The 63,168-nt window shown below is 39.1% G+C and overlaps 10 protein-coding genes and 1 pseudogene across 12 annotated transcripts; 2 read left to right on the forward strand and 9 right to left on the reverse strand.

Annotated features, from left to right (window-relative positions):
* Window positions 1-6,327: 6,327 nt before the first annotated feature.
* Window positions 6,328-8,139, reverse strand: LOC130712002 (uncharacterized protein C12B10.15c). Its single transcript, XM_057561819.1, has 4 exons — window positions 7,973-8,139; window positions 7,800-7,892; window positions 7,539-7,705; window positions 6,328-6,544 (listed from the first exon to the last, which is right to left on the reverse strand). Exons 1-4 carry the CDS (start codon window positions 8,109-8,111, stop codon window positions 6,491-6,493), a joined length of 453 nt encoding a protein of 150 aa, XP_057417802.1. The 5' UTR covers window positions 8,112-8,139; the 3' UTR covers window positions 6,328-6,490.
* Window positions 8,140-9,540: 1,401 nt separating this feature from the next.
* On the reverse strand, window positions 9,541-10,749 carry LOC130713178 (uncharacterized). Its single transcript, XM_057562969.1, has 4 exons — window positions 10,018-10,749; window positions 9,837-9,938; window positions 9,691-9,756; window positions 9,541-9,600 (listed from the first exon to the last, which is right to left on the reverse strand). The coding sequence occupies exons 1-4, from the start codon at window positions 10,378-10,380 to the stop codon at window positions 9,541-9,543; spliced, it is 591 nt and encodes a 196-aa protein (XP_057418952.1). The 5' UTR covers window positions 10,381-10,749.
* A 210-nt stretch (window positions 10,750-10,959) lies between these two features.
* LOC130713179 (uncharacterized) lies at window positions 10,960-12,308 on the reverse strand. Its single transcript, XM_057562970.1, has 3 exons — window positions 11,883-12,308; window positions 11,260-11,823; window positions 10,960-11,148 (listed from the first exon to the last, which is right to left on the reverse strand). Exons 1-3 carry the CDS (start codon window positions 12,306-12,308, stop codon window positions 10,960-10,962), a joined length of 1,179 nt encoding a protein of 392 aa, XP_057418953.1.
* Window positions 12,309-13,253: 945 nt separating this feature from the next.
* On the reverse strand, window positions 13,254-14,012 carry LOC130713180 (uncharacterized). The gene is made up of 2 exons (XM_057562971.1): window positions 13,872-14,012; window positions 13,254-13,784 (listed from the first exon to the last, which is right to left on the reverse strand). Exons 1-2 carry the CDS (start codon window positions 14,010-14,012, stop codon window positions 13,254-13,256), a joined length of 672 nt encoding a protein of 223 aa, XP_057418954.1.
* Window positions 14,013-14,812: 800 nt separating this feature from the next.
* LOC130713808 (protein MAIN-LIKE 1-like) lies at window positions 14,813-17,994 on the reverse strand. Of its 2 annotated transcripts, XM_057563616.1 has the most exons (4): window positions 17,760-17,994; window positions 16,184-17,192; window positions 15,344-16,101; window positions 14,814-15,250 (listed from the first exon to the last, which is right to left on the reverse strand). In XM_057563616.1, the coding sequence occupies exons 2-4, from the start codon at window positions 17,187-17,189 to the stop codon at window positions 14,945-14,947; spliced, it is 2,070 nt and encodes a 689-aa protein (XP_057419599.1). In that variant the 5' UTR covers window positions 17,190-17,192; window positions 17,760-17,994; the 3' UTR covers window positions 14,814-14,944. The 2 variants fall into 2 exon arrangements, with proteins under 2 accessions (XP_057419598.1, XP_057419599.1); XM_057563615.1 differs by lacking the exon at window positions 17,760-17,994 and having other exon boundaries at window positions 14,813-15,250; window positions 16,184-17,442.
* Window positions 17,995-18,381: 387 nt separating this feature from the next.
* Window positions 18,382-21,127, reverse strand: LOC130713809 (nuclear pore complex protein NUP43). Its single transcript, XM_057563618.1, has 5 exons — window positions 20,403-21,127; window positions 20,257-20,326; window positions 19,322-19,559; window positions 19,059-19,132; window positions 18,382-18,860 (listed from the first exon to the last, which is right to left on the reverse strand). The coding sequence occupies exons 1-5, from the start codon at window positions 21,029-21,031 to the stop codon at window positions 18,810-18,812; spliced, it is 1,062 nt and encodes a 353-aa protein (XP_057419601.1). The 5' UTR covers window positions 21,032-21,127; the 3' UTR covers window positions 18,382-18,809.
* A 735-nt stretch (window positions 21,128-21,862) lies between these two features.
* On the forward strand, window positions 21,863-22,407 carry LOC130714282 (uncharacterized). Of its 2 annotated transcripts, none has more exons than XM_057564187.1 (2): window positions 21,863-22,113; window positions 22,202-22,407. In XM_057564187.1, the coding sequence occupies exons 1-2, from the start codon at window positions 21,905-21,907 to the stop codon at window positions 22,326-22,328; spliced, it is 336 nt and encodes a 111-aa protein (XP_057420170.1). In that variant the 5' UTR covers window positions 21,863-21,904; the 3' UTR covers window positions 22,329-22,407. The 2 variants fall into 2 exon arrangements, with proteins under 2 accessions (XP_057420170.1, XP_057420169.1); XM_057564186.1 differs by having other exon boundaries at window positions 21,868-22,113; window positions 22,196-22,407.
* A 2,472-nt stretch (window positions 22,408-24,879) lies between these two features.
* LOC130716216 (gamma-glutamyl peptidase 5-like) lies at window positions 24,880-26,760 on the reverse strand. Its single transcript, XM_057566418.1, has 3 exons — window positions 26,171-26,760; window positions 25,384-25,713; window positions 24,880-25,311 (listed from the first exon to the last, which is right to left on the reverse strand). Exons 1-3 carry the CDS (start codon window positions 26,489-26,491, stop codon window positions 25,204-25,206), a joined length of 759 nt encoding a protein of 252 aa, XP_057422401.1. The 5' UTR covers window positions 26,492-26,760; the 3' UTR covers window positions 24,880-25,203.
* Window positions 26,761-32,502: 5,742 nt separating this feature from the next.
* LOC130713181 (uncharacterized) lies at window positions 32,503-34,936 on the reverse strand. The gene is made up of 6 exons (XM_057562972.1): window positions 34,309-34,936; window positions 33,529-34,216; window positions 33,263-33,429; window positions 32,978-33,182; window positions 32,736-32,893; window positions 32,503-32,630 (listed from the first exon to the last, which is right to left on the reverse strand). Exons 1-6 carry the CDS (start codon window positions 34,934-34,936, stop codon window positions 32,503-32,505), a joined length of 1,974 nt encoding a protein of 657 aa, XP_057418955.1.
* A 129-nt stretch (window positions 34,937-35,065) lies between these two features.
* LOC130714689 (uncharacterized) lies at window positions 35,066-38,901 on the reverse strand (annotated as a pseudogene).
* Window positions 38,902-48,701: 9,800 nt separating this feature from the next.
* Window positions 48,702-53,788, forward strand: LOC130716305 (uncharacterized protein At4g00950-like). The gene is made up of 2 exons (XM_057566510.1): window positions 48,702-52,440; window positions 53,325-53,788. Exons 1-2 carry the CDS (start codon window positions 51,892-51,894, stop codon window positions 53,397-53,399), a joined length of 624 nt encoding a protein of 207 aa, XP_057422493.1. The 5' UTR covers window positions 48,702-51,891; the 3' UTR covers window positions 53,400-53,788.
* Window positions 53,789-63,168: the final 9,380 nt, after the last annotated feature.

Genomic DNA, 63,168 nt, shown 5'->3' on the forward strand with positions numbered 1-63,168 from the left:
CCTTTCCCAACTTTCATTGCAGGGAATCAAAAGCCTCAGGATAAGTTAAGTAACTCCTTCCTGAAGGTAATAAAGGCAATCATGAAGGAATTTGATCCTCCACTACCTGCTGAAAGATGTTCTAAGACAGCCCTTGGAAAATGGCAATGCCCCTTTAAGAAGAATGGTAGCGATGCACATTGCCGCTACCATCAACTCAGATACAAATTTCAGAGAGTTTTTTTTTTTGAATTTCTTGTTTACATAAATTGCTCTGAGATCCATTCTAACAGTGCTTGTAATTCTTGTTGTAGAGAAGAAAAAAGACCAAGGTAAATCAAGGGGGAAGGCTAAGGTAAATCAGCTGAATTGAAATGAAATTAGCTAGAAGATTCTAGTAGAAGTCTTTGTAGCGGGCTGGCCTTAGGATTGTGCGTTTGGGCCTAGGTCCAGTGGTATCATCAACCTTTTGGGCCTATCACACGTCTTCTCCAGAATCACCTTCTTCATCTTCTCCAAAATCACCTTCTTCATCTTCTCCAGACTTGCCCGCTGCCATCCTTGCTTGAGTTTCCTCAATGATTTCACTTAGCGCGGAGCTTAATAGGTTTTCAAATCTCCATCTAAGGCCTGAATTTGTTCTCTGATCTTCTGGATTTTGTCATCCAACTCACATCTCTTCTCATAGGCCTCAACAAACGACTTGGCATTATGAATTTTTTCGATGATTCCCTCCTGATTTACCTTAGCCTTCCCCCTTGATTTATGGAGAAAACAAAGAGATAGAAATTTGTGCAATTATAGAATGAAATTGTAAGAAATTATTGCTTCCATTCAATGATTCAAAATTCTTTAATAATGGTGAGAATGGTAGCACCAATTTTTCGTCCATAATGGCTGTTTATTTAGAATTTGAATTATGGAAAAAAAAGTTATGGATCTTTTAGTATTATTTAAAAAAAAGATTTAATTAATTGATTTATTTCATAATTTTTTAATAATAGTGATAATAAGTATACAAAATTTTCCTCCAAAATAAAAAATAAGCAGCAATTATTGAGAAAACAAAGGCATAGTTATTGTCATTAACAAAAGTAACAAATTATGATTGATTCAAAATTCGAATTCGTGATTGCTTTGTCTTATTTTTCCTTTAAAAAATGTTTGTATCTGTTCAAATGCGCAGCATTTGATTTAGGGTAAAAACATAGGGATAGTTAGTTGTAATGGACGGTTAAAAAAAACATAGGGACAAAATTAGCATACAAATTAAACAGTCATTATGAAAAGTTTTAAAAAATTAAACAATCATTATGGCGGCTTAAAAAAGTTAAACAACAATTATGGGCGGTTTAAAAAAAATTAAACAGCATTTATGGGCTGTTTAAAAAAAAAACTAAACAACCAGTTTGAGCGGTTTTACGGAATATTAAATAGCTAGAGAATGATGGGCTACAAACTCAAAATGATGGAGAGAATGACACATGATTAAATGACTCAGATTGAAGGAGGTGTTGACACGTAGGAAAAAATGAGTGGAGGAAGGAGAGTTAGCTTAGGAATGTCACGTCATCTAATTGAGGATCTTAGTGATCCTCTTTTCTAAAGTATATAGATGCCATTTTTTCTTACATGGAATTTTCAAATAAATCAAACTAAAAAAAGATAAAATATTGTTTTCACAAAATAGTCAAACAATGAAATATATCAAAACCCATGACATATAATTTATTTATTTATACTAAAATCCAATCCAAATTATTCATAATTGCTTATTCCACGGGTAGCATTGTAAAGTACCGTCCACATGCTTGAAACATGGTCCTTCTTGCCTAATAAGCCAAACACACTGAGAACACCTTCTAATATCTCTTGTTTCTATGTATATATCAAACCATTCAGTGACATTTTGCCATTGAAATGTGCCATAAAATTGTGTTCCGCCAAAAAAAGCGTTTCTAAAACGCCATTCAAATGTTTCACCAGGATGTAGAACGCGCCTTCCAAGATCATCATCCGCAGACTTGATGTGAATGGTTAGGTCCAAATTCTCACTTAAAAAATTTATAACTATCACACGTTGTTTCCCAAAAAGATCATCGTTACGGGCGGATGACAACAAGAACATGCAAAGTAAAAGAAAAATTCTTGTAAATGGATCCATTTCACTTTGGTGGACAATTTGTGAGTTGTTGAATTGAGAATTTTTGTTATATATAGACCACTATCTCAATCATTGACTTGAGATTTACATTAATGACAATACTTAATAGTTATTAATGATCATTATATTATTTTCAACTATAAAAGTTGTCATATAAATCTATAGTAAAATATTAAATTTCTAAAACGTTTAAAATGTTAACTATTATCAACTTGTATAAAATTCCAATTTATGTGCGTATTATTATACAACTCCTAAAATATTCTTGGGAATCATTCTTCACCATTTTTGGAAAGGAAGAAAAACTCATCTAGAACAATCTAATTTATTTTTGGAATTTGTAATATCTTGCGAAACACTGATATCTGTTGTGCGCTTCAGTTCCTCCACGGACACGACAACGTCCGCCGTGCCGGTCACTTCTCTCGCTGTCACCGCCGCCGTATCAGCCCCCTGTTGTCGCTCCATCGTCGCATCCGTCCACGACCATGCTCTTTCTGCTTCGCCGCTGGTGCCTGAATGATGCTGAGAATGTGGTAGTAGAGGATTACATACCAAGATTTCCAGCAGCGTTTGTGAAATGAGAGAGAGAGGGAGTAGAGAGGGAGGCTCTAATTGGGTGCCTTCATAGTGGTGGCTCGGATCACGGCGGTGGCCGGCACAAGGTCATTTCCAGCAGTCGGATCGGCGGTGGCAGCGAACAGAGTTTGCTCCCAATAACTACTATCCAAACGCACGAGAGAGGAACCCAATTTCAAGGATTACCCAACGGTCATCATGGCCACCACAGCGGCATAATGAGCCTGAAAGAACACAGTGTGTGTGGCAGACACGACGAGGGTATGATCGACAGGATCAACACAAACAGGGGGTATCCCAGCGGTTCCGGGAAACACAAGCAATCAACGCCAGCCGGCATCTCGTGATGATGAGAACGTGAAGACACAGGGGCTGTCTTTCTCAGTCTATGTAGATGGTTTGAGCGACATGATTACCTTGTTAAAATTGAAAACAATTTTCGGGAAGGCAGGGAGAGTGAGAGATGTCTTCATCCAATTCAAGAGAAAATTTCAGCGACGTTTTCGGTATGGATTTGTTCGGTGATGAAGAGGCTTGGCGGGAAATTCGACCTCTGAATGACCTTCGAATGGATGGCAACTATCTCGTGGTAAAAAGGGTAAAACTTAAACAAGCCACCACAAACTCAGTGTCTAGGAAAATATGGCGACCTAAGATACAGCAGAATCAAGCAATTCCGGTCACAAAAAAGGAGTCACCCAAGGAAGCGTCTATTACTTGTGAGGATACACGACAACCAGATGTTGGACAATTGCGATTTTCGGCCTCTGATATGGATAATCTTTGGTACCAATGTTGTGCTCGAGCTCGCACTCTTGAGGCGAAACCAGTTGATGTTATCCAGGACGAACTTGCTCGAATTGGTATGTACAATTTTCGCTTAATACCATTGGGTGGAGATGAGGTTTTGTTAGAGTTTGAGAGCAAGGATGAGATGGAAGATACTCTAGCAGAGTGTAGTTTTTTTTCTGGAACAGAAGTTAACAGACTTGCATCCGTGTACTCCGCTTACCTTTGGGGTTGCACAATTGGTGTGGATTCATCCATGGAAAGTTCCGCTAGGCTTATGGTTGGACTCTTTATTTACAGCTGTTGGAAATAGACTTGGCAGATTTGTGGAATTGGATGTCGCAACCAAACAATGCCATCGGGCTGATTTTACTCGCATCCTTGTCTGCATGCATTATCCGCTTCTGCACTGTTTTTCAATGTCAGTAGATATGGACGGCACGACATGTGTGATTCTGGTAGAGAAAGATGATTATGCTTATGATTATGGAAAGATGGAAACCATGCCGTCAACACCAGTAAAGCTATACGACTCGGAGGCTGCTACTGATTTTGGCGATGATTCGGAAAATAAGAACGACATATTCATTGAGGAGGTACATGTTCCAGTTCATTGTTTGGATAAAGAGTTTGACTCTGTTGTTGATGTTGAATCAGGAGAAGAAGATGAAGTTTTCAGGAATGATAAATTAGAAGGGCTCCAAAGCATGGTGGATGTGGAGGAATATCATCCAGAAACGGAACCAACAAACACGTCAGGTCTCCGTTTGGGTGATCGTGTTACCCAGCTTCAGGTTTCGCTCGCTTCGTCGCCGGCGGCGGCAGCCCATGATCAACCGGTCTTGCACTAGAAGGGGGAGCAAAAAAAAAATTCAAATTCTATTGCATTGAATGGAGCTTTCAACGCAGGAGAGGAAGTCTTGGAGCAGTTACAGGTTCTGAAAGAAGGTTCTAAAAGAAACTGGCTATACGGTGGAGGAAATTGAGGAATGGAAGAGAAATACAAAAGCTGAAGCAAATATGCTATTCAAAAATCAAATCTTTCCTTTTGATTTTAAATCTCATAATTTTATTTCAAATAACCTCTATTTTGTTACAGGTTATTCATTCAATTCAAATGATATATCTCAAAAATATAGCTGGCCTCTTTACTCAACTTACTGGGACCGACTTCAAGTTCAACAATTGCAAAGGCCTTGTTTGCCTCAAGGATTTCACAATAAAATTGATTTATTGAGGTTTGCAACTTATTTGACTGCATCCTTTGCTTCTGCGTTTAACGTGAATGAATATGCAACACCGGAGCACGCCAACGGTTCCAACCATCATCAATACCAGTATCCATACCTGCCGTGAGCAGCGAGCCATAATCCAACTCCTCTTGACAAATCCATCGCATCACATACTCCAAGCTCCAGTCATTATCACCCAACACCACATTGTTCCGCCACCGCCACAGGCCCCAAAGCGCTGCCAAAAAGAGAGAAGAGTAGTAAAAGTAATTTTGTTATAATATAAAAATAATGATAATTATTAGAAAAACTCCATTGAAATCAACAAATTATAGAGTTTGTATATACTTTTTTTATATATCGGAAAAGTTTGTATATACTTCAAATATTACTATATTTCCAAATTTGTATATAAAAATTAATAATCTAAAAAATTACTTTTAACATAGAGTAGAAATATAGAAATATTTAACATGGTTAAGTTTCTCAATTATCAATTCCAACCGCATTTTCCCTGATTGATTGTGTTTTTTATTTCCAACCGATTAATAACTTAAGTGGTAAGAGGTAGATGACATATGGGTTGAGTAGGGAGGTCCAAGAATAATCCCCGAATGGTGCGATTTATGTTTCCGATGTACAAAAAATATTTCAACCACATTAATTATGTTTATTATACAATGTGTATCCTTCACATAAAATAATTTTATTAAGAAAAATAATTAGAGCCCGTGCATCGCACGGATACAATCCTAGTACAAGACTAGAACCCAATGCTTTAAGAAAATTCAGGCATGTAATACATCGGAGAACACAGTCAGGGAAAGATGAAATACTGCAACCAAGGGGACCAACACAACAAGGACAAAAATGTCTGACGAATCTCTAATCTTATAAATTATAACAGAGAATAGTTGAAATTAGGGCTGCAGAGACATGGTTCACATGCTTTTTTCTATGAGTGGGATTTCAAGAGGCACATAAATGCCAGTAGAGGCAAAAATAGCAAAAACCTCACGGCGTATAATATTGAGTAAAGAAATCATTGTTGCAATGGTATGGACCAGAAAAAAATCTATTAATCATACTAGACAAATATCATTATTAGGATCACGTTCACAATGGAAACCCCTTTCAACCAGCTCCACTATGTTATTGTTGAAAGCATCACTTCTGAGCCAAACCTTCTCTACATGCTAAGGAATAGTAAAATAAATTAGAATTTAGAAGAACTGAGGCTCCAGCCTTTCTCACACAGTAAGCGCCTATCCACTCACTCCTAGTTCAAACATAAGTTAAGATGGCAGTATAAGAGTATAACCCAGTTAGCATGTGCCTTTCCTACTTAATAAAGTTTAGAGTCAATCAAAAGAAGATAGCAAAAAATAATAAGACTGGCTCCTGACACATGAATGTTCTTCAAGGAAATGATCATCATCCAGATCATTTTTGAGGTCTTAAAGCTTATCTTTGCTTCTTTGTTTCCAGTTTTCACAAATCTGAGTCTGATGGGTGTGTGTAATGCAGGTTGCCTTATTCTACGGAGAGAAACTCGGACATGATCAGCTATTGGAGATAGCATGGTTTCCCTAAATGATGACAAAATGTTCATATAGAGAAAAATGTATAAATTGGGAAGTACATTGGGTCTATTGAAGACAGTGTAACAAAAGCATAGACATATTACAGCAATATATTAGCTAAAAACATGAGTTACAGGTTTTCATATGCAGAGTAGTCCTGCCCTCTAGAGTGCAATAGATGCCGAAGCTAATTCTTCAGGTGTCACCGGATTATGCAGCTGCAGTCACAACCAAATATATAAGGTAACCTGGAAAAACTTCAGCAAAACACATAAAAAATCTTGGACTGTGTGAATCAATTGAACTGTCAAATGGTACTATTTGATGGAATATACAGGTCATAAAAACAATCAATGATGCATACAAATCAGAATCAATGAAGCACAAGTCTCTTTTGTTCCCATCAACATTTTTTTCCACTTTAAAACTTTGGACGGATTCACTGAAATCAGAGCCAAAGTATCATGAAGGACCAGATTCTTTGCTTCCAATGATGTAAACTCTACCCAACAAGAACTGCTATGCCTACAGATCAAGCAGGTTAATACACAGGTATGTTTTAACCCTCCCTCCTAACATAGAAAGAATTGAAATGGGAGATGATGAAGTTTTACAATTGGAAATAAAGAGGCCAAGATATGTGTCTATAGACAATGCCTTGAAGCAATCAATTGAGCACACTCCAAGTCCAATGTCTCCGCAAGGACACCCAAGACGCACACTCCCATCAACATTTACACAAAGCGTAAGTAACAACTCACAAGATTTAGGGCCACCCTACAAATTTATTTCTAGATTGATTGTGCATGGCAACAAAATTTTGAGTAATAAATAAATTCTAGCAGTAAGTCTTACAACACTCGGTGCTATAGGGCACGTTTGACTCATAGTTAAAAAACCACAATCGGTGCATTGTAATTCGAGAATGCGCGTTACAATACCTGGTAACGCGCGAAACGTGAAAGAAACTTTGGACCTCTATTCGGGTTCAGTTATGTTCAACTTAAAACCAAACATGCACATATTCATCTTCGAGTAGTAGTCAGTATAATAATAGTATACATGTGTTGACATTTTCGTACACACTGAATGTACAATGAACTTTGTACATTTCTATGTAGCAATTAGACTTTAACCTAATCAGAATGTCTAATAAATAACTCAAATTCACATATTAATATTAATTATATTCCGAAATCGCAAACAACTTACAGCATTAGCAACGGTGAGCCAATGAAAAGCACGGGAGAAATCATCATTCTGGGAAGGAAGGTAGTCATGGTTCCAGTATGTGATGTTATCAAACTTTGCATAGGTCTCCCAAGAGTGCGAGCTTTCTTCTTCCGCGTGCGGCGAAGTTTTCTTTCCCAAGACAAAACCTATCACATTCAGGAATAAAATTTTCAGAAACATGTCATTCATATGTTGCAGCATGAAATCAATTGAGGAATTGAAAGTTGAGCATCTTGTTACCTGAGTAGCCATGAGGAAGTTGGAGAGTGGTTCCTTGTAGTAACCTGCCTCTGAAGTGTGCTTCTTGCAATGGTAAACCCTCGTCCCCAACGCCTGTGAAGAAAGAAGAAAGTGAGGTTTAGGAAGAAGAAGAAGAAATGGAGTCGGGTCGGGTCAGGGTAATGGGTGCGAACCGGTGGGTTTGGGTTTGAAATAGTGAGAAACAGGAGCGGAACCGTCGTGCTTGACACAACAGGGAAGTTGATGAACGCGGTCGGTGAGATCCTCGGTTCCATCTCGCTTCAGCTCTATTCTCGCCTTTCCCTTTTCCATCTCTCCCGCCAGGTTTCTTCTGCTGTGCGTTTCCAAATGCCAAATAAATACCCAATCTCTTCTTCTTCTTCTATTTTTTTTTTTTTATAATTTAGAGGGCCTAAGCCCAATACCCAATCTCTTCTTCTTTTTTCAGCTCCCCTACCCTCACATTAAAAAAAATGTTTATTTTTAATTAATGTGTTTTGATATAATAAAATAGAGTTTTCGAATAAAAAAAGAAAATAATTTTAAATATTCTTGGTTTGAGACAGGTGTCTTTCTTCACAAGCAATCATGTTCGAGTCGGGAACATTCACATCATGGCTGAACTAACTCTCCCAGTGGAGATTTTTTCCATATACAAGACTCAAACCTGAGACCTTGTTTAAGCGGAATCAAACATGTACCACTTGAGCCAACTACCCGTTAATAAATAATTTTTAAATATGATAAAATTCTTACATTATTAATTTTTTATTATTTTTTATCATAAAATATTTCAACTCAGGCTTTTTTTTTTCTATTAAATCTCAACTTATACTGTTCTACATTTTTCTTGTAAAATTCTCCTTTGAACTTTGTACATTTCAACTACTTTACTTTTATATATTAATCTACACAATCTACACAATAACTTCAACTTTTTTATTAAAGATTTACACATGTCATTCTTCATTTTTATTTTTTGGTTAAAATTTTAGAATTAATAATATTTTACTTATACAATAGCATATATTGTCTTCCGATGTATCGAAAAATATTATAGCATACATCTTTTAATGGCAATGTTATACTATGCTCGTATGGAACATCGGAGATTTTTTCAAGCGCAAGTGGGTGGTGTCAGTTGAGCATATCATTCAAGAAGGAAACTAATGCGCGAACTATCTAGCAAAAGCAAGTGCTCTCCAGGGCCAAGACTTAATGGTGATTCAAGATCCTCCTGCATAGATGGAACCACATCTGGTAGCTGATGCTTTAGGGGTTTCTTCTGTGAGGCGCTAGGCCTTTTTCTTTTTACTTTTCTTTTACTGCACGTACCCAAAAAAAGTATCACATAAATTCTACATGAGCTAATTATAGGGAATTAGATTTCCCACCCCCTGGTTTAGAATTGCCACCCTAGCCTTTTTAAAAAAATGTCGGGAATACCCTCCGGGACTTAAACCTCCATACCAGTCCAGAGGTTGATGTTCTGGACTAGTCCGAGAGTTAAAAGTTCAGATTCTTTAGTTACAGTTAAAATAACATGACTATAGTCCAATTGCAGCAAATATAACATGACTTTAAAATTGAAAAGTTACATAATCCAATTTAAACAAAATTACAATACATAATCCAAGTTAAGCATTGGAAAAGTAAAGCAAAATAACAATACATAATCTAAGTTCAGCATTTCAAAAGTTACACAAATAGTCCTTAATATAGAATTAGTAAAGAACTAATATTAATCTTCTGTTATGTTTGTGAAGCTTCCAGGTGGAGGTGCACTGTCCTTTGGAAATACCTGTATAATGAAAACAGATTCAAATGCTTTGTTGTAGATGTGGAAAAGATTCAAATGCTTTATTTTAGATGTGGAAGAAGATTATCATACCTTGACTACATTGGACAAGGTAATATTCAGATAACAATTAGACTTTCTAGGAGAGAACACAGCGACCTGAAAGTAAAGTGAAGAAACGATGTGATGTCCAAGTTGTCCAAAGAAGCTTAAAATGTTAAAGTTGCCTATAGATTAACCTTTTGGAGAAGCAGAACAGATCCAACAGTTATGTCTTTCGCAAATACGCTTTCAGTGAAGACCTTGTGATGGATACTAGCGCCAACAGTGCCCGTAGGGTCCTGAATCTCAATCTCAGATGTCATGAGAGAAACATGAATATAACATTTCACTGAAATATAAGGAGGAATAAGGAAATACCTTGAGTGTAACTGTTGCATCTCCAAACCCATTGGGATTGCAGGATTTGATAACACCGATGACGTGATCTACTCTTTCATGATGGTGAGTGATTGCGCCCAGAGGAGTGGCAGATCCGTTTAATTGCAGAGCTGAAAGCCGAGCATTGGATTGGAAATCGGGATCGGTGTCGTGGCCGTCTTGGAGGACTTGCCTAACGAATTGTTGGGTTGAAATGTTTGGTTTGTCGTCGGTGGATCTGCGGTGAATCATGGCGGCCTGGACGGCGCCAGTTGGGCCGGGAATGAGAGGACGAGAGCTGGAGGCAAGGTTGTCTTGGCGTTTGCAAGGGCGGATGAATGTTGATGGTGGATCTTGTTCCATTTCTTTTGGTTATTTCCTGCAACAAGGGAAGAAGGGAAGTAATGTAATGGTGTAGGATGCCTTTGGTTCATAGGGGACTAATATAGGAAGTAAAGGGATTTATGGTGTAGGATGAATGAGTAATGGGGTTGGTGGTGAAGATTAATGGTGGTCAGTGTTGGTTGTGTAGGCAGTGATGGTGGTTGAGATTGTAATTGATGGTGGTCAGAGTTGGTTGTGTAGGCATTCTGCTGCTTGGTAAGGATGATCCAGGACTATAAGTTTCGGATCAATCCAGGACTTTAAGTTTCGGATCAATCCAGGACTATAAGTTCCGGACTGATTCATAATTAAATTTACCACCCCCCCTTTTTAAGACGTCCGAGAGTTGAAAACCCGGATTAATATGAAACTTCAAGATTCGTACCTCTCAAACCAGATACTGTCACAGACAGAAACGTGAAAATGCAGTGACAATAATATGGGACAAACAGACCTCGTAACAATACTGGAGCATTGTCTTAATACATGTAGGAAAATATTCTTGCTAATAATATGGTTACACACATGGTTACAACATTACAAACATGAATCATATTATCAATCTTCTGTTATGTCTGTTAAATCAAAGTTGGTAATAACACGAGGACCAATCCAAACAGTGTGTTCAGCCATAAATCTATCCAAACGCTCTTTATACGGTTTACACCATTCGGACTCGGGTTCTTCAACATTGTATTCCCATTGGGGAGCAATTGGCGGCATAGGATGTCCAGACACCAACTTCAGCTACATTTAAGAGTATAATAGTAAAATTAGATATATTTCAATATAAATTGTTTAACGTGACAAGAGAGTGTATTAATAAAAAAGAAGATATGTATTTAATTGAGGATATACCTGTACAAAGTGATTGGTCACATGACCAATAGCTATGACAGGATGTTCTAACGGTGGGGCGCCTCCTCTCATCGGAAGGTAAGTGTAACTAGATTTTAACGAGATGGAGATGAAAACCACCCGAAACCGGTTAGCAATAAGGTACCCCATCTTCGGTAGATGCATCCATTTGGATTTAGTGGCTCTACCATCAGGAGGGAGAGTGAGACGATTGTGCATGGCTTGTACCACATCATAACCCCACATGCGTGTATAGTGTTTCTCATAGAGTGTGAGTTCTACAATCAGCTCTTCCCTAACCCGAGGCCAACCGTCCTGACCGTTCTGAAGGTCCAGCAATGCAGCGACGGCTCTGTATCCACAATTACCATCCTCGACAACATCTATCACTTCATGTATATATGGCCATAAAAAAGATGGCAACTCCGGTAAGTAGATTTTGGAGCCGGTGGCTGTCATAGCCTTCTTGTTCTTTGACTTAGGAGCTTGCGATGTTGGAGTTGTTTTAGGAGTTTTGGTGAGCCTAGGTTTCCTCTTGCTAGCTTTCGCTTCTTGTTCTTTGGTCTGATTGTCAACAAGTTCCCAATGTGAAAGGTCACGCTGGGTGGATCCTATTGATTGACCTCTGGGAGGTTTGGTTTCCTCTCCTTGGACGATTGATTGTGCTTTATCTTCACTTCAGGAGGACACAATGAACTGATTTGAGGACAATAAAGCTCTTTAAGCTTCCTTCTCAGCATACTTTGGCCCGCATCATCCAAGGTATTGAAATGAGCCCACAAAGCCTCAATCTCTAGCGGCATGCATCCACTGTTTGAGGTTTGACTCTCCACAACAGGCACTTGTTCCCAAGAAAGTATCTTCCAGAATGGATCAACTGCTGCATACGGAATTGAGGCCATACTCTGAAGTGCACAAGCGCAAGGTAGTCCATGAGTGACTTTCATCACGCAACCGCATTTCTCACCATGACCCCAAAATCTGTTTTGTTCATCATACATTAGGTGAAGTGCATGTTTAGCAACGAATCCTCTCATATTCTTATACATTGGAGACTTGAAACGGTGCTCTACAATGTTAATACTGCGCTCAAACGATGCTTGTATTGCATTGTGGCGTACAATGGTCAACCTATCAATTGCTTCCCATGAATCGCACAGGTTACCCTTGCCGTTCCTAAGCATCTTCTTCAAGCTTGCATGTGCACTTTCAGCCCTGCATACAAACATGAAGCTAGTCTATCAAGCCTATCAAATGCATACAAAAAATGAAACAAGCCTATCAAATGAATCAATTCTATCAAATGAAACAAGTCTATCAAATGCATACAAAAAATGAAACAAGCCTATCAAATGAATCAATTCTATCAAATGAAGCAAGTCTATCAAGATTGCATATGCGTAGTACCTGTTACTTGTTGTCGTTCCAAAATGCTTCACTCTGTTTGTCCATGCCTTCACAAATTTCTCCTTGTGAACCAACCAAGTGTCATAAATGTACGATGTGAACCTTGGATGATCCTTACACATATCACACATGTCGCTCCATTCCTCCTCAAATTGTGTAGCTGTTTCCGCATATACCACTTCATTCCACTTTTGCATCACTAAGGCTTTAAAATCCGTTGTTTCAACCCACAATTTGTACTTTGCCTCAACATTCTTGTTTATTTGGAATAGGCATAGTAAATGGGTAGCCTCAGGAAATCGGGCAGGGTCAGCAAGTAGAGATTTCATGCACTCCAAGGCCCAAACATAGTCAGGTGTGCGCTCACGAGTCATGTAGCAAAATGCAATGGAGTAAGTCAGACCAGTAGAAGTGAGGCCAACCATTTCAAGCAATGGAATTTGAAATTTGTTTGTCTTGTATGTGCAATCCATGATTACCACGTGAGGGAATGTGTTGAAGAGTTTAATAGCATTAGGATGAGCCCAGAAAAGTTCCATAATGACACCCGAATCTTCTTCATGTCTTTCAAAGTGAACATAGTTGGCTTATGCCAACTTCTTCAGCAAATATTGCATCTCTGTAAGTGGCCCGCGGTCTAGTTCTTTAACTTTTTTGATGCGATTATACACTTGAGTGATGGTAGACAAGTTACCCGGATTATTTTCCTTCAAAGTGGCCAACATGTGTCTCGGTGGGACCCAATTGTTATTCATGTTGTCGACTTGAACCTTCTCTTCTTCTGTTAGTCGACCAGCATAGGAATGGCCAACCAAAGATCTAGCTGGTTCATGGTTGTGTACCCCTTCCAACACTTTCAGCCACCAATTTCTATCACCCTCCGTAGGTCGTCCTTTAAGTTTAAAAGGACAATTACATTTTTGTGATCCGGTGGAGTTGTACTTGAAGGACTTAGGGTCCTTGTACGGGATATACACACCATGCTTCGAGCACCGCAGAATAATATACATATTTCCACCTTTTCTGGAATAATCAGACCTTCCAGTCACAATCGCATATCCATTGTCCTTCCCAACATTCTTAGCCCATTGTTTAAGGTCATCAACAATTTCAAATATCTGTACAGTGGTAACATCATTTTAAAATTAGTAATCAATTCAAGCATCACTAAACAATAATGTCATTATGGTATACGCAATGAATACCTGATCGGTCGACCATAAATGAGTGGTATCCACACTTATAGGCTGAACATTATCTTGTTGTTGAAGCAACATTCCTTCACTGACATCATTATCTTGTTTTAGAAGCAGCATTTCATCATCATAGAAAAATGTGCTTGTCATACTGCCTGCATAAACCAATCTGCCACTGGTTAATAGTCCGTATAATGAACATTCGTACTAATCCGAGACTGTAACTTTCGTACTAATCCGAGACAATAACTCTCGTACTAATCCGAGACTATAACTTTCGTACTAATCCGAGACTTGAACATTCGGATTTATGTCGAGGCAGAAAAGTTGAAGTGATGGTGGTGGCAAAAAATGAAGAGAAATTTAAATAGTAGAAAATATAAACAAACGTATATTATTGGCAAATTATAATGGATGCAATGATACATACCAAGGTGGTGTTGGTTGATGAAGGTTGTTGTTGGTGGTGCATGAAGGTTGTTGGTGGTGGTGCAATGATGGTGGTGGGGGGTTGAGGGGTAGTAAGAAAAGAGGAAGTGAGGGAGTGAGGGTGATCAGAAGTGAAATGTAATGGGGGGTGGTTTGGTGGTTGAGGAGTTTATGGAGGCCATAATGGTAGTGAGGTAGGTGAAGCTATGGAGTAATGGTGCTGAAAAAGGTGGTAGAATCTGTCAAAGGTGTCCGGAAGTTGAAGTTTCATACTAATCCGAAGGATGAAGTTTCATACTGATCCGAAGGTTGAAGTTTCGGATTATATCTTGAAGATTAAACTTCATTACAAGGGTTTGTGTTGTTGAGTGCCAGGTTTTGGCTTCCATTACAAGGGTTGATTATTAGGGTTGATTATAAAAGTAATAGATTTTAAAAATTATTAGGGTTGATTATAAAAGTGAAAAAGAAAAAAAAAATGTTAAAGTGAAGATAAAGCTCACAAATTATTAGGGTTTAGGGTAAAAGTGAAAAAAAAAAAAAAAAAAACATACGTTAAAGTGAACATAAAACTCATACTAATCCGAAATAGTAGTGCAAAATACATAGTCCCCTAATATCGTAATAGTAATGTCAACAAAATGCTCATACAACTAATGTCCCCTACTGTCCCCTACCCCGACGACATCCCCTACCCCTACGGCCTCCCCTGGCTCCTGCCCTGCCGCCCTCCCGGCCACCTGCTCGGCCACCGGCTCGGCCACCTGCTCGGCCACCTGCTCGGCCACCTGCTCCCAGACCTCCTCTCCCAGCAGCGTAAGCAATGCCTGTGTCCCAGCCAAGTCCTGGAGGATGCGAAGTGCTCTCTCCGTTAAAGCGCGGGCCTGTGTGCCTGGCAGCAAAGCATCATCCACCTCAAGTGACAACTCAAGGACTTCTAAAGCCCTACGCAAAGCAGCCTGAAAGTAAATAATAAAAAAAACGCTGTTAGTAAATCACATACAGAAAACCACAAGTGCATAAAGAAAATAGAAATAAAATTTAAAATTTACCACGGCACTGAGATCAATCCTCCTCTCATCCGGTATGATGAAACAATGAGACACTCTAGCGTACCAATCCATGTAACCGCCCACAGCCTGTCCCTCCTCCATAGCAGGGTCGCCCTCAGGGAACAAGTACTGCACATAATCTGCGAATGCCGCATCAACAGCCTCAGCTGCGGGAGATCTATCCATCTCACTAGGGTGGCGCGGGATTGTCTGTATATACCCAAACTGTCGCATGACCCGCTCCGGAAGATGAGGTCGCACAGCAGGGGGATAGGGACACCGAATGTAGCCTGAGAACAAAGCCCTCTCATCCCGCTGTCGCCATTCCCTGTGGGCCTCATATGGAGTCCAAGTGACGTCGTCGGCCGTCAACTCATCAAGTAGTACTCGCCTCTCGTCAAGCCTAGCATGCCCCGACCGTGACTCTGTCCACCTACGAGCTCTGGGCTGGTCCTCTGTGTAAGCCGGGTTCGCATACCGGCGAACGAGCCTGTCTGGAAAGTGCTCAAAGACCCAGGCCATCAACAGGGAAGTGTAACCGCCCATCTGTTTGACCCCGCTGCGAGAAGACTGTCCAAGCTGGTCGTACAACGTGGCAAGGGCCATGGAGCCCCACGCGAACTCCGAAACCCGCTCAAGATCCTGTAGCATGCCGATCCATTGGGCGGAGAATGAGTGCCCCCCACTCTTGTCGGCGAACAATGTCGCGCCAACAAGATGCATCAGGTACATCCTGGCTGCATGCTCGTACCGCCCCTCTACATTACAATGTAATACCAATTATGATTAAGTAAATATAAATAATAGTTGGAAAAAGTTCAGATAATGAATGAAACAAACCTGCAACAGCTGTCGGGTAAAGGTCTCGCAAGAAGCTGAACCTCATAGTCGGACCCCTCTTCACATCAAACTCAGCCATGTACAAATCTGCATCCCCCCCTAACAGCAAAGCGCAGGTCTCTGCCACATCATATCTCGAGGCCACTCCTGGAGTGTAGAATCTCCCACCAACCGGGATGTGAAGAAGAGCGGAGACGTCGTCAAGGGTGACAGTCATCTCCCCAAATGGCATGTGGAAACTACTAGTCTCCTCGTGCCACCTCTCCACAAGGGCCGATATAAGCCCTGGATCCGTCTCTACATAGCTGCACCTGACCAGTGGATACAGTCCGCTCCTCTCCACAATCAAGCGGACCTCCCTGTAATTGTCCCCCTCACACGTCATCAGCCCGAGCTTCGTACCAGCAGTGGCAAGCCTCAAATCACCTCGCTCAGAATAACGAGGGTCAGTGGTGCCTAGTAGGGTATGCCACGTCCACGGCGCTATGTGATCCGGGTAATGCTGCAGAAGTGACAACTCAACCGGCCCACCAGGAAACGGTGGATCTCTCTGGAGCGGCGGCATATTCGGATCCTCTACCTCTACATCCTCACCCTCAATCTCAGACTCAGACCCCGACTCCGACCCCGACTCAGACCCCGACTCCGACTCCGACTCCGACTCCGGCTCCTCAACTGCATCAATATCAAGTGAAGAGGTGGAAGGCTCAACAGTATCGTGGGCAGTAACCTCAGGCGTCGACTGAGGAGAAACCTTAGTAGCAGTAACCTCAGGCGTCGAGAGAGCAGGAACCTCAGTAGCAGGAACCTCAGTAGCAGGGGCAGGAACCTCAGTGGCAGGGGCAGGAACCTCAGTGGTCGCCTTCGGAGCCCCCTTCCTAGCCCCCTTCCGAGAAGTCGACACATCTGTAACATGATCACCTCGCCTATGAGAAGCGTGGAGATAGGCACGACGATCGGCCAACTCTTCAGACGATACCCTCTTAGTTTGCTTTGTCCTCGCCATAATCTATCAGAAAAAATAAGGAAAACAGATTAATAGCTATGTAATGAGTAACTAACTAGTTGAAGCAATCCACAAGTATACACAGTAAACTAATGTTATGAAATTTCAATACAATTCAAATAATGTTATGAAATTCAAATGTGAAATCTCAAGTTGGTTATGTCCTTAACCACTACCCTAAGATAGCCAAAAGCATGGAAATTATCTTCACCCCATTCATCTTATCATGAAAAACAATAACAGAAGCAATAGGAGAGACAGCACTGAATCTCTCAAGTCCGAATCTTGAAGTCCTGAACCAGTCCGAATCTTGAAGTCCTGAACCATTCTGAATCTTCAAGATTCGGAGTACGAATATCCCCAAATTCGCACCTCAGAACCCCAAATACCCCAGAAATCACAATAGGAATGAAATTTCACCAAATCAACTCATAAAAAGGGATTCGAAACCTAACCTAATCTGAAATACCTAAATTTGAAACCCTAAATTTGAAATCACAACACCAACTCATCAAAATACACATGATTCAAAATACAAATGATTCTTGGTCGTGGATTCCAACAAATTACCTCAGTGTGGTCGGTTTTGAAACACAGATGATTCTTGGTCGCTTTTGGTCGTGACGTGTGGGTCGATTTGGGTGCCTCTGGGTCGCTTCTCTTGAGACCTCCGAGAGTTGATGTTCTGTCCCGTTACAAATGTGAATCTGAATTGATAGTTTTGTTCTATTATTAACTGAGTCCGACATTTGAACATTCGGAGGAGTCCGAATGTATAACATTCGGACTAAAACACGGAGGGGCAATATTGGTTTTTCCCCACTTTTAAATGGGGTGGGAATTCTAAAACAGGGGTGGGAAATCTAATTCCCCTAATTATACATACATCTTCAAAAATTATAAATATTTTCTAGTAGTTTTGAAGTTCAAAATGCACAACTAAGGCTTAGTGAATTGATCTCACTACAACAACCACAATAAGATTCCATATTCTTAGTTCGTTTCCTGTTCAAAGTTCCTACACCTTTTCTTATTTCTTTGCATCTTCTGAAATAGAATTATAAATCAAAATGGAATTAACACTTAAAAATAAGAACCAGACCCGAGTGGCCTTAACTCCTCAAATAATTGAGAAGATACTAATTGACTTGGTAGTGTGTTCAGTCAGTTCAGAAATGAATATCAAGGTTGATTGCATAGAATTAGTTTTTCAGAATTTCAGAATATTTTCTTGACTTCTGTAGAACACAGCATCGAAGGCACAGTAAAATTGTTAGACAGGATCAGGTTCCAGCATGACAATCAAGTAGTTAACAGATACAATGACATCCAGGATACAATTCCGACCACCATTTACTGCCAAGGAATAATACATTCATCGGTAAAACTGGTGGTGGTATTCAACTATTCATCCAATGTGCCTCTTTTAAGTCTCTTTCACACATGCTGCATATTGTACAATCCCAAAATCCATTTGCATACAAATGGCTTTACAAAAGGAATAGAATATTGGAGCCTGAATAAGCATAATAGCCTCTGAAAAGCTCCACTTCTTCCATCAGCCACCAAGTGTGTCCCTTTCTGATTTCAAGCCACCAAAGAGTATCACTCTGAATGTTATTACCTTGTCACTATTGCTACTGCTTCCCACTCTAAACTACATATTACATCCTGCATGACAATCGATTGAATCATCAGAAAGGAACTTGCCCACCTTCAAAATTTTCACTACTTTTCCCTTCTACCATTTTCATTCTATTCATTTTTAATAAATAAACCATTTGGTAAGCTTTAAAAAACAAGAGTTACTTGTAAAACACCATCAAGTTATTCCCGCATAATAGTAACGATATTAGTGCCTCTACTTACCGATGGATTATGACGATCAATATCAAAGCTATTGATGGCGCAAGGTTCTGCCAGCAGCTCAATAGGTTCCTCACCTATGCAATGTAAGAATTCAATTACATTAGAGATGCACCTAATCAATCTCACTCCCCATTTCAATAAACTTCTCTTGTTCAATAGACATGGATGAAGACTCCATTAACTTGTAAACAAACAATGTACGAGATCTCATTCATGATGAAATGGCATTTTAACATGAAGGAAATCGGGATGAACATATATACCTTGCTCAGCCACAGCAAGAATTCCATCCTCTGAACAGATCATGGCAGGTAAGATCCGGGTAGATGAAGCGTTTGATTTAATGCAGCGATCATACTGCACCTCCCAAACCTCACTTTCAGATATTGACTGCACTGTAGTGTCCACAGCCCCAGCCCCTGCTGCTGATCCCGCAAGTACAATCGGTTGTTGTTGCCACCTAAGATCCCACGCAAAAACAGTGCCTAAGGAGCCACCAGCCTGAGAATACATTACCATTCCAGAAATTGTCAGAAGCATACAAGTAAAAGCACTAAGCATCTCCAAAGTCCAAACCACCAGTTTCAATAAATCTTCCACAAGGAATCAAGAACAGTTCATCTGGGACTGATGTCAAAGCAGGTGTTACTCATCACAGAAGCAAAAAAACAGCTACATAACTCCCACAATGTTATTAAAGTGGCATTCAATTTTTGAGTCATTCTATTTGGCACGACAAGAATTGATGCACACCTTGCACGATTGTAAACGTGGACCTCTCATATTTTTTAAAAACATAATTAACAATTAAAAAGGTAACAGGAATGTGATATAAGTAAAACTAATAACACACTCGTGCATCATCGTGAACGGAATTTTCATGCCATATATCTTTTTCCTTTGTTAAATTATAAATAGAACACATTAGCAATAGTGTGCTATTCATCCTCAATTTTTTATAACCACCTCACAACTCAGCTCTATTTCTCTTTCCTTCCAAATTCCAATCATACCAACAATCAAAAGGGGTATACACTCCTTGCACTATGAAAGAATCTATATTCTTAGCAATATATCATAGACACATTCTCTATTTCTCCTATCACAATGTCACATTCATAAAGCAACATGAATAGATTATCTTCTAAAAAATACTGAACATTACAAGAAGTTATGACAAGGGGCATAGCCATTTTACCAGGCAAGTGTGCTTCCTTGATGGATGAATGTCAATAGAGTGTACAATTCCAGCAGTCAATTTTTTATCCCTGAAACAAAACCAAGCATTAACTCTCATATCATATCTCCAACACTCACAAAAAAGTTGCTCTTCTTTCTTCTTACCAGTTACCCTTAAACTGAGAAACCGGTCCACCCGGCTTCCTCTGATCCCACCATTGAAGACCAAACCCATAACCACCGGTAGCGAACTCCGTAGGCGACGCCCACTTCACCGCCGTGTACGACACCAACCCACCGCTATCAAACAACCGCCGGTAATTCAAGTTAGAGTTCCCAACTGTCACCAAGTTCACCCTCCCATCTTCACCAGCCGTCACACACTCCACCCCACCATCCATCAAATCAACACAAGACTTAGGCACCGAGTGAAGCTTCCCCTCGGCCACCGAAACCTCCGATTCCAGCGTGGCGTCGGCGGGATCGGAGAACAGGAAGTGGAGGGAGCCGGAGGAGGTTGAGGCGGCGATGACGGTCTTCTGAAGGAACTGCGCGGCCTTGAGGGAGGAAACGCGAGAAGGTGGAGTCCATGAAGATTGGGGTTCGAAGGAAAGAGGGTTTGGTTTGAAAGAGTGGATTTCGATGGAAGAAGCATCGGAATCGAAGTCGAAGGAAGCGAGAACTGCGAAGCGATCGAATGCTGAAACCAGAGGAAGCCAACGAACTGCGTCGATGTATTTGTATTGTGGGAATCTGTGGATTCTTGAGGTTTCTGAATTTGCCGTCACTGCCATTGCCAAGGGTTTTCTTCAACAACAACAGCAGAACCTTGTGATTTGCAGAAAAAGGGTGGGAACTTGTTTTTTTGTTTTGGACTCAAATGCCCCTAGTACTCTTCATAACACTTTTTTCAACACTAGTGAGAAGGGATTATGATTTTTTTTTATGGGAAAATTTCTAATGTTTTTTCATGTTGAGGTTTTTATTTATGTCTATCCGTTGAAAAAAAATATCAAAGAGAGTGTTGGCCGTACATAACATACTATTTAATGCGTTGATAGAGAAATAAGAGATTAGTTTCACGACTATTGATTGTAGCGATACTTTGGTTAATACTAAAAAGGGAGTTATTATTGGTACCACCTCACATCCAATGAGAAAATACTCACCTTGATTCCCCACCACTTGACATCCTCCCTCCTTGACTCCTTCATTTTACTCTCACACCCCTCATACACATACCCATCTTCACTAGTCATCCTCACTCCTTTCCGTCGCTCTCTGTCACCCAATTCGCTATGTTGACGTTGTGGTTACACTTGTAAGTAAGTTGTCGTCGTTTATCACCATTTCTATTCTGCAAGTAAACACACTTTAAATGTGTTTGTCAGTTTGTCACTTTGTGTGTCATGTTCGTAGTTTAAATTGCGTTTTCTCTCGCACTTTTCTCGCACTTTAAAGTGCATCCGTTTCGCAATTTAAAGTGCGAGCAAAAAAAATATTAAGCATCTTTTTGAATTTTATGAATTTAAGGGTGACATGAATAGATGTGGGGTTACACAACAATTGTTGATAAAAAATCACCTTCAACTCAAATTGACGAGATTGCCCTTTTCTAGTATTACTACTAGTGTTGTGGTTAGTGACAAGTGGATGGATAAGAGGAAATGGGGCTTTTGGGAAGAAGCTGTGGTGTTTTCTGCATCCCTTCTTCTCTCCCTGTGAGAAGGAGATTTTGTACAACACTGGCTAAGAAGGAGGATTTTGAAGGGAAAAGCAGGTCCAAACAGAAACCCTTTTTGCCACTGAGGCTTTCAATATCAACTCTTGCTCGTGCTGCCATTGGAGTGTTTGGATTGGGGTTCATTGATGCCGGGTTAGCATTCTTCTTCGTTTTTCTTTCTCTCGGTCTCATGTTTTATTGATTGTGGTTGTTTATGGGAAAGTTTTTCTTTCAGGTACAGTGGAGACTGGTCCAGGATTGGAGTGATATCAACGCAGGTTGAGGAATTGTTGAAGCTTGCAGCTTTTCTAGTGGTTCCCTTGTGTGTTTTTCTAATTGTTTCTCTGTCCAATGAACCAAATTCTTGAGCTTTGTACAGCTGTGACTTAATTCTCCATGCATAATCAATTTGTGGGTGTTATCATATTTCTTTTATAGCTTTTGTGATCTTTAACCAAACCGGCTATAAACTTCACAACGATAAACGTGCAAAAATCACTTTTCTTATAAGAGTATCTAAACATAACAAACATTTACTATAATTCAATTTTATTCACAATCAATTATGACAATATGGATTTCAACAAGCAGTCACTCGGATTTCAAATATTGATTGATTATGATGATTGACCTACAAGAAAACGACTAAGTTTGGAAGATTGAGTTCTACCGGATGCATTTAGAAGAACTTTTTTAAGGAGGTGTTGATTTAAGGGAGGTAATGTTAGGAATTAAATCAAGCAAGGCACCACACTTCAAACTGAAATCTTACCTAAATATCAGCTTTAAATTAGGCTTAATTCCAGTTTGGGTCCCTGATGTTTCAGAAATGTGTGGTTTGCACCCCCCGTGTTTAAAACGTGCGGTCAAGGTCCCTCATCTATCTAAAACGTGCTAACGAAGCCCTTCCGTTAACTTCCGTCAGTTGACCAAACGGAAATGGCTTTCATTAACTGACATGGCGCCCACGTGTAATTTGTGTTATTATAAAATATTTTTTACCCAAAAAAATTTCTCCCCAACAGTTAAACCTAAACAAGCTGACATCAGAATGGATGGAAGGCTTTGAGCTTCTATTTCTGAGTGTGCTCATCTCACTCTCATTCTAACTCTCTCTCAAGTCTCAACCAAGAGGGTCACTTCCTTCTCCAGGCCAAGTCTCAACTCTCAGACCCTTCCAATTCCTCTCCAATTGGAACCCAACCACCCCACCCCCTGCAACTGGAATGGCGTATCCTGCCACCGCCGTCACCTCCCTCCGCCAGAGGTCGCACGCGGTTTGGGCACGATGCTAGTGGGTGGTGACACGCGGATTTGTACGCGATTTAGGGAAGAAATCGCGGATCTGGGCGCGGGTTGGGGTGTGGTGCTTGGATCTGCAACTCTGAATAGAGAGGGCGCGCGGTGCAGAGAGTGGAGAAGCAGAGGCGCACGGAGATGGAACAGAGAGGGCGCGTGGTGCGAGGTAGAGGTGCACGAAGATGGAGGGAAAGATGAAACCAGTAGCTTTTCGAAAGATGGAGGGAACGAAGATGACCATAAGCTTCTCATAATCCTACTATGTTCTTGTTCTGATTTTTCTGAATTTGGGGGTTTAATTTTGTGGAAAACCAGAACTTGAAAAAGCTCTCTCATCGAGCTCTTCACAAATACAACTCGTTGGGGTCCGGGTTTGTAGTGGTGAAGAGGGAGAAGAGGAGGAGGGATTGGAGTTGGGGCTTTTGTGGTTGAAGATGAAGGGAGTGAAGACCTAGGAGAGGATGAGACATTGATGATTGTGAGGTTTTCAATTTGGATTTCTGGGTTGATGTTCAACTGGGGAGAGATGAAGGTTGAAGAAGGAGATGGATGGAGGTTGAAGGAGATGGATGGAAAAAAAATGGGGGGTAATTGGGTTTGTTGGGGTCTAAATTGGGTGAAATTAGGGTTAGATTTGGGGGGAATCGGGTTTGTTGATTTTGGGGGAAAGGGAAAAAAATTCTTAATTAAATAGAAAATCCACGTCAGTTAATGAAAGTCATTTCTGTTTGGTCAACTGACGGAAGTTAACGGAAGGGCTTCGTTAGCACGTTTTAGATAGATGAGGGACCTTGACCGCACGTTTTAAACATGGGGGGTGCAAACCGCACATTTCTGAAACATCAGGGACCCAAACTGGAATTAAGCCTTTAAATTATAAAGACTGTTTGCAATATTTGTTGACCTTAATTTCAAGTTTTTTTTTATACCCATTTAGGGGCAACATGAATGAATTTTTATCTTAATTCATAAGAAGTTTGTTCATGTTTTATTTTAAAGTGTGTGCTAATCTTTGTTTGTGATAAATATTCTAACAAATCTTGCTTGAATATTAAGTTTTCATATGTTGCTTACTCAAATATTGAAGTCATTTGTCCTCATTTAGTGTCATCTTCTCTATTTCAGTCGCCGATTAAATTGTGTCATGTCATTTAAAAATCAGTAATGTAAGGTTATAATTGTTATACTCAATCTGATTAGTGGCTAAGGAGACATCAAAATGCTTCAAAGCTTACAAAAGGCAAATGCTGTACAAGTAATTTGTGTGCAATAAAGCTTTAATCCTCTTCCTCTCTCCCCTATGCATGAAAATGAGGGGTTTTAATTTATTTCACACTCTCTTCTTCATTCTATTTTCACTCACGCTCTTTTATTCCTTTTTCTCTAGATGTGAGCGGATTTGGGGTGTTAAAAACAATTGGTAAAGTTAGTGTATGTAAGTTTTGGGGTATTTGGTTTGCATCTGTTACTGATATGACATTGTCATGACAGCAGAGAATCCATTTATCTGGAATATATTTCATATTAAAGTGCGTCTAATTGGATTGGCAGATTTGTTTTGCATTATATATTCTACATTTTTTTTATGCCTACGGACGAATAATAATTGACAATATATGCTTCACAAAATATGCGGTTTTTATATTATTAAACTGTCACAAATTCTGCGGATTAGGATCATGACTTTTATTGATCGTGAATCTACAGGAGTGTAACATGTTTTTAATTCTGTACATTGTAGAATATGGCATCCATATGAATAGTTTACAATACTTTTTTGCTATTTTGCTAACCTTTTCTAGGAGGTATTTTGTCCTCGACTCATTCCCATGAAGAGTTCAAGATTGATGTCAAATGTACAGAAATATGCTCCTATTGTTTTCTAGACAGAAATTGAATCCTAAGTTCCGAACTTTTAGATGCACATATGTAAAAGGTGCTCAGCTAGCCTATACATGTTCCCTTGAGAAAGTTCCTGCATATCTTTCTCCAGCACTTCTTGTCTGGCTCAGCTATCTGCAATTGAAGCTTCAAATCTTCCGCAAATTCTTCCTGTAATACAACAATAAGTGCTTAGACAATGATTATTTGATTTTAAACATATTAGTACTAATGTTAGTATACCTTTATAACATCCATATTGAGAAAACGATCAATCAGATTCAATAGTATATCTTTGGTAAACTCAGGATGACCCTGAATTCCAAGAATGTGATCTCCAACTGCAAACATTTCCACACCAATTTTGTTTGATGATGCAATCACTTCTGCTCCCAAAGGAATCTCATAAACCTCATCTTGATGTAGTTCAACGATGTTTAGGGATGCTGGCATTTCATGTTGATTTAGGTAGCTGTATGGAACTAGATCTTTCACAAAATGCACTTGTCTTATGCCAATATCCCACCCTGCGTTTGATCTGCCTACTCTTCCACCTAATGCCCTGCATAATACCTATAAGATCAAGAGTTCAAGACCATTGACAAACAATGTGTTTGGGTAAACAACTTAATTATGTTTTTATCACATAAACACTTATTCATAAGCTAATTTGATAAGCTTATTGAAATAAGCTTAAAATTGATTATAGGTAGATATAAGCGTTTACTCATAAATTAATCTGAGCAGCTTATGAAAAAAAGTTCAAAATAACTTATATGATGAGTTATATTTATATAAACTCTCTCAAACATTTGCATGAGCTATCAAAGAAACTCAAATAAGTTCTTTCATATATGGCAAAAATTATAAACAATATTATCATTTTGAGATCATAATAATTTGTAGTTATTAATAGATTTGAAACATGGAAAGCCTTAGACTATTGGTTTTGAATTCTGGTAGTAGCTAATGGATTTCAAAATTGATTCTTGGAAAAGAAAAATTGAGACAAGCATGCTTGAAAATGTGCCTGGTGGCCAAAACAAATGCCAAGAACTTTCTTCTCCATGGCATCAAGAATTTGCAACATGAAACACAGTTTGAGGATCCAGTAATCATTTCCAAAGGCATCATTGGAACTACCAGTGATCACAAACCCATCATATTTATGCAGCTCATTGAAGTCAGGGAATTCTTGTTCACAGACTCTAAACAAATCCCACCTCTCACCTACTTCCCCAAAAGCTTCTACATACACGTTGTAGTATCCACCATACACTTTCTTTACATAGTCAGAATCCTTGGCTGCTTGTAGCAGAGCATATCTTCTTCCTTCACTATTGATTGCCATCTTCAATAAGCTAGGCTGGCTTGAAATGAAGCTGAAGTGGCAGCAATAAGAGCCTCTAATTTGGAATCTAGAAAGTAGAATGAGTGCAATCAAATTGTTGCATGCTAATTTGCAGAGTTAGCGACCCTTTTTATAGATGCACTTGGTAATGGTTCCCCGTAAGAGGGGCCACAGGGAAGACAAACATATTCAAGCAGTGAATATCCCATTCCGATGGGCCTAGATCTCCTAACAGTGTAGTGAGAACACAGTCTCATCCATGTGTTTAAAGTGTAAGATCTTATAATGGAAAGAAGTTTGTTATGCCTAATTTTATTCTTCTCTAGGCATCGATCATACATCAAACCTCTTGTGTGGAGACACCTCACATGAACTTAGTTGTTGAGAGAAAGCATATATAAGCATTTGTTAAATGTCATTAGAAGTCTGTTATACCAAACTCATCTTCCTAAATCTCTTTGGAATTATGCAGTTGCTCATGCTACACATTAAATAAAGGCTTAAATAAGTTTTTGGTTCCTAACCTTTACTAAATGCTTGGTTTTCGTCCCTCGTCGGAGCAAATGTGGGTTTTAGTCTCTAACCTTTGCCAAAAGGTTTGGTTTTCATCCCTCCGGAGCTCTGGGTCAACGCCGGAGCTCCGGTGGCCCATGTGGCATTGCCACGTCAGTTTAATGAGCTGACGTGGAAATCGTTTTTCTTTTGAATTAAAAAAAACTAATTAATTAAAAAAAAGAATTTGTTTAAATTCTAAAAATAAAAAAAAAACTTAATTTATTTAACTTTAATCCCTAATCAAATCTTTAATTTTAGTCCTAAATTTTTTAACTCTAATCATTCTTCATGATCTTCAACAAAACCTAGAAAATAAACTCTAATCCTCAGAAAATAAAACTCAAATCTTTATAATAGTGCATCAAATTTGATACTTTACAGTGTGAAGACAAAGCAAATGGTTGCAATCTCCCAATTTATAATATTGCTTGCAAATTTGATAGTTTACAGTGTGAAGAGAAGGGGGCACAAAGCTAACTGGAGTATAACCAGAGTGCGGTCCCAAAATAAAGGTAAAGAAAATCTACTGCTAGAAAGAATAACAAGATTCCAACCAGTCTTCGAGGGACAAAACTATCAATAGGCCAAACAGCAAAAAAACCACCACTATGCTGAAATTTCCCCTGTCAAAACTGTGTTGTGACCAAAGGTGTGGGTTGGGAACAAACCCAGAAATTTTTGGGTTTTGGAGAAACCCAAAATCACGACGAGGCCGCACCATCAATGCTATCACACCACCACCATCACCATTGCAGATCTGAATGTTGTTGCTCTTCCCTTTCTTCCTCTGAAATCGCACCAACAACCGCACGCGAAGGAGAAATCGTGTTCAAACTAAGATGGGGATCTCAAAACCTAAGCCATTAATTCATGCCCTGATCAAGCTCAAGCACTTCCCTTCATCCTTCACTCGGTTGGCTCGATCTACTCTCAAAAGCTTCAAACTTTCGATTGTTCTGGCTTAGGTTCAGAACCATATCTTTGTTTGATTTCAGCAGATCTGGCGTTTAGGAAAAGGGAATTAATGGCTGATTTGGTGGTGGCGAAGGCTATGGTCATGGCGTTTTTTGCCTGAGATTATGGTGCTTGGGGTTGGGTGGTTTGGGAAGATGATGATGAGTCAGGCTTAGAAGGGTTTGATGGTTTTTGGCCTAAGATAATTTTTTTTATTTACTTAATTATTTTTTAAGTAAATAATTTCTTAATGATGGGTCAGGCATATTTCAAAAAAAAAAATGATGGGTCAGGCAGTCATGCTTAAAATTAATGAAGTTCAATAAATTTCCGGTCAAAAAGTTAAAATAAATTAAGTTTTTTTTTAATTTAAAAGAAAAACAAATTCCACGTCAGCTCATTAAACTGACGTGGCCTTGCCCGGAGCTCCGGCGTTGACCCAGAGCTCCGGAGGGATGAAAACCAAACCTTTTGGCAAAAGTTAGGTACTAAAACCCACATTTGCTCCGGCGAGGGATGAAAACCAAGCATTTAGTAAAGGTTAGGGACCAAAAGCTTATTTAAGCCTTAAATAAACAGATACCTTCTCCTTCACTACATAACAAAACTCATTTTGAACTTTCTTCATGCAAAACCCCAACCCTTGTGGACCTCAAAGTTTTTGGTTCTTTCTGTTTTGCTTCTACCATTACACAAAAACAAAACCAATCTTAGTCTCACGTTAACATATATATATATATATATATATGTGTGTATATTTGTGTTATATATATGTGTGTATGATTAAGATAGCTTTTATAAATGGTAGAGCAACTCTAAAATCTAAGCTAGTTTTGTAGGTTTAGTTTTGTTTCTTAAATTCCAATTTGATATCAGAGTCTATCTTATATTCATTTGTTGGTGACCTCTCATATATGAGTCACCCCGCAGTTCCACACTCTATCCCCGGACATGACAAAGTGTGTTAAAAATCTCACATTAATTAGAGAGATGATCAAAATGTTTTTGGGGTAGAGTTGAACAAGGGGCGCAAAAGTAAGGAATTTCCCAAATAGCAGACCGACAGATGGCGTCATGAGTGCCCTGTCCACGAGTTCCTTGCTGGTTTTATGCAGGTTTCAGATCAGGAGCAGCTAGGCACATTGCTCACGTTGATGTATGCGGTTTGGCATGCACGGAATGAGCTTCTCTTCCACTCATCCGCAATGACAGTGGAACAGGTCCTGCGGTATGCTGATTCCCTTCGTCCCCAACCTGATATGGTGGTTGCAGCAGTTGTACCTTCCCGTCATCTCCAAGCAACCTGGTTGCGTCCACCTCCTGGTACTTTCAAGATCAATTTCGATGCAGTGGTGGAGCGGTTTGGAGGTACAGGGCTCGGTTTTGTAACGCGGAACTCTCACGGTGAGGTACTTGCCACGGCCTGCACTTCCATTGGACCCTCGCCTTCTCCCACGGTGGCTGAAGCGTTGAGCTTGCGATAGTCCCTCAGCATGGCTTGTGATCTTGGTTTTCGCCGGGATGTTTTTGAGACGGATTGTCTCCCTTTATTTGATGCTTGGAAGCGTTCAGGAGGTTGCTCTATTTTGGATTCCTTGATTTTGGATTGTCGTGTTTTGCTTTCTAGTTTTGATGTTTTTTCTTTATCTTTTGTGAGGCGAGTCGGGAATAGTGTCGCCGATGCTTTGGCTAAACTCTCTTTTAGTTTTGCTGATGTTGTTTGGCTTGAGGAATTTCCTCAAGAGTTGTTTGGCTTAGTCCAATCCGATGTAACGGCTTTCATGCAAATGTTACTTCTTAATTGAATTCACTACTTTTTTAAAAAAAAAAAGTTTGGAATCCCTCCTTCGGTGCATTAACATGTGAAAAGAATCCAAAACATATATGTGTAAGCATCTTAATTAGAAGCAAATGGAAGGCAAGTGGATTCATTACCTGTAAATGCCAAAGCTAAGATTAAAGTTGGGAATTTTAGGGAGAGTTCTGATTTTTGCACATTCTTGTTTTATATTTAATTTACACTCCACAAAAATATATAAGTTCATCATTTCAGTTAATGAAAAATTAATGCTATCATTTTATTCATTAAAAAATAATAGGTGGTTAATTTAGCTCCTGAAATTTTAAAAACAAACTTAGTTGTTGAAAGATGAAAAAAAACAAGAAAATTTAGAAAAGAGTGAGTAATTAAGAAGATTATCATCCCCTTCTCTCACTCTTTCAACTCTGAGATCTGCAAATTTATTCTTGTTCATATCAGACATATACAAGACAAAAAGTTCACATTTCTCATATGCCTAGCAAGGATTAGAGTTTCTCAATTCCAGAACTTCTTTTAGTAATCATGATGTTTAGCGTGTTGATTGCTAATTTTATCCCTTAATCATGACGTGAAGTGTTTGATTCTCACAGAGAGTATTAAGCAGCCATTTTCCACTTCATGTGAGCACCACAGCAAAAGAATTAGTCGTTGTTGCTATTTCTTGAAAAAATAAACTTCTTTTAACATATTTGGAATACCAAAGGCACCCACTATTAGCACCATATTAGCATCAAATATATAAATATCTCCAACTTTCTCTCTCAATCTCGTTTTCTTCACCAGTAGAAAAAGCCATTTTAATTTTCTAGGTAACTTTTCTTGAGACATTCTGTCTCTTGCTGTCCTGTTCTCTATCATGATCTTTGTCTCATCTCAAGCCTAAACTTCGAGCTCAGCAAAGCCTCCTGTACTGTACTGCTAAGTGCGTTGTCAATTATGCATGTAAATGTACTCTCTTCACCTTTACACATAACGTGGCAAACTTCCCTCATTTTCTAGCTAAACTTTTGTCTCCAAAAAGAGAAAAGGGAAAGAAAAAAAAAAGCAAATTCTGCTCCAAAAGAAAATTGCACATATTAAATTAATTAAATCCTATTACAAATAATATGAGTGGAAAAGGAATAAAAATAAGAAAGGAGAAGGAAAGTATAATAATATGGTACCGCGAGGATAATTATGAGAAAATATATATACATGAGATTTTTGATTAATCACATCAAATGTATCAATCATATACTGAGTCAATTTTATTCGTCACAAATGTGGTAAAAATTAAAAGTTTTTGTGTCTCTCTTAAGAGACCGAGCTTTCGATTTTATGAGTTTAAATAGTCTCTTTTAATCACTGTGATATATACTCGCATTCATTAGGATTAACAACCGTATACATGAGATTAATGATGTTTATAAGCAGTATTTAGATAAAGAATTGTTTGGTGATTAATGAGTGAGACATGTTGATCTGAGAAAAATTGTTCAGTCATCATGCAAGTAAAGTAGGAAAGTGCAGTGGATCAGTGCATCACACAAAAGGGCCGGGGTAATTCATCGCACATGGTGGGTGTATGGAAAGAGGCAGCACTTTTTGTTCTGTTTAGCAGGGAAACGTGAAATCCGGGTTTTTTTTTTAAGTTTGATAAGATTAAGCGTAAGTTAAGCTAATCGGCACGTATAAATCAAGGGTATTAAATCTTAAAGAGAACACTTACCACATAGCACAATAGCACAACAAATACGTACAGTACATAACAAATTAGCATACTCTATATTTGAAAAAAAAAAAACTGAAGTATAAGGATGGTAATGGTCTTGGACTCATAAGATACTCACAAAAATGACCCATCAGAGAGAAAGAGATTGAAGCTTGAAGAGTACCCAGAGAGAAAGAGAGCTGCAGGGAGTAAGGCAGGGCAAGCCGTGAAGATTGAAGCCAGATGAGGTTCCAATTGATCAATTCAAGCAGTGGAGGAATCGACTGGAGTAGTGGAGTTAGGGTTCCAACTTCCGTTTCATTCTCCCTTTCTTTTCTGAGTTTCTGAATTGAGTAGGAAATATTGATTTTGTGAAGAAGTCCCTCAATTATGCCTTACTTTAAAATTTTGCCCATTTTTTTTTTTGGGTCCAAAAGAGAAGTTGGTCCAAAGAAAAAGAGCATGGGCCCAAGCTCGCCGGGCGGTAAATCCGCCCCTGCCCATCACACTCACAGGTAGGGTAAAAATCCATTAATAAATGGGTATGAGACTATGGGTAAATACTAATGTTCTGAAAATCGGACCGGTCATCGAACCGGTCAAGGCACTGGTTTAAGGTTCAAAGGTCGAACCGGGGTTGAATCGAGGTTGAACCGAGGTTGAACCGTATCAATATAAATAATATAATTTTATATTATATACATATAAAAATATATATACATAATTTTTTTAGGTCATCTAAATGACTAAATCTAATTGTTGTAAAGTAAAATAAGTAAATAACAAAAGCTAAAATATATAAGCCAACAAATGTAACTCCACAAGTCCAAATGATAGTTTCTTTAGATGCAAACACCACCAACTTACATAAGTTATAACTCATAACATTTAGGTTCAACAACAACCTTAAATCAATACCAATGACAAAAGTCTAAATTTAACAACACTTAACAAAGTATGAATAACAAGTTAACAACACAACAAATATAATCAGAAATCATTAACATCATTAAGATTGAACTCTATTCCATCAAACGGCGATGATTCAACATTTGCCCCAATTTGAAAATCAACTGACTCCATCAGTGGCTCCTCTGAAATGTCAACTTCTTCACCACCTAATTACATAACGTGAAAGTGAAAAACTTACTTAAATGTAGCTTTTGAAATAATACTTCTAAATTTGAAACAAGCTCAATAAGATTAAATGATTAATTTTTTACCTGCAACATCTCTTGCATCATCTTCATAAATGTTATTCACAAGCTCAGCCTCATTATCATCAAACTCAGGAGGTGCTTCTTCCTCAACTACCCAAAAGTCAACATTATTGATGCATTCATAATCAACAGGATCATAAGTTCTCTTCTTCAATTCACTCCTAAAATGGAACATTAAAAAAAATTCAAGTTAGAGAGCTAAGATATATTGCAAAAAAATGAAAGCATAAGTGATAGTAATATACCTTTTCTTCAAACGCAAGTTATAAGTAATATAAACATGATCACTTAGCCTTTGATGTTCAAGTCTATTTCGTTTTTTGGTATGGATGCGTTCAAAGAGACTCCAATTTCTTTCACACCCTGAAGATGATGATGTTTGACTAAGAATACGAATTGCAATCTTTTGTAACAATGGAGCACTACTCTCATATATTGACCACCATTGAGCTGCAATAAATAAATTTATTAAAACTATTATATATTGCAATAAAATAAATTTACACAATACAATTTAGATAACTATTTACCGGGTTGAATTTGGCTTGCCGCTTGCAAAGCACTTGCTCGACTAAATGAATCTTTCCGCTCACGATAGACATTCATCTCTAGAAGGGCTTTGGGTAAGCTAGCACATAGACTTTTCACCTCCAACAAATCAACAAGTGACTGCACAACTCTATCCTTTTCAACAAAACTTGGATCATAAAAGAATCAAGGATTTAGAAAGTAAGCTGCTGCATGAAGAGTACGCTTCAAGTGTTTATCCCATCAAGCTGAAATAATATATGTGTACGGCTTATACAATTCACTCTTATCCTTGAACATCCGCTTGATTGCGTTCTTTGCCCTTTGCATGCCATCATAAACATAGCCCATCGAGGGTTTTTCATCCCCATCTACAATTCTAAGTAGTCGGATAATGGGAGCTGCAATATTTGACACCACCTCACAATCCCTCCAAAATTTATTATCTAAAATGATTTCACTAACACGTTTCCCAGCTGTACCCGTTGATAACTTATTACCAGTAAAGTGTTGATTAACAACTAGAGCTTGCAAATCAGACTTATGATCAGAAATACTTTTCAATGTGATAAAGGTGGTAGCAAATCGAGTCACCCCTGGACGAACAATTTCTTTCCAACCACTTCTTTTTCTAAGCCAAGATAAAAATATCATATGATTGTAAATAAATATAGTCACCTTAGAAGCTTTTGAGGCAAGATCTGCAATATGTGGCAAGCTACTAATATCCTTCAAAAGGAGATTTATGCAATGAGCAGCACATGGAGTCCAAAAAATGTTCTCATATTTCTGATGAAGCAATTTACCGGCAGCTACATAGTTAGCCGCATTATCTGTGACAACATGAACCACGTTTTGAGGTCCAACCCACTCAATAACTTCAGAAAATAAGTTGCACAATGTTGAAGCATCTTTCACAACATCAGACGCATCCACAGATTTGACAAATGACATGCCTATACCATACAATAAACAAGTGAATTCAACAAAGTTTCAACATTATGAACAATATCAAACAATTAATCAACAAGTTTCACAAAGATTTTACCTGTTTGACAATAAACCATAAAATTTATCAAAGTTCTTTGTTGTTGATCACTCCATCCATCAGCCATGATTGTACATCCATACTTAGCCCAATTGGCCCGGTGGCTTTCAACAAGTAACTGACACTCTTTCTTGCAATCTCCTAACAAGTTGACCCTTAATTCATCATAAGATGGACCTTTAAAACCAGAGCCAATGGCAACAACTGCATCCAATGCTGGCTGAAAATATGGTGATTGTAATGCATTAAATGGAATGCAAGCATCAAAAAACCATCTAGCAATTGTCATCTTAGCTTTGTGTACAACTTCTTTACTAGACAAAACACTTTTAAGTGTTGGTTGGGATCCAGGAGTCGTTCTTGGAGCAAAGTAATTGTTAATTTCACCAGTAGCTTTCCTTTTTCCTTTGCTTTGAGTAGATGCTGGTGTTACAGTTGGACAAGCATTAAGTTCATTACCAACTTCATTAATAGCTCCATCACCAAATGCTTCATTGCGGTTATTCTTGGCTTCATTTTTCTTTTGTTCAATACTTTCTAATAAAGCTACCATTCTATGGCGAACATCAGGAAGAACTTTCTTGCAAGCAGATATTTGACCTGGTATGCCTGCAAGATGGTGCTTCATTCTATTTATCCCCCCGCCTTTGTATGACGTTCCACAATAGAGGCAAGTGTACGTACCAGGGGCGGATCCAGACCTTGAATATCAGTGAGGCTAAACATAAAAGCAATCATAGACTAAAAGAAAAATATTATAGATAAAACCATGAGAGAAAGTTTCTCATGGAAATAGAAGAGTTTACATTATAGTCCAAGAGTTTACAATGAAAATCGTCTACTATCCATTATTTGAAAATGTGCTAAAATAACATCATTGTCAATTGTTCCAAGAACATCTCTTTCTATAAAAGTTACAAGACGATCATTTAACCATTGATCACCCATTTTGTTACATAACTGACTCTTCACAAACTTCATAGCTGAAAACACACGTTCCACACTTGCAGTAGTGATAAGTGCCAAATTTACCTGATTTTCTATATTAATTTGGGTACTTATCTGTTCTAAATGTGTAAGTTATCTTTCAAATTATCCCTCAAATAGGTTAATTTAGTAAGTAGATAGTTTATATATAGATATTATGTAAGATATGTTAGTTTTATCATTTAGACTCTTTGGTTTTTATTGTAGGAGAAAAGTCAAGAAGATCCAACTATTTGAAGATCAAAAGGGGCTAAAAATATTGAAGTTCGCTTAAGCCAAAAGTTGGCTTGCTTAAGCCAAACTACATGGCAGTAGCAGTGGCAGATATATTGAACTTCGCTTAAGCCAAATGTTTTCTCGCTTAAGCCAAATTACATGGCAGTAGCAGTGGTTCTGGAAGACAATTCGGCTTAAGCGAGAAATGGTCTCGCTTAAGCCAAAGACCTTACCTGAACGTGAAGAAACTTGCTCGCTTAAGCGACACCTTTATCAGCTTAAGCGAGATTGCTGTCCTGTTTTATAAAAAGCTCGACCAAATCAGAATTTAATGATCTCTTGACATATTTGGTACCTCTTAGAGAGAAAATTGCATAGAGAAGAAGGAAAGGAACTTTGGGAGCTTTGATCCACCATCCATCGTGCTGGAGACACACCGAGGACGGCACGGGTCACCGCTTTCACCTTAGTTTCCTCTTGTAAGCTTTGTAAGAAATCCATGGATATGGGTTGCTAAGTTTCTTTGTTGGATTTGGATGTAGCCTTTAACTATGACTTGTTCTTCTTGATTTCTATATGAAAATATCGTTTCTATTACATGATTCAATGGTTTTCTCTTGTTCTTAATGCTATGTTTTAGTTTGCGCACCTAGAACATATCGCTTGATTCGGCGTAAGAGCGGAAGCTACAACATCTAGAGTCCGACCTAGAGTTAACCATCTAATAAATCTAATTGCTAGGAATAGAGTTAGGTTTGTTAGTCCCTTAAACATCTGAGCTTAAAGATAACTTAGCTTTTCTATGCATGTGAGGAATCAATGTTTAGGAAAGTAAGTTATAGATATCCACTCATGTGAGCAATCAATGAAGTAGGGTAGAAATGGTGTAGATGAATCATGGATAGGAATGAATATTCATATAGAATCATAGGACACTAATAGTTAAACGGTGAACTCCAATTCCAACAGCTTTTTCTCTTGATATCAATCGTTTTACTTTCGCTTTGTTTAATTTGAATGTGTTTTGGTCACCGAAACAATTATCAACCTTTTGAAAATCTATTGCTTGGGTAATTTTACTAAAGAACGACATTTGTGTTAGCAATTCCCTGCGGATACGACAAAACCCTATGCTAAACTACAATTGAATCTTGAGGATTTTGAAAGTAGTATCGGTGTAGAAAAAATCTTTCAACAAGTAGCTACCGGCAAGACTAAAGCCAACTTCAGAAGCTTATAAACTATATCAAATGTGTTGCACCTTTTTGTTTCCACAAGTTTTGCACAAAGATCTGAAAGTCCTCTTAACTTTGCAAATTTTGGATCACTTCGAACATTTCTAACATAATTCTGAAGCTGATGTTGCACTACCACTTCCGGCACATCAACAAAATCATTTGCATAAAGTTCAACCATCCTCAATAATTTTTTCACATCAAAAGCTTCAAAAGATGATGAGGGATTCAAGCATGAAACACATTGTAAAAGTTTAGTATTCTCTTCATCAAACCTAGCATTGAGCTCATGCAACTGCAAATCTAAAACACTAAATAAACAATCATGCTTATAATGATGCAAATTAGAAACACTAGAAGTGATAGCATGTCGTCTAGGTTTCTTCCCTTGCACAAACGGTGCATCCAAATCAGGCACATCAATATCATGCTTATTGCAAATTTTCATAACCTTAGATATAAGTTCTTCCCATCCATCATTCCTCATTTCTTGCAATTCTTCTTTGGTGGCTTGGACAAGTGATAAAGCATTCAAAAGATCTTGATCACGCTTTTGTAGTGCTTCACTTAAATCATTTGTAAATCCTAAAATCTCAACCATCATGTATAACATGAAAATAAAATCAAAGGATTGAAGCACTTCTAGCAAAAGCACTGTTTCACCATGTTTTTCAAATGACGGATCTTTCTCGACTTCTTCAAGTACCTCAATAATGGCACCATATAAAGTCATCAATCTAGTGAGAGTCCTAAAGTGGGAACCCCAACGAGTGTCACCCGCTCTAGCAATAGACGATTCTTGATTTAATCCACTACCAGTCTCTATCTCACCCTCTTCAAGCAATTTAGCAAATTGAGATACTTGTTTGTCCCGAAGCAACTCTTGCCTCTTGTTAGAAGACCGTATGAAAGTAACAAGCATATTGACCTTCCCGAAAAATCCACTAACATCTTTGTGAGTCTTAGCACATGCAACAAGTGCCAATTGAAGTTGATGGGCAAAACAATGCACATAATAAGCGGATGGAGTTTCATTTTGAATTAAAGTTCTCAAACCACCAAATTTACCTCGCATATTGCTAGCTCCATCATATCCTTACCCCCTTATGCTAGATAAACTCAAGCCATTAATAGACAATAACTTCTCAAGTGCCTCCTTAAGCGACTTAGCACTTGTTTCTTTAACACTAACAATCCCAAGAAACCTTTCTTTTACCAAGCCTTCACTATTAACATAGCGAATAACAACATCCATTTGTTCTTTACCAGCAACATCACCGGATTCATCAATCAAAACACAAAAAACATCATCCGCAATATCACATACAATTTGTTTAGTTATTTCACATGCACAAGCAGCAGCAAGATCCTTTTGAATCTTAGGGGCAGTCATAAAGTTATTTCCCGGAGCACAATCTATTACATTAGCTATCTCTGGGTTAATTTCCTTTAGAGTGTCCACCAACTCAAGAAATGGCCCCTTAAATAAAGAGTTAAAGGACTCGTCACTCCCTCTAAATGGCATACCACACCTCAAAAGAAACTTAGTAGCTATAAGAGATGTGTTGACACGAACATGATATTCAGAACTCATTTGTTTAGTTTGATTAACAAGTGCAGCCTCAATACTTTGCTTTGGGTTCATGAGATCGTAACTCTTAAGCACACAATCACGATGAGTATTGGAAGAAGTAGCATGACTACCCAATCTATGAGAATTCTTCCAATCACCAAACCCCTCTGTCACAAAGTGATCTCCCCCATATTTATAGACATTCTTAAACAAGAAACATGGCAAACAAAATGCTAGGTCCTTAGATTCACTATAATCAATCCAATCATACCAATCAAACCAATTTTTGCAAAATCTACGTCTTTTATTACCTTGATAAGTCCAAGGATAAAGAAAATTGTCAGGAGGTTGATGACGGCCTATTTTTAAATAAGCTTTCCTTACCTCATTTTGGATGTTGGGATGATAGCTTGAAATTGGAGGCCTAATTCCTGGATCTGTTTCCAACAATTCATAATCAACAATTTTAATACCCTCACTTGGAGTTTCCGATGCGTCTAGATTTGCCGAAGAAGAAGTAGTTTTGTCTCTTGAAAGCACAGGAAAAAATTTCTTCATCCTATAAAGAGATAATGAAATCATCAAAAACCAAAATAACATAGCAACAATTTACATTAGATGTGATCAATAATGGAATGATAGCTATATTATGTTACATTCCATCTCATCTTATTTTATTTCATTACAACTATAGCAACAATTTGCCAAAACAACACCTTGCAAAAGTCCAGCAAATTACTTAAACCAACAATAACAAGAGTCCAACAATCCTGCCAGTTCTACAATAATGAAAGAGATCCCACATTATATTCATCCATGTAGAAAACAAATTCAACATAACATTCATACATCCCCTGCAACTGTACGTTGATTATGGGAGTGTTTAATTCAAACTTCATATAAAGTAACTGCAGAAATATGGCATTCACATATTAGTCCGTTCATTATATTGGAACCAAATTTAGGCATAAAATTAATGTGGACAAAATCAGGTAGATTCAGTGTGTAATTCAATTTCAAGCTACACAAGGAAAAACAACTGTCACTTGTAATTGAAGTCCATATATAGTCTGCAAGGAACAGAAAATAGCACCCACACCAGTTGAGAAAACATCTCATATCAGGAACAAAAATCACACCCCCAAAACCAACACCAAAACCATCAGAAATGCAAAACAAACACCAACCATCAGACCCCCAAAACCAGCAAGGAACGAAATGCAAGACAAACCTCAAACATAATCACACCCCCAAAACCAACACCAACCATCAGACAAGTAGATGTCCAACAAGAATTCAGAAAACCCTTTTCCACATATCAATTTCAATTTCCACATATCAATTTCAATTTCCTCAAACCCTAGAACAAGAATCCAAATCCCAAACCCTTTGAGTGACTGAGAGTGAGAGACTGAGAGCATTACCTTTTGAGTTTTGACTTTGAGTGAGTGACTGAGAGTGAGAGCTTCAATCAGTTGAGAGGGAGAGGCACTGTCATTGTTGGTTCGTTGGAGAGCACTGAGCTTCGTTGTTGGTTCGTTGGAGTCTTGGAGCACAGGAAGAGGCACGAACGAGGAACGAGAGAGAGATCCAGAGGCGTGCGCCGCCGCCGTGCGGCCGTGAATTGACAGAGAGAGGCGGAGGCGTGACTCGCCGTCGCGTGAGAGAACAGAGTGAGACTGAGAACAGAGAAGAAGCGTGCGTGTTTGAGAACTGGTGATAGAAAACAAATAATTTTTTTTTTAACCATATAATTTTAAAAAAAAAAAAAACAATAAAAACCGGTGTGGCCAATGCCACACCTGGCCCCTTAGTGGGTCCGCCCCTGGTACGTACATGACCTTCCTTCCTTTTGAAATGCAAAATGCTCCCAAGCAGGATCCGTTTTCCCACGAACATTAGCAGCGTTTTCCTCCGCTTCTTGTGTCCCAACAACATTATGAGAAGCATCAAACGGAGCAGTATCTCTTCCATCATTCTACAATTAAACGGTCATCATATTCATATTCATAAACAGTAAGAGAATTGAGAAATCAAACCCTATGGAAATCAAATAAAGAAAATGGTTGAAAAGAGAAAAGAAAAATCAGTTTGGTCGTTTGGAAGAAGAAGAAGAACCTGTTGAGTGGTAGCCATGTTTGAACTTTGAACCGAGTTTGCTCTGTTCCTCACTTACTATGTTTGAACTCTGAAACACCCTGCTGTTGATTGAGGGCCGCCGCCGCCGCAGGGACCACCGCCGTCGGATTCCGCCGCCGCAGGGAGGGTCAAGGTCGGCGCTCAAGAGGAGAAGGGTTCCAGACTTTCAGTCACGTTCACGTTGCTCTGTTTCACGGTTTCGTTCTTCTCAACTTCTCACGTTTTCTTCGTTCTCTGCCTTTCTATTTTCCTTTTTTTTTTCAAAAATAATTCAAAACGCAGTCGTTTTGTTTTTTTAAGCGGTTTGACCCGGTTTTTCTCCAAAACGGCGTCGTTTTAACGTTTCCGTGCAGAACCGGGAATAACCGGCCTAACCGCGGTTTTTTCCGGTTTGGCCGGTTCAGGACCGGTTGCACCGGTTTAACCCCAGTTGGAACTACAGACGGTTTTCCTTATGCTCCGGACCGGCACTGTGCCCGGTTCCCGGTCGAACCGGTCGAACCGGCCGGTCCGGTCCGATTTTCAGAACCTTGGTAAATACCCACAAAAATTAGCAAGTATGGGTACTATAGTACCTAACACGTCCTATACCCGCTTATGTGTAACTTATATGTCTGGAAATTTTTCATATCTAGAAATAAAATTTTTAAAACTTCTACCAAACCTGAGAATGTTACATTTCGGAGAAGAGAATGCTTTGAGATGAAACAAAAATTAATTATCATTAATGTGTTGTAAGTGCTTTAACATCTTTATCTTTATAAAGTTGGAAATATTCTTCTGGAAAAAAAAATTTGAAAACCTAATTAAAAAAATTAAGAAATTAGTATGATCAATATGTCTCTTATGGGGATAGTGTCCTATGGTCTATGGCTATGGATTCCCTGTGCTTCTCTCCTATTTGGTGAAGTAACTTCTTCTGAAGGGAGAGTTTATCCTAATACATAATTCCTATTTGGGTACCTCTAAGTTTTTAAGGACTCTAGATAACCCTTGTTGGCTTGCTGCAATTTCGAGTCTAATGGAAGGACCACATGAGGTTGAGTTGGGAGGAGATGGATTGGGCGGTTCTATATTGGAGTTGAAGCTTGAGAACCTGAAAGTCTGGGTGTCTGCTAAATTCCTTGTAGGTTCAGCTACATGTCTTTGGCATGGAAAATGGTGAAGCACGACTGAGTTCAAAGTTTGGAGGTGACAATGGTGATTGGATGGCATGATGTTAGTCTATGATGGTGGACGAAGGAGGCTTGGCGGCCCGATGTAGAGATTGTGTGAGGGTTGGTTTGTTGTGGTGATTTTGTGGCTTCTGATTTCATTAGGGTTTTGAGGCTACAGGGTGTTGTGTGATGCTTTAATTTGGCAAATGCAAATACCCTAGCGACGACTTCCTTACCACGAAGGTTGCTCGTGTTGGGGTTGAGAAACGAGGTTGCAAGCTGATGTAGAAGAATAGGGGATATACGTAATTTCACAATTAAATTTCCACACTTATCGACACATATCCTATTTTTATATGTATGTTAGATAGCGCTCTCATTTCTATGTTAAGTTTATGCGTGAGTGAAATTGATATGACAATTATTATTTTCAGAAAAGATTTATCTTCACACCACATATTCACTTCCACCTAATAAGAGATACGATGAGAAGATAAAGAAGTAAATGATATAACAGGAAAATAAAAAAGTGATAGAAAAAGAAAATGAGTGAAAATGACATGGAATAGAGATATGTTTGGAAAAATGTTTTCTTACGTTTTCTTTTCTTGTACTTCTAAGAGAAATTAAGGGTGTTTTTGCATTGAAAATAAGGAAAGAAACTATGGAGTTTGCCTTAAAAGCAACTTAAAAGTACTTGAGAAAGTTATGTGTGAATATATAAGACTTTCCATAGGAATAGAAGGAGTATTGTATTGTCATTAATTATTCTTAATTCCTAAAATGTAAAATGGGGAAAACTCTTGAAAGAGGACATGAGTGGAATTAAGATGATTGGTTAGGCTATGGTAGGAAAGAAGAAGAGGACAGAGGTTGCTTGCGCAAATCTAGCTAACCCTGGCTTCTGGGGCAACCAGTAGAGAAGAAAAGGATTTGAGATTTGAAGGAGCTTAAGCCAAGCCAAACCAAACCAAAAGAACTAGCATATCTCACTCACTCCCATTCCCATGTCCAAACCAACAACCAACCGTACACTAAAAAGCACACACACCAACCAACCAACCAAAACCAACCATTCATTTTTTCTCCTCATTTTCTTTCTTTCTTGACTAACCCCTACATTATGTTTGTTTGGTCAGACACAAAACCGCAGCACTAGTGGGACACAACAACAGCAAATGCGCACACCTTGATTCACTTCAAACATCGACAACTCTTGCCTTCTCCCCACACTACATTATGCACCACCCATCTTTCACTTCACTTTGACCCTTCTGCACCATCATCTCTTCCTTCCACTCTGTCTCCAACTATCAAACTTTCGCTTACCCATTTCTTCTTTTTTTTCTGTGATGGTACGATTGTGGCCGTGCCGTTGGTTCTGGTGGCAGAAACAGCTCAATCATGAGAAGCAGCAGCTAAGTATGGTGAAGAAGCCTCTGGCTCTGGCTTCCACCGCAGCTTATAGGATCGAAGACAGGTTCGTTTCTTACAGAGGAATGCAAATGGGTCTGCTTGAAGAGCCAGTGTCTGTGTTCTTTGTGTGTTGAATGTGATGCTAGTAGTGGCAGTGATATTGGCTAAACGGCTCAATCTGTTGTTAGCTTAGTGATAGATTAATCGAATTGCATTTTATTTTTATTTGTTTACTTGCTCTCTGTTTGTTAATTACCAATGTTAATATGCAAGGAGTGTTCAGTGTTATTGGTTTGATTTCTTGTGATCTTAATAGTCTTGATGAGTGATGTTTGGATTTGGTAATTTCTTTTTCAACTTTCCTGAGTCATGAATTGAAGGCCATTTTCCTGGGAAAGCAAAGAAGTAGACGTTTCTTTGGTTTGAGCTTTGGGTTGCTACATTTTGCAGTAAATGGGGATGCACCTAACCCTGTAGGATTTTGGGTCAGTGATGCTTTAAATTTTGGGGGTCCCTTTAAGGTACACACTCCAGACCCTTCAACATCCAAACACTGTTTTATTACCGTTTCAAATTCATGTCAGTCTAAGCTTCTGTCTCTATTACAAAAATTTAGTATTGAATTTTCTGGGGCTACATGGGGCTTCGTGAAATTAAATAGGGAGCTAGAAAGGGAGCTCATTCAAAATAGATCACTAGGCTCAACTCACAGAATTCACCTTATTTTATGCCTATAAAGTTTGAACCTAATGAAAAATTGAAAATCTGTATTTACAATGTGCTAAACTGACTTTATAATCCACAAAGTGTCTCTAATAACCAATTATTAAAAAGAAACTTAAGCTCTCGGATAAGGAAGATAAAATGATTGATTATATTCTTAATTAACACACCCTCCTCAGTTTACTTGATGTTGAAGTGTGAATAATATGCTGACTCATGCTGAAATTCAAGTTTTTATTACTCTCTCCGTCCCTAATTATAAGCTAAAGTTGGAACTTTTTTTTTGTCACTAAATATAAGCTAAACTTGCAAAAGCTAAATTTCTTTCCATATTTACCCTTGAATTTATTGATTTTACAATTCCAACATTTTGAAATTAAAACCCACTTTTATATTCTCTTTCCTCCTACTACCCAACTAACTCTTTTAATGTTACACTTTGCCTTTTGAACTCTTAGTCTTCTGTACTAAACTTATGGAGAATGGACCTGCTTAATAAATTCACATCTTTCACTCCCTCGAGGGAGTATTATTCTTTTTTTCTCCCCTGTGCTTTGCAAGTTATCCTTTTTTCATAGGCAATGGAGAAAAAATTCTTTGAAGCTTCAATGGATAAGAAAACTCCATATGAAATTCTTGAAGACTTGAGTGGAGAGGTTGTTGCAGATTCATTGGATGAATTTGAGGTAGATACAAAAATGGGTTTCTACAAAATTCTCAAGGATGACAAAGTTGAAGCTTCAATGGAGAAGAAAACTGAATATGGAATTCTTGAAGACTTAAGTGGAGAGGTTGTTGCAGATTCATTGGATGAATATGAAGAAGATACAAAAATGGGTTTCTACAAAATTCTCAAGGATGAAAAAGCTTCTGTTTCTTCATCATTTGGGTCTCTTTCCGGTGTTTCTTCCACCTCATTGTCATTTGTTTCTTCAACCACAACCTCCTCTGTTTCATGAACACATTTTTCACTGTCTGAGCTCACTGACTGATTCAAGTCCATATTGAACCTATCATTTGTATCTCCTTCTACAGTGTCTTGAATTTCTTCATTTTCTGGGAGCAATTGGATGTTCATGCCAAAACTAGCCTCTATTTGGTTGTTATCCAGTTCTTCTTCCACAACCTCTTCTATGTCATGAACAGAATCTTCATTATCTGAGCACCATGATTTGTTCAAATCAAATTGCAAATTTCTTTTTCTCACATCTATTTCTCTCTCCATTGTTAGCAGGACTAAAATGCTTCTAATGTAAATCCATGTTCTTTTTATATTGTTTGTGTCTCACACATTTGGTGGGAGGTGAAAATTTGGGGGGAATTGAAAATTTGATTGTTTTATTTCAAAATTCGGAATTTCATTCTCTTAAAAATTTGAACATCACTCAACGTTGAAGCATTTGGTGGGAGATGAAAATTTAGGGGGAATTAAAACTTTCACTGTTTTAATTCAAATCCAAATCCAGAATTTAATTGTTCTCAGAAATTGGATACGTTTCACCCATTGATCTTCTTCTTTTTTTCTAAAGCATCCATATTGATAGCTTCAAGTTCTCGTTCTCTAATTTCAGTGGGATGGCAATAAATTGATAGTGGAGCACCATTAAGTATAATGATTAGAAAGTTTTGTCTTAAATAGGGGTAAAGATGGAAGGTTGTACCATTTTGTCAAAAACCAATGCATCAATTATGGTTTTCTTAATAAGTGTGATTTTTAAAAGTTTAGCTTATAATTAGGGACGGAGGGAGTACTATAAGATGATAGATCTAATTCCAATACAGTTGGTAGATAGTTATACTCCTTAAACATTTAATTCATTTCTTAGGTATTGTGTATAGATAGTACAGTAATTATATTTCTAAATGATCATCTCTCAGGATCACCTCATTTGAAAATACTCTCATGTTTTATATGGAGTTTTTGTGTCTATCTTTTCATATGTATTAAATGTGCCAAATAGGTGAGAGCATGTGAATGTTTACGAGAGTAACTTCTGAATTGTAAAATTAATTTTGAGAAGAAAAACCGATGCGGCAAACATGTTATAAAATTTGTCTCAACTTGTTCTTGGAATTTCGTTTTCGATTTTAGAATTATGTAGTGGTTCTATGCTACTTGTTAAGACTGAAAATTTTGGTTTTTTAATATGGATTGTCTAATCGATGTTGTGGCGTTATGGGTGAGGTGACAATCCAACAGCACTAGTAGGGTCTTGGGTTGCAAAATACTGAAACTGCCAGTGCAAAGGACCTGTGTTGAGCACAATCATAGAGTAGTTTTTCTTTTTTCTTCTATGGGGAAGTAATTGGGAAGAAAAACAAAAACAGTGACAAAGACAAAGAAAGTTGAGTTAAGAGTGACGATTGCCTCTATTTGCAAGTGTCCTATCAATTGTGCTCCCAAGCACCTTTTTTTTGTTTTGAATCCTTGAAGTTTTAGTATTCACGTGAAAGTGTTCAGAGCACCATTAAAAGGAATAAAGGGGAAAAGAAAGAAGAAGAACATGATTCTTCCAATTGCTTTCACGATGGATCCTAAGGATTTTATCAAACCATTTTACTGTTCTGTCCACCGATTTAGCATGTTTGCTTCCAGCCTTCCATGGCATTAGAATCACTTTGGGCTCAAAGTTGTCTTATTTGTTTGGTTTGAAGTTCGCTAAATGTAAACGTGATTTCACATATTTCAAGTTGTTAATGGAGAATTTCAATATTCTCACATTGAATTTAAGTAAATTGGAAAAGTACGACTTTGTCACGTCGAGTTAATGTAAATCTAAGTTTAATGAAAATTCAATCACCCATTTACTTGGTTTTGCAATGGAAACCCTTATAATCAATTCTTGTAAAATAAAATTAATTATGGATAAAAATATTGATGTTTACGAGTCATTTTGAGCATTGAGGCTCATAATAAATTCGGGTAGAAACTAGGTATAGTAGCTTTTATGCTAAACATAATAGAATTGTGAGGTGTTACGACTAAAATTTCATAATGTTATGTTACCAAAATCACTTTTTACAAATGTATTTAAATATATATTACTTCACTTTCAACTTTTTATTAGAACTTAGAGCGACAATAATCGAACTTTGGAGCACTTAGGTGAAAGCAATCGAACTATAAATGTCTTATACTAAGTAAAGAGAAACAATATTCTAAAGAAAAGATAATACAAAGAATTGCAATAGGTTTATATGATTTATACTATTATTTCTAATGGATCATTACACACTTTTTGACTCTTAATACTTTCGGTTGAAGAAAAATCACAAATTAAAGTGAGGTAAGCAAGTAAGCAACCCGAGTCCCCGAAGGATAGCTCAAGTGGTAAGAGCTAGGGACATAAGGGTGGGGTGAGGGTGAAGGGTCCCGGGTTCGAACCCGAATGAGAGATTAATTTACTAACATTTCTAACCACTAACATTTGTCTGTAAAATAAAAGTAAGCATCCCGTGAATTTACTCAAAATATATAGTTTTTTGCTCATCAATACACAAAATAGATAGCTGTGTGAATCTTTTAACCTTTGGTCTAAATAATAAAGAAGCATAGTTCGATTGTAAGGATATAAATGGGTAGGGTCGGTTGCATGAACTCATTGAAATTTTATTGTACTTCGTACATAGCCTTCACAATGAGCTCACCTCCTGCTTCTCTTTTTGCTTCCGTATTGGACTTGAAATGAAGATCAATGTTGTCTGAGCAAACTTGATATATATTTGGTGTCAGGTGAGACCATGTGACTTGAAGAGGAAAAAAACAGACAGATGAAATGGAAGTGAGCTTTGGCAGTGTTTTTATTTAAGCAATGCGTGTATTAAAAACAAGGGGGGAAAGCAACCTTTAGTTTAATGTGCTAATCTAGGTCATTTAGTATATGGTCACACAATATAAACCCTAGCAGCCACGACATTCAATCAACATAGATATTTTCTAGTGATTTTAAATCGCCACTACTATGGGCATTGTCACAAAAATAACTATGGGAAACTAAATTGTGCAATCCATAATGAAAAATACATTACAAAATTCAGATTTTGGAAAATCACATAGGTCAACTGAATATTGACATTTGACACTATACTGGATTTAGAAATCATTTTCCTTTAGTATATGTACTTGTTCTTATTAAATGTGAAACCAGTTTAAATTTTCAATTAGAACAAGTAATTTTTCCCCTTGAGAAGTAGAACAAGTCTTTTTTTTATGGTACACTATATTCCTTTCAAGTTTTTATTACATCTTTGATTTCAACAATAAACTACCTTGTTTATAATTTGGACAAGGGTTGTGTGGTGATAACTTGAAAGCAGTGTTTTAAAACCTGGCTCGGACCGTCTGGTCCGACCGGTTGGATCGAAACTCGGTCACCTGATCGGTCCGAGCCGCACATCGTATCGGACTTGCAAGCGGCTCGGTAAGAATCGGCTTGACTCGGCCGATTCAATGGTCAAACCGATGACTCGGCCGGTTTTTTGTTGAACCGACGAGTCACCAATTTCATTTTTTATTTTTATTTTTTCGTTTTTTTTGTCAACTCATATTCTTTATATAACATTTAATTTTTATTATAATTTTTTAATATACACCGAGTCAAGCATTCGAACCACTGACTCACCGGTCCGACCAGTGACTCATTAACTCAGGACCCCTACCGAGTCGATCACCGAGCCGAGTTTTAAAACACTACTTGAAAGTAACAAAACTATAATCAGTGCTAATAAATAATTTGTTTATATGAACCGTTGAATATATTAATCTTGTTATTAAAGTTGCGTTCCCATGATTAATTTATAATGTATTTCAAAAAAAAAAATTATAATGCTCAATTATTGAACAAGTGAATCGTAATTTTTTTTTTTAATTTCAAAAAAGAATCGTAATTTTTTTCTTTTTTTTGGACAAGTAATTTTTTCCTTTTTTTTTTTGTTAAAAGTAATTTTTTCCTTTTTTTTTGGTACATCGGAAAATGTAATTGTAATTTTTTACTTTAAAACTAGTCATATGTATTTTTTGTTCAACGTGGTGAAGATTCATTGATAATAGCCCAAGTCAGGCCCAAGGTTACAAGATAGTGTACATGAGTCTGGGCTCACTGGACAACAGATTTAAAACAGAAACTTATGGACTTGGGATTGGATTTGAGGGGTTTGGTGGCTCCATCTCCTGTCAACCAAACTGGTGGAAGGTTGCTCTTGATGCTGGTGCGTCCTTAAGCCGCACCCTATTGCATTATAGCATTATAGCAATGATAATTCAAAGAAAATATAACACATACCTATTGCTTCAACATTTCAAGATTGGTGTAGTCACGGGGTTCTTAGATGGTGGGGCTTTTTGAGAGACTTCAGGAGCTGATTGTGAAAAAGCTTCAATTGATGATCTAGGCGCTGATTTTTGTGGGTTGTGGAAATGCTTGACCCTTGGCATGACTGTATAAACAAAAAGTAAAAACAAAAAATCAAAATTGTAAATTTGTAATTGACTAATTGAACAATTTTACTACACAACTAACAAATTGGCAAGAAAGCCCTTAAGCAGACAAAGTTTCAAACCCAGCCAGAAGCTCAGAAAATTGTAATTGACTAATTGTATATTTCAGAACAATAAAACATAAACTAAGATAACCCATGTATTTATAATAAGCAGGTTTCAAAATCCAAAATTGTAATTGACTAATTGTAGAACTATGAAGCACATGGTAACTGAGTGAGAGGTTGAAAAGGAAAACCTGTGCAACTGCAAATTACTATATTGCTTGAAGGTCTACCCACAACAGAATCTAACTGATGCACTCCCTGGTGTTAAGTAATAAATAATCCAGAAACAAAACACAGTAATGATAAGTTGAAAGTGAAGATTTGGAAGGTCATAATCATCATCATATTATACTGCAGAGAAAAGCTACTCTAATCTACTCTACTTACAATTAGACACATCCAATTAACAAACTTCACAAACCACAACATATTGAGTACTTGATTAAGCAAAGAAGCAGATAACAAAAATCATTTTTCCTAATTTCTCATCTCACATAGACTACCTTAAAAGTTAATCACATAGAAAAGAGAATTTGGAAATAGATAGAAAGTGTGACACTGATGAAATCAGAATGTAAATGAAATCAGAAATCAGAAACTAAGGCTGAAATGAACGCTTCTCTGGCTTCATGAGTAAGAGACCCTGCACTATCAAAATAAGCTCTTTCCACAGCTGTATCTGCTTCTCTCTAGTGCCTCCTACTGGCTGCAAACTGAAATAACTTCACAAACAATGACTTCAAATGTCAACTCAGTAGTGGAAATAAAATTTATCAGTCAATCGATATAGTTTATTGCAATTTACCTCAAAGATTGAAGCCTTGTCTTTTTTTGGTAATATTTTTCACATCATTAAGTTGAAATAAACAACCAAGCATATTGGATGAATAATTTACCATTTAACACTTCACCTCACCAATTAGGCAATTGCAACCCGTCATGTCTATCATAAAGTCAAGTTCACCAAAATCACTAATTATACAGAATAAGAATTGCAATTCTCTGCAAGGACCCAGAAAAGAAAGGCAGCAAAACATCCAAAACTGATACAAATGCAGGCCAATACTCTCATCTACACCAAGCTGAAATGCAAAAATTTTGAAACTTGATTCGTTTTTCTATTCATCCACACCAACAGGGACATTAGAAAAACTTCTTTTAAGTATCAAAGAGCATATTTCTATTTGTCAGTTGAATCCTCAGGTAGTAAATTAGACATTTAAACAACCCAACCAAAAAAAGTATGCCAATGACAACCAACAAAGAATAGCCTATACAATCACCAAACAAGCAACAATGCATGCTAGGTTCAATATTTTCAAAAAGAACAAAGATACATAAAACTTCTTAAATTAGAAAAATCAGCTGACATCTTCCTTCTACTCAATGAAAATTTCTCCATATTTTATAAAAGAACTTTTTCTTCTCCATCATTAGACGAGATGAGCATTTTCCAATAGAAATGTGAGTAGTAAATACTACTCAAATAGAAGAAAAAAAATTTATAATATAACCAAATAATTAGAAAAACTCATGCTCAAAGTCCATGGCAATGTAAATGGAAATAACTGCAGATGAAAGCTTGAAAGGATATAATCTAGATGCCACTTAATATCAGCCCAACAAGTCAAGATCTAGGAAGCTGAACTTACTTCTTATTGATCGTATCAAACTCTGCCAAGAGAAGGTCCATTCCTTTCTTGTCATTTCTAAGCAGAGGTTTCTTTAACCATATAAAGTATACTGTCAGAAAGTGACATAAAAGAAAAAACTTCTGTTAAGTATCAAAGAGCATATTTCTATTTGTCTTTCACAAATAGCCAACTCAAGTTACAAAAAACTAGAGTAGAGCTACTGGATCAAATACAAAACCATTTAGCATAATATTTCTTTTACTTGAACTTGATTAACTATTTCCAATATTCTATAAGTTGCCCATTGAAAACGGATGGCTAGAGATCCACATTAACAGTGCCCATGGCCATTCAATGTTTCATGATATAAGGTCATAACTCCATGCTAATACCAGACAGGTGATTCAAGTATACATGAGATAAAACAAACCTCTAAGAGCTATCCTGGGAAGCAGCACAATCCCTTACTGCAGACATGGTTATCTATTTTGCAAGTCACAAGAGAAAATTATAAGACATCTAATTTGATCACTAGTACAAACTGTTAGTAACTCAGAACAAATGTCAATCATTTTTAGATTTGTTAGATAAGGACTTTAAGAAGAAAACATTTATATTATTAAGGCACACACAGTATAATCCTGGCTAGAAAAATTGGGTACGTATCATTAATCTAGAAAAATTAAGGCCAGCCACATTGCGAAGTGACCGTTGATTGTCCTTATCCAACAATGAAGTCAAAGTGGGAGGGACCCTAGTTGAGGGGTCATTCATTCCATCAAACAATAAAAGAAAACGCGCATCTTGTTGTGAACAAGAAGCGCCCTAGGACATGCAGGAGCGTGCTCTCGTGAAAAATATTCACACTCGATCATTGCCCCCTCTCTCTCTATAAAACCACAACACGTACATGGCAGGCACAACGAACTAATTCACTAGCTACTAGCACATAAAAAATCATGAAGAAGCTCGATCATGATATTCAAGAACAGGAGGAGGAGCTAACAACACCGCCCAAGCTCTGTCTGCTAGTGACACGGCCGTACACGGCGCCGGAGGCTCCCACGCCGCCGCCTCGTACGGCGGCTTCAGTTCCGTTCCAGTGGGAGGAAGCACCGGGGAAGCCTAGGCCCTGCCACACACGATCTGAGCCGGCAGGTAGAGGAGGTGGTGTTTCCAGAGCACTGGAGCTCCCTCCGAGGTTGTCGTTCATGGAGAATAATCATAATAAGGTTTCCGTTTCCCCGACAACGGTGTTGGATGGTCCTTACATTGGACGCGCCGTGTCTTTTACGATGTCGCACAGGAGCTCCACCAGAGACACCGAGGAGAGTTCCAGTTTTGGGTCTACCAGGTGGTTGAAGAAGAAAAAGAGCAACAGGGTGAAACGTGAGGGTAGTTTTGACTTTTCGAGTTGGAGTGTGGATGGCACCAGTAAAGTGAAGATCATGAGGGTTAGGAGAACAGGAAGCTTCTTGAGTCTCTCTCGTGGAACTTCACATTTGTGGGTATGTATGCATTATGTCTCTTTCATTTCACAATCTCATTTCTCTTGAGTCTCCTTCAACAACCCTTAATAAAGTTTCATTCACACTTTGCAAATACGTCCATGTGGTGAAAATATGAATCACAGATATAGGAATGAAAGATAAGATCTTAAGAAGAGAAAAATAGGAAGATAATATAATAAAAAATGAGATGGATTAGAAAGTGAGGTTTAAATAAATTAGAATTTTGAAAATTCCAAAATAATATTTGGTCTTAGCATGAAAAATCAAGTTTTGTACACGCCTTCAACCTCTACACTTTTAGAGAGATATATAAATGAAGAGAGAGGAGTGAATAATATGATATATTATGGAGGTTGTTTACATGACCCATGATAAATTTTTGGTTAAATAACTCATCATCCAATTACATTGGAGATAAGTGAGTTGGAATTTTTATATTTTGTTTATTAATTTATTTCCAACTCATTTATCTTCAATGTGATTGGATGATGAGTTATTTAACTCAAACTTTATCATGAGTCATTTAGACAACCTCTATATTATGTGATAAAAACAATAAAAAGATACTGGAAGAAAAAACTAGAAGGAAATGAATTTTAAGAGAAATTAACTCTAAGCAACTGCATTTTGAAAATATTGTTCCTTTTCTTCTTCTTGGCCGCAAAACTATAGTGTCATCACTTTGCAGTAACAAAACTCTTTCCCATTTTCTTTCTAAGAGTAAAACTATTGAAACATTCAAGCAGCTGATTTGGGACCGAAAAGCTAGCTTTGGCTGCATTATGATTTATGATAGATAGATAGCTACCGAAAGAGCATTGTTTTAATTTTGCGGTGACTTATGGTGTTCTTTGCGTATTGATCTGTTATTATAACTGCAGGCAAACATTTATGAAAGCTTTAAGCAAGTGGTCCCATGGAGGTGCAGGCAAGAAACGCAAGGCAAGCAAAATTGACGTCGTTTCATGCATGTAGTGGCGGAACCAGAAATTTAAGGAAGCCTAGGCAAATTTTATGATTAAGTCCCTATATTTTTTCCTACCTTTCAAATTTTGCCTAATCTCTCTTTTTTTTTTGGCCCAAAAACCTACCTGATCCAAAGAAAAATAAAAATAAAATTTATTGGAGCCCAGACATAGGCCCTACCAAGCTAGGCGATAGTTCCGCCTCTGCATGCATGTGATCGTCGACTTATCCGCACCTTTACCGTACTAGCTAGCTAGCTACATATTTTCAAAGTACAATACCATTGCTACTTGTAAAGGAACAGGAGCAAGAATATGTGTAGATGTCAAAAATATAAATTAATTCCAGTTATTATTTGTTCCGTACTAGGGAGATCTGACGTCGGAAACTGACAGAAAGTAAACCCTAGCAGAGTACCAAAAATATCACAAAAGGAATATTCTCATTAAATGTTCGAAAGGTGCTTTTTACAAGGGGTTGACCTCTCCTTTTATAGAGGGAATGGTCATAACGTGGACTTTCTCTGTACTTGGGCCTGACAATCGGGGCCCAAGCCTCTATACATATAAGACAAAACTAAAGGAATTCTTCCAGCTGGCGCGTGGACCCATCCAAAAGAAGGGCGGGCTTCGACGTTGTTCCACAAACCCCGCCATGGCTGTTTTCGTTCATCTAAATGCTCGATTTGGGCGGGAATAAGGGATACTTATGTCCCGCCCAATCCACATGCCCCCAAGACATGAGGCTTAAGTAAGTTGAGTCGAAATGTCTTTATACGTTGCTTCGTCGCCTGCCTTTATCATTTACCTCGTTCTTCTGATAATTGTGTCGCCGTTCTTTCATTTGTGTAGGTGACATGAGACTTAGGTTCCTTGAGCCGAGACGTTTTTACAGTATATCGCCATTCTTTATAGTCATGGGCCTGTCGTCGCATTCTCGCCTTTTCATGTTCCTTTATATGTCGCCATTTTTTATCTTTGTCGATACATCGCCGTTATCACACCTGTCAATCACGTCTTTTCAACTGACGCACGTATCCTTCTTTTCCGGGATTTTGTTATCATTTGCCATAAATGCAGTTGTGCGTCTCGAGGAGTTATGTCTTTTCGTTTCATACCTTTTCAAATTTCAAATCCCACGATCCCACGATCCTTCGCAGTCTTTCCCACTCATTCTCTCTCTTCCTTTTTCTTCTATAAATACCCTTTTCACCTTTCACTTTTCACTTTTCTGAAAACCTTTGCTCTGAAAACTTTTTCATCGCAGCTTTCACTCTCTTCTTTGTTCTCCGGTGAACCTTGCTCACTCCGGCCGTCGTCATTGCGCGGTGCTCCCCCATCGCCGACGTTCTCTTTACTCAATCCTCCGCTTCTTCCTCCGGTGAGTCCTTCCCCTTTCTCTTTTCTTGACACTGTGTGTCTTCTTCTTTCTTTGTGTTTGGACCTGTTCATCTTCTTTTTTATTTTTATGAAATTACCCAGCATGTCGACACAAAATTTTAGCATTTCCTCCTTAGAGCTCACTTCCCCTTCTACGGAGGGGGAAGTTTCTGCCCCCACCGTTATCGAAATACAATCCTCACCCTCCACTCACGAGGATTCCGGTCCCGCCGGCTCCGTTGATTCTATTCTCTCCTCTAATGGAGATTTGTCTTCACCCGAATGGCGTTCCAACGTGCATTTGGTTGAAGATAAGTGTCTTTGGCGCTCCATCTGGGGTAGCCTTGGAAGCATCAGTTCGCTTCGAATATCTTCTCAAGGGTTTACAAAGATAAATCCCGCCACCTCTAATAACGAAGATCACCTGTTAAATGTTCTTCCCTGTGGCGAGGATGATTGCGTTCTTTTACGCAAGGAACCTACTGATGAATCGCCCGATTTCTTTTTTGTTTATGGTTATTTTTTCTTGGATTTGAATATCAAACTCCCTTTCTCGCCCTTTATATGTCACGTTCTTACCTTTTTGAACGTGGCGCCTTGTCAACTTCAACCCAACGCCTGGGGCTTTATACGCTGCTTTGAAATTCTCTGTGAACATTTGAGTTGCACTCCCACCTATCCTTTGTTTTTCATTTTCTATAAGACAGTCACCATAAAACCTACATCTATCAAGTGGGTTCCTCTTTTGGCTCGCAAGAACATGAGCCGATTCACCGCCCTTAAAAGTCATTACAAAGTGTGGCAGAAAAAATATTTCAAAGTCATGGAGTCGCCTGAAATGAATAACTTGTTTCGAGATTCCAATAACAACCCTCTCTTCCTCTTTTACTGGACAAAAAACCCTCGCCGAAAAATATCCGTTTCATACGACGCCTTGGATGAATCCGAGCAGGCCATCGCCGATTACCTCCGCTCATTACCAGTAATCTCTAGTCATGACTTGATTGAAGCGTCAAAATCCGGCACTTTAAATCAATTTTTTAGTAAGTTTATAATTTTTGCACAACTTGTTTTTCTTTTTGTTCATGTACCTCGCCTAATTGATGTTTTCCATGCAGCCACGATGGGAAAAAGCAAGGTTGATGCCAACCCCATCAAGATGAAGGAATACCTCGCCCAGTCTGCTGCGGCGGCGAAGAAAAGGGCCGCCGAGACTGAGCAAAAGAAAAAGAATGAAGGTACTTCGGGCTTTGATAACGTCAGGGACCCAAAGCGCCAAAAAACTTCGAGCGCTGCTGGTGGTAAACCTCTTCACCAATCAACTCTTGATCCAAAAGGTCGTCCGACTGAGAAAAAGAAGGGGCATGACAATGTCCCGCCACCTCAACCGGATTCAGGCGCACTGATCAACCGCCCATCAACTCCATTCATCCAAGCTGGCCCTAGCTCAGCTATTGGTGGCGAGGCTCTTCCCCCTTTGCTGAGCCTATCTGATCCTTGCTTCAACGGATTGGATTTTATGAATCGTACCTTTGACAACCGGATTCACAAGGATGTTTCCGGTCAAGGCCCCCCCAACATTGCTTCTGTGGCGATCCATCATGCGCTCTCTGCCGCCAGTACTGTGGCGGGAATGGCTTAGTGCGTGAAGGAGTTGATAGCAACCAAGAACCGTTATGAAAAGAAGGCGGCTGATTATAAGACTGCCTATGAGCGAGCAAAAGCCGATGCTGAGACCGCCAACAAAAACCTGAAGGCTGCTGAGGAGAGGTGTGCTAAGTTAACTGATGACTTGGCGGCTTCTGACTTGCTTCTTCAAAAGACCAAATCTCTGAAAGAAACTATCAACGACAAACACACTGCTGTTCAGGCCAAGTGCCAAAAACTGGAAAAGAAGTACGAACGCCTAAATGCTTCCATCTTGGGGCGTGCTTCTCTCCAGTTTGCTCAAGGCTTTCTGGCGGCCAAAGAGCAGATTAGTGTGGTTGAGCCGGGCTTTGATCTTTCCCGTATTGGGTGGCTGAAGGAGATCAAGGATGGTCAAGTAATTGGTGATGATGACATTAGCCTCGACCTCCTTCCCCAATTCGATGATGAAAGTGAGCCTGAAGAAGATGGCGAGGATGGGAATGAGCAGCACAAGAATGAGGATCACGAGAAGGAAGACCCTCAAGCTGGGACAAGCCAGGGAAACAACGCCAACAATGAGAACCTGGCTTGAATTTCTTCTTTTATTTCATGAAGTTAAAATTTTGCTTTGGGCATTGCCCTGTCTTTTATCATCATTCCAAATCATGTATGGGCGTCGCCCCCTTTGCCTTACTTTTAATGGATATCATTTTAAGTTCATTCGTTGTTACCTTTAGTTGTTACCAACTTTTGTTGTTACTTTGGTTTGCATACCTTAGCCGATTTTTCGACGAGGCTTGGTTTCTAGTGGCCACTAGAATTGCCAAGGCTTTTAACATTTGATGGCGACACTTTCTTATTCCGAAAGGTTTACTCGCAGTATTGCATACTTTGATACGATTTGCATTGCATGAACTCGTAATATAAATTATATTGAATTAAAAAATACAGGCGATTCTGTTGAAATAACCTTTTCATTAATTTTCTTTCACATGAGAACAATTGTCCCATTCTTTTTACATGCCGCCTCATTAAAAACCTCTCCAAAGAAAGGAAAAAAGAGTGCGGCTTCATTCACCTTTGGTTGTTTCTATTAACTAAAATACTGCTTTAGATGAGAGGCGTTCCATGTTCGTGGAACCTTTTGACCATTTAGTTGTTCCAACTTTTAAGCTCCTCCTCCAACATCGCCTATAATCCTGTAAGGCCCGCCCCAGTTGGGTGAAAGTTTGTTGTGTTTATCGGGTATTGTATTTTTTCGGAGCACTAAGTCTCCTACCCTCATTTTTCTAGGCACTACTTTCGTTGAGAATTTTCTTGCAACCTTCACTTTTCCCGCCTCATTCCTTATGTGAGCCTCACGTTGTTCCTCGGGCAGCATGATTAGATTTGCTATTAAATTTTCCCCGTTGTCATTCTCATTAAACCGAACCACTCGCCAATTTTGGTTTTCAATTTCAACTAGGAGCATGGCGTCAGTCCCATAAGTTAAACGATACGGGGTTTCCTTTGTGCTTGACTGTTCAGTGGTGTTGTATGCCCAAAGAACGCCCGGTAGTTCCTCCGCCCAAAGCCCTTTTGCTTCATCCAGTTTCTTCTTTAAACCTTTCAGGATATCCTTGTTAGTCGATTCAGCCTGCCCATTGGTTTGTGGATGTTCTACAGAGGCAAATCGCATCTCGATTCCCATTTCTGTACAAAATTCCCGGGTAACATTACTTGTGAATTGTGTTCCATTATCCATTACTAACGCCCTGGGGACCCCAAATCTACAAACAATCCTTCGCCACAAGAAACTCCTGACCTTGGCGGCCGTGATAGTTGCCACCGCCTCGGCTTCTATCCATTTTGTGAAGTAATCAACCGCCACGATGATATACTTCATTTGTGCCTTCGCTACTGGGAATGGTCCCAAAATGTCAACCCCCCACATAGCAAATGGCCAAGGCGCCATCATGGTTGTTAACTCTTCTGGCGGAGCCTTGTGCAAGTCAGAGAAGACTTGGCATTTTTCACATTTCTTAACATACTCAAGACAGTCCTTCTTCATTGTCGGCCAATAAAATCCAGCTCTCACAATTTTCACCGCCAAGGATTTCCCGCCTATATGGCTTGAACAAACACCTTCATGGACTTCCGCCATTATTCCATGGGCGTTCTTGGTGTCAACGCATTTGAGCATAGGGGACATAATTCCCCGCCGATACAACTCACCATCCACCACTGTGTAAAAACTGGCTTCCCTTCGTTTCGCTCTTGTGTTCACATCGTCATCCTTTGGAGGGTTTTCTAGGAAGATCTTGATTGACTCCATCCAAGAAGGCTCGCCTTCAATTACTGACTTGACTGCTTTCAACTTTATTTCTACCAAATCAATGCTCGGGCGAGGCAGGGTTTCCTGAATGACTGTTTGGTAATTGCCCAATCTCCCTGTGCTCGCCAATTTTGCTAACACATCTGCCCTCTCATTTTGGCCCCTCGGGACATGTTCTATCTTAATTTCTTTGACCTCCATCATCAATCTGTGTACCACTTCCAAGTATTTGGAAAGTTGCGGATCCTTTACTTGGTACTCGCCTTTCACCTGTTTAACCACTAACTGCGAATCTCCCTTGATCAATAACTTTTGGACCCCCAGCTCGATGGCTAGCCTTAAGCCGGCGATCAAAGCCTCATACTCAGATTGATTGTTGCTCGCCTTGAACTCGAACTTTAGAGACTGTTCAATGATCATTTTGTCTGGACTTTCAATTGTTATCCCAGCCCCACTTCCAGTCTTATTAGAGGATCCATCCACAGATAGGACCCATTCTCCTCGAGTCTTCTCGCCTTCCGTGGGTGTTAATTCCGCCACGAAGTCGATCAAACTTTGAACTGTGACTTGGCCCCTTGGCTCATATTGTATATCATATTCTGACAATTCCACTGACCAGCTAACCAATCGCCCCGATAAATCAGGCTTCTGAAGTACTTGTCTTAAGGGGACATCAGTTTTAACTTTGACTTGGAAACTTTGGAAATAAGGCCTAAGGCGCCTCGCAGTTTTCATAATCGCCAATGCAGCCTTTTCAATTTTTTGGTACCGCAACTCTGCCCCCTGTAAAGTATGGCTCACGAAATATATAACTTTCTGCTTTTTTCCCTCTTCCTGGAGCAACACTGTACTCACCGCCTTGTCAGTAACTGCTAGATAGAGCACTAATGGAAAGCCTGGTGTTGGCTTGGAAAGTACTGGCAATGTGGCCAATGATTCCTTTAATTTGGTAAAAGCTTGTTCGCATTCCTCTGTCCACTGAAACTTTGAATTCTTTTTTAAGCATGTGAAGAATGGGGCCGCTTTGTCACCCGCCATTGGCAAGAAACGTGACAAGGCGGCCATTCGTCCTGTCAAACGCTGAACTTCTTTGACACTTGTTGGGCTTTTCATCTCGAAGATCGCCCTTCCCTTATCAGGATTCACTTCTATTCCTCTCGATGTCAACATGAATCCCAAGAACTTTCCTCCCTGGATCCCAAAAGAACACTTCTCAGGATTCAACTTCATTTGATATGTTCTTAATTGAGTAAACGCTTCCTTAAGATCGCTGCCATGATCACTAGCCCTGGCGGACTTTACGATCATGTCTTCCACATACACCTCCATATTCCTGCCCACTTGTTTTGAAAAGATTATATCCATGAGCCGTTGGTACGTAGCTCCTGCATTCTTTAATCCAAAAGGCATTGTCTTGTAACAATAATTCGCCTGATTGGTCATAAATGCTGTACTTTCTTCATCCGATGGATGCATCATGATTTGATTGTAGCCCGAGTAAGCATCCATGAGACTTAAAAGTTCATTCCCCGACGCTCCATCCACAAGCTTATCAACATTGGGAAGTGGATATGAATCTTTAGGACACACTTTGTTCAAGCTTGTATAGTCCGTGCACATTCGCCACTTCCCATTGGATTTTTTTACCATCACAACATTGGCGAGCCATGTCGGGTACTGCACCTCACGGATGAAGCGGGCCTTGATTAGTTTCTCAGTCTCTAATTGTACTGCCTTATTCTTTTCATCACTCATTCTCCGCCTTGGCTGGATGACTGGGGTCGCCCCTGGTCGAATAGCCAATTTGTGAGTGATCACATTGGGGTCAATCCCTGGTACATCATTGATGGTCCATGCAAAGAGATCCAAATTATCACCCAGCAGCGTGATCAACCTTTCCTCTTGTTCCTTTGTCAAACTGCTGCCAATCTTTAAAATTTTATCCTTAATTTGCACTTGCTTGGTTTCTTCCAGAGGTTGTGGGCGGAAATCATCAGCATCGTCTCTTGGATCCAAACTGAATCCCTCTTGCGGAAAGATTTCTGTGATTCTGTGACTTTCTTTGGCGGCCTTACGCCCATAAAGCGCCACACTTCTTAGATAACATTCTCTTGCTGCATTTTGGTCCACATGTAATACCCCAACCTTTCCATTGCAGGCTGGATATTTAACAGTCAAATGAGCTGTTGAAACGACCGCACATAGCTTGTTGAGGGTGTCTCGTCCCAAGAGTACATTGTAGTTGGCTCTGCACGCCAGGACTAAGTACTTCACTTGAAATTTCTTTACAAACTCTCCTTCGCCAAAAGCAGTTGGTATTTCCACATATCCTCGAACAGTGACACGGTCCCCTGTAAACCCTACCAAGGTTCCTTTATACGGCCTCAAGTCTGACTCTTTTAGCCCCAGGCGATCAAAGGCATCTCCATAAATGATATCCGCCGAAGACCCCTGGTCTAAAAATACTTTCTTCGTGACATAATTGTTAACCCTGATTGTTACCACAATTGGATCGTTGTCATGGGGAATCACGTGCGCAAAATCCTGATGGGTAAATATGATAGGGGAGTGATTCACCCAACACTCGCTTTCGCTTGCCTCATGTACTGAGTGTACTGCCGCCACATAGCGTTTTCTAGCCTTACTTGAAATTGCACCCCCGCCAAATCCTCTTGCAATAGATGAACATTCCCCAACAGGATCGCCCAACTCTTCCACTATCTCCTTGCCTTTGCCTTTGTCTCCTTGGGTGATCCTAGCGACTTCTGGCGTTGCCGTGTCTTTAACGAAGTTTGCCAGATGACCAGCCTTAATCAAACGATCAATTTCCCGCCTCAAATTCCAACAATTATCCGTCGTATGCCCCAACGCTTTGTGGTACTCGCACCACCTATTGGTATCTACATTAGCTGGCGGTCGCCGCGGTGGTGGGTACTGCACAACATTTGTTTGCCCAACGGCCCTTAAAATGGTGCTTAAGGGCGCATTTAACTTTGTAAGTGGAACTGGAGCTGGCGTAGTACCATGCTGACCAGTTGTGGCTGCAGCGGGACCTTGAGAATTGCGGTGCCATGTATTTTGAAATCCTGGTTTGGAGTTTTGATATGGTCCCGGTCTTGGTACACGGGGGGTTTGTGCTACCCTGGTTTCCTTCCCCGCCTTAGGTTTATCCTGCGAAACCCCGCCGGAATGGGCTTGCTTGCGTCCTTCCTCTCTTTCTTGTTTTTTCTGATCATCCTGCTCAATTAATATGAATTCCTGAACACGAGCACGAAGGTCCATCATGTCTTTTGCTGGTCGCCTCGTCAAGTCCCGATTCAAATCACCCGCCCGAAGACCATTTTTGAAAGACGCAAGGCAAACATCCGGATTGCCCTCCTCCAGTTGAACCGCCATTTTACTAAATCGCGCCATGTAGTTCTTGAGCTTCTCCCCTGGCTGTTGATGTATGCTGATAAGATCAAACATGGTTGCCTTGGTAGTTTTATTGGCGGAGAATTGAGTTGAGAACTTTGTGGACAAATCAGTAAAATTGTCAATGGAGAAGGGCGGTTGACGGATGAACCATTGCATCGCCATCCCCTTGAATGTTGATGGTAACAACCTACACTTCACCTCATCTGTTGCTCCTCCAATAACCATTTTCGTGTTAAAATAACGCAAGTGTTCCATGGGGTCTGAGTCGCCTGAAAAGGCGTCCAACGCCATCGTTTGCAGATGCTTTGGTATGCCCACTCGTGTGATGGCGGGAACAAAAGGCTGGAATTCAACAACGTCTTCGGCCTCGAGCCGTTGTTCTTGCTTATAGTCTTGTCGCTGAGTTAAGTACTGCACCTGGGCTTGCAACTGCTCGTTCTGGCTTTGTACTTTTTGAAAAGTGTCCAACATTTGTTGCAAGGCAGCCGGAGTGATTCCCGTCACCACCTCTGGCGCTTTTCTCGGAACGCTGGTTTTGAGGTCATCCAGATTTACATATTTAGGCGGCGCTGATCGTCGCCTGACTCCTGGATCTGATCTAGCTATCAGATCTGAAGGTCTTCCTGGAGCTGCATTCACCAACGAGACCGGTGACTGCGCCACCGAGTGATCCCCCACCGAAGAAGCCTCCTGCTCCGGCTCTTGAGGTACTTCGCGGTTGTTGTACCGTCCACCGCCGCGGCCGCCGTGACGACCACCCCTCCGGCGATGATCGCGGCGGCCCACACCACACGAACGAGTTTCCATGGATCTTAAAACGCACCTTCTATGTCAAGTAGTAGATCGAAGTAAGACCCACAGACGGCGCCAATGTTCCGTACTAGGGAGATCTGACGTCGGAAACTGACAGAAAGTAAACCCTAGCAGAGTACCAAAAATATCACAAAAGGAATATTCTCATTAAATGTTCGAAAGGTGCTTTTTACAAGGGGTTGACCTCTCCTTTTATAGAGGGAATGG

The sequence above is a fragment of the Lotus japonicus genome, chromosome 4 (genome assembly GCF_012489685.1).
Source record: "Lotus japonicus ecotype B-129 chromosome 4, LjGifu_v1.2".
Lineage (NCBI taxonomy): Eukaryota > Viridiplantae > Streptophyta > Magnoliopsida > Fabales > Fabaceae > Lotus > Lotus japonicus.

Bases quoted from the DNA above. Each gene is read 5' to 3' on its own strand.
- LOC130714282 (XM_057564186.1), top strand. From the start codon at position 21,905: ATGGGGCTTTTGGGAAGAAGCTGTGGTGTTTTCTGCATCCCTTCTTCT. The intron at 22,114-22,195 runs GTTAGCATTCTT...TTTTTCTTTCAG, and splicing joins TTGGGGTTCATTGATGCCGG to GTACAGTGGAGACTGGTCCA.
- LOC130712002 (XM_057561819.1), bottom strand. From the start codon at position 8,111: ATGGAAAAGGGAAAGGCGAGAATAGAGCTGAAGCGAGATGGAACCGAG. The intron at 7,893-7,972 runs GTTCGCACCCAT...CTTTCTTCACAG, and splicing joins TTTCAAACCCAAACCCACCG to GCGTTGGGGACGAGGGTTTA. The intron at 7,706-7,799 runs GTAACAAGATGC...TGAATGTGATAG, and splicing joins ACTTCCTCATGGCTACTCAG to GTTTTGTCTTGGGAAAGAAA.
- LOC130713808 (XM_057563615.1), bottom strand. From the start codon at position 17,189: ATGGCGAGGACAAAGCAAACTAAGAGGGTATCGTCTGAAGAGTTGGCC. The intron at 16,102-16,183 runs GTTTGTTTCATT...ATTGTAATGTAG, and splicing joins TTACCCGACAGCTGTTGCAG to AGGGGCGGTACGAGCATGCA. The intron at 15,251-15,343 runs GTAAATTTTAAA...ATTTACTTTCAG, and splicing joins GGATTGATCTCAGTGCCGTG to GCTGCTTTGCGTAGGGCTTT.
- LOC130713180 (XM_057562971.1), bottom strand. From the start codon at position 14,012: ATGACAAGCACATTTTTCTATGATGATGAAATGCTGCTTCTAAAACAA. The intron at 13,785-13,871 runs GTATTCATTGCG...ACCACTGTACAG, and splicing joins ATTTATGGTCGACCGATCAG to ATATTTGAAATTGTTGATGA.
- LOC130713809 (XM_057563618.1), bottom strand. From the start codon at position 21,031: ATGGCAGTGACGGCAAATTCAGAAACCTCAAGAATCCACAGATTCCCA. The intron at 19,133-19,321 runs GTATATATGTTC...TACATTGCATAG, and splicing joins TCTTGCTGTGGCTGAGCAAG to GTGAGGAACCTATTGAGCTG. The intron at 18,861-19,058 runs GTAAGTAGAGGC...ATTGTCATGCAG, and splicing joins TTGATCGTCATAATCCATCG to GATGTAATATGTAGTTTAGA.
- LOC130713178 (XM_057562969.1), bottom strand. From the start codon at position 10,380: ATGGAACAAGATCCACCATCAACATTCATCCGCCCTTGCAAACGCCAA. The intron at 9,939-10,017 runs GTATTTCCTTAT...ATTGAGATTCAG, and splicing joins ATGCAACAGTTACACTCAAG to GACCCTACGGGCACTGTTGG. The intron at 9,601-9,690 runs GTATGATAATCT...TTCATTATACAG, and splicing joins CCTTGTCCAATGTAGTCAAG to GTATTTCCAAAGGACAGTGC.
- LOC130716305 (XM_057566510.1), top strand. From the start codon at position 51,892: ATGAAGAAGCTCGATCATGATATTCAAGAACAGGAGGAGGAGCTAACA. The intron at 52,441-53,324 runs GTATGTATGCAT...TTATAACTGCAG, and splicing joins GTGGAACTTCACATTTGTGG to GCAAACATTTATGAAAGCTT.
- LOC130713179 (XM_057562970.1), bottom strand. From the start codon at position 12,308: ATGTATAAGAATATGAGAGGATTCGTTGCTAAACATGCACTTCACCTA. The intron at 11,824-11,882 runs GTCAATCAATAG...GTTGACAATCAG, and splicing joins GGAAACCAAACCTCCCAGAG to ACCAAAGAACAAGAAGCGAA. The intron at 11,149-11,259 runs GTATATCCTCAA...TCTTAAATGTAG, and splicing joins TGACCAATCACTTTGTACAG to CTGAAGTTGGTGTCTGGACA.
- LOC130713181 (XM_057562972.1), bottom strand. From the start codon at position 34,936: ATGAAGCACCATCTTGCAGGCATACCAGGTCAAATATCTGCTTGCAAG. The intron at 33,430-33,528 runs GTACACATATAT...TTATGATCCAAG, and splicing joins AAGAGTGAATTGTATAAGCC to TTTTGTTGAAAAGGATAGAG. The intron at 32,631-32,735 runs GTAAAAAATTAA...TTATGTAATTAG, and splicing joins TGATGCAAGAGATGTTGCAG to GTGGTGAAGAAGTTGACATT.
- LOC130716216 (XM_057566418.1), bottom strand. From the start codon at position 26,491: ATGGCAATCAATAGTGAAGGAAGAAGATATGCTCTGCTACAAGCAGCC. The intron at 25,714-26,170 runs GCACATTTTCAA...TTGATCTTATAG, and splicing joins GCATTTGTTTTGGCCACCAG to GTATTATGCAGGGCATTAGG. The intron at 25,312-25,383 runs GTATACTAACAT...GTTGTATTACAG, and splicing joins TCAATATGGATGTTATAAAG to GAAGAATTTGCGGAAGATTT.